The sequence below is a fragment of the Cryptomeria japonica genome, chromosome 1 (assembly GCF_030272615.1).
Source record: "Cryptomeria japonica chromosome 1, Sugi_1.0, whole genome shotgun sequence".
NCBI lineage: Eukaryota > Viridiplantae > Streptophyta > Pinopsida > Cupressales > Cupressaceae > Cryptomeria > Cryptomeria japonica.
In genome coordinates, this window is record NC_081405.1 from 55166268 (window position 1) to 55238356 (window position 72089).

Here is a 72089-nt window from a genome sequence, read left to right on the forward strand (position 1 = left end):
TGATGTCAGAAAAACACTGTGTTAAATTTGATGATCGTATGACCGTCGCCAAAACTTCGCCTCTGCTAACTGGATGTCCGTACTGTACGGACAGATGATTCGACCTGCTGACTGTACGGTCCGTACTGTACGGAATTCTGACCGTACAGGTTGATGCGACTGCTGATGTGGCAGACCGTACTAATCGGGTGGCATATGGAAACGATGACAGGGCTGTATGGTTTTCCGTGTGGCGGTGTGTTGGCACCTGCACGGACGGGCGCTGCTTGGAGTTTTTTTGGAGTCTGCGCAGACAGGTGGCGGGAAGCGCTGCTCGGACAGATGCGGGAGGCGCAGCGGCTGCGGGAGGCTTCGTGCTCGGGGCGGCGGATGAGGCGCTGAGAGCGGAGCCCAAAGCTGAGGCCGAGGCGGAGGTTCCTGGAGACGGCGCAGCCAGAGGCCGTAGCGGGCGCGGTGCTGCGGGGGAGGCGCCGACGGAGGGACGGGCGCCGGAATGGTGGCCGGGTGGAGCTGCGTTGCCGGAAAATTGTCTGCGGCGAGGGTACGGTGAACAGTACACTGCGGACGGCATGTGACGTGATAGGTACAGGTGCGGCTGCGTACCTGCAACCTGCTAAACGCTAGTACAATCGGCACGGGGGGGTTTGCGGACCCCCCAAAAATCTTTTTTTTTTTTATTTCTTTCGATTTTTTTGCTTTTCAATTTTTTTTGATTTTTGAATTTTTCGAAAACAATTTTTCAGAATAAAGAAATTTTATTTTTTTTGAAAAATATATGAATATTTGAAAAATCCGTACGATTAGCAAAATTGGGGAAAAATATTTTCCTCACCAAAACAGGTCAACTTTATAACCAAAATTCATGGAAATGGCCTTCCGAACGCAATGGAGAGGTTGGATCTGGTCTAGGATGCCTCCACATTACGATGCTCCTCAGATCTGCCTCTTAACGTCACAATAATGCCTCTTCAAGACGAATCAATGAGACTCCAATAGTTCTGATACCATGTTGGATTTTGCGAAGATCAAGAGGTCAATGAAATGTACAAGATAGAGACATAATATGGGACAAGAATAAACTGTATTCTCATCAATAGAAAATGATCAACAATCAGCTGGATTATCGTTATTACATACAATGTAGATGAGCCTGCTTATATAGGCAAGGCTAGGGATATGTATGAGCACACAAATATGACATGTGGCTCAATAAGAAACAAGGGTAGGTAGGAAATAGGTGTGGGTAGGTAGGAGAAATAATATAATATTCCACATGAGGTGGATCACCCACCGAAGGTGGAATTATCACTCCACAATAAGTGGATATGATAGTGTAATAACAAGATCAACACCATAAGAGGTGGAATTTCTCCTACACACACTATCCCAATGTGACACAAACACCCAAGTGTCTCATATCCAAACTACTATGAAATGCATTATCCTAAGTAAACTTAAGTAAGTGTAATAATATCCATGATGAATAATTATTTACACCAACAAAAAGAAAATTGAATTTTGATATATATAGAACAAGTTATGTGTTCAAACGTACACCTATATCCAAATTATAATTAGTCGAACTTCAAAACTAAAATAAAATAAAAAATATTCGACATATCACTATCAAACTAAGTGCATGCCCTTGGTATTGATGTTATAAACCAAAATTCAAAAGAATTAAGTTTTTATCATTTATAGAAAAAAAATTATGTGTTTCGGGATACACATCACTCTTAAAAAATGGTGTTTGTTGTAAACAACTACTTTTTGAGGGAGATGGAAAAATCAATAAAATTTTATTCAAACAAATTTGCAAAAAATATATTTAGAATCTACAAACAAGATGTTAAAAATCACTAGTTTATATCACTTTCAAATTCTTAACGGTTTAAAAGTTATAGGTGTCAGAACATGAAGGTTTTTTTCAAAATATTCATCTAAGTGTCAAAGTTGGTCAAAAAGTGGGAACCAGTATTGTGAGTTCACCCCTCAGAGATTGAAAATTGTTTGAAATATGTTCTGTTAGAGTCTTGAGCTTGCCGGAAGGGCTTGCTCCATCTTCAATCTAACAATCAGGTGTCAATCTATGCAATACTGTAACTTATTGATCAGTTATTCCCTTGTTTGTAGTACCCTCCTTCAATAATTTCTGAGTTGCCATCATCATCAACTCAATGGGACTCATCTCAGTGACAGATTTCTTCTCAACCTAAGAAGTGTCAATTGCCAAAACCTTTGCTAGGGAATAAGTTTTAACTGTCAGTAGAGATTCAGTTTCCTTTACCTTATCCTCTACAACGTCTTTTGCATCGGTGGCTTCACCACTTGGTGCAGTATCAATTACTATCGGTGGAGTATTATCCATAATATATTTATAGTATCCTGTACATTTTCTTGCTCAAATATATTTTTAGTCAGTGTGGACTGTACACTCTCCTTTACTGTCGGTTGTGTCTATATGTATCAAATCAAGATAAGAGAGTGAGATGAGTGGAGGACAACCTTCAAAATAAATGAAGGACTTTATGAGTGGCTAGTTATGCCTTTTGGCCTCTCAAATGCTCCCAGTACATTCATGAGACTCATGAATGAAGTCTTGAAACCCTTTATCAATCATTTTGTTGTTGTATACTTAGATGATATCTTGATTTTTAGCAAGAATAGAGATGAAAATCTAATACATATGGAATTGGTGTTGAAAAGCTTGAATGAAGAGAAGTTGAAGATCAATTTGGAAAAATGTGTTTTCTTGCAGGAGGAGTTAGTGTTTCTTGGTTTTGTGATCTCTAAGAGTATCCTCAAGATGGATCCATCCAAGGTGGAAGCAATCCTGAATTGGCCTACACCTAGAAATGCAAGAGAGGTAAAGAGTTTTCATGGTCTTGCAAGCTTCTATAGGAAGTTTATTAATAATTTTAGTGGTGTATGTGCACCTATGATTGACACTATAAAGGAGGTAGAAAATGTCAGCTTGTATGGACTAGTGAAGCAGCTAAGTCCTTTGAGTATTTGAAAAGAAGGGTAGCAGAGCAACCTATATTGGTTCTACCTGATTTCCATAAGGTCTTCACCATAGAATGTGATGCAAGTAACAAGGAAATAGGAGGAGTCTTGAGTCAAGAAGGTAGACCTATAGCCTTCTTTAGTGAAAAATTAAATGAAGCAAAACAAAAGTATTCAACTTATGACTTGGAGAGGTATGCAATGATCTAGTCTTTGAGGAAATGGAGACATTATTTGTTGCCAAAGGAGTTTATAGTCTATACTGATAACCATGCTCTAAGATTTTTCAATAGATAGGACAAGTTGAACCACCGACATATGAAGTGGATGGAATACCTTCAATAACAAGAAAGGAGTGGCAAATAAGGTGGCCAATGCCCTTAGCAGGAGGAACTTGACAGTGAAGGAGGTTCAGTTGAAGAGCATAGGAATCAATTCCATGAAGGATATGTACAAAGGAGATGAGGACTTCAATGAAGCATACCAAGTGTGCAAGGACATGGGTGACAAGTACCACAAGGACTTCTTAGACTTCATTTTGCAGGAAGGTCTAATTTTCAAAGGAAGCCAAATTTGCATCCTTAAAGGCTCCATGGGAGAAAACATTGTGAAAGAGAAGCACTATGGGGGATTGGCAGGTCATTTTAGGATTGACAAAACCCTTGAATTGGTTAGAGGATTCTACTTCTGGCCTAGGATGCAGATGGAGATCAAAAAGTATGTGGAAGGTTGTATGATTTGTCAAAAGGCCAAGGGTAGAAGTTCAAATGCAAGTTGGTATACTCCTTTTCCCATACCAAACAAGCCATTGGATTTGGTCAACATGGACTTTGTATTAGGACTCCCAAAGACCAAACAGGGTTATGACAACATCTATATAGTTGTTGATAGGTTTTCAAAAATGGCTCTTTCTACCTTGTAAAACTGTACATGATGCATCTCACATAGCAGGTATATTCTTCAAAGAGGTTGTGAGGTTGTATGGTTTGCCACTATCAATCATCTTAGACATATATTTTAAGTTTATTGGGCATTTTTGGTGAACACTTTGGAGAAGGTTGGGTACCAAGCTGTCATTTACATTAGCTTATCATCCTCAATTTGATGGGCAGACCAAGGTCATCAATAGGTCACTTGGAAACCTATTGAGGTGTTTAACTAAGGATCAAGGAGCTATATGGGATTCAATACTTCCTCAAGAAGAATTTTCTTATAATGACTTAGTGAATATGAGTACTAGTCACAGCCCCTTTGAAATAGTGTATGGGTCACACCCTAGAGGTGTATTGGAGTTGAGATATGTGAAGGATTTGGAAAGGAGAAGTGCACAAGCAGAAGATTTTGCAGAAGTGATGAGAGACATACACAAACAAGTAAAGGATAGGTTGGAACAAACCTCAGATAAATATAAGCATGCAACAAATAGGAAAAGAATATATTTGTAGTTTAAGGTTGGAGATATGGTAATGATTCATCTCAAGAAGGAGAGACTCCCTAAGGAGGAATACACCAAGTTAATGATAAAGAAGATAGGTCCTTTCAAGATCATCCAATAGTGTGGAAACAATGCCAACAAGATTGATCTTCCTCCAGACATTGGTCTCTCTAACATTTTCAATGTTTCATATATATATATGCATATACAGGTCTTGTTATTGATGTGTGTGATGTAGGTCAAGATGGTTTTAGTAAGGAAGAGATGTTACAAGACCTACCTAATCAGCCTAAGCTTGAAGTTGAGCATGTACTTGACAAGAGGGTAAGGAAACAAGGAATCATACCTACTATGAGTATCTGGTCCAGTGGAAGGACAAACCCTTATAAGATGCAATCTGGATGACATAGAAGGTCTTGGAGAATATTGGATGCAAGGTTCCAGATTTACCAACTCAAGAGACTTGAGTTTTTTCTAGCCCCGAGAGTATGGTGCAGGGCACCCTCTTGGTCTCTTGATTTATTTTTTTGTTTGAGTGCTAGATAGGTATTCTTAGATCCTAGGTTGGTGTGTTGGATCAGTTCGGATCCTCTTGATGTAATAAGGAACCTATTTGTAAGGCCAATTGGCTCTAAGGTCATTTATAAACCTAGAGACCAAATTAGGCCATGGGATTCATAATGTATAGGAAGCATGTTGATAGGTTGTTTTGAGTAGTTTTAGGACTAGGATAGGTCTACAAAGTCCATTGGGGACTTTGGCATACCAAAAAAGGTAAAAAATGCAAAGTTGTAAAAAGTTGCTAAGCAACATTTCCACCGATTGTGGAAAAGAGGTTCCAACGACCATAACCATTTGAAAATAGTTATAGCCAATGGGGGAAGGCCTACTTAGGCCTTTGAGATCATCCATGTTGGTGTTGGATGATATATGTAAAGATTTGGTGGATTGAGCAACAATAAAACTCAGATTTTGCCCAAATCCTGTAGTTTTTCCATACAGTACGATCTGACAAATGATTTGATTGAATGGAATTTTGAATTGGTTGTATTGTGGTGTGAGTTTAGGTTCTAATGCAAGTGGTCTAACTCCCTTTGGCATCATTTGGAGCGAGTAGTGGTCAGTTTCCCAAAAACTATCATTCAAAACCTTGGTTCATAGAGTTTCACCCAAGACGTGGCCCTAACTTGCAAATTCTATTGTGGAATTCAATGGTCATTTGGTAAATGCAAGTTAGGGGAGTGTACATTGAGGTTACAAAAGGGTGGAATCAGGGAGTGAGGATTGGTGTGGTCACCACCAAGCCCTAGCCTAAACAAGACAATGTGTTTAGTCTAGACCACAAGGAGGAATGAACAAACAGTCACCAAGGGAGTGTATGGAGACCAAATTATGATTGATTTAGTACATTAGAGGACATGGGAATATTTACAAGTGATAAGTTTATTTTTCCAAACCCATTCTCAAGTGGTTGCTTTGGAAAACAAGCCTAATTAGGCCTATTAGGTCTATATCCACAGTAGGTTCTTATGGGTTTTGGAGAAGATTCAAGCCTCAATCTCTTGGGATTAGATGTAAGCCCCAAAAGGGTATTCAAATATACATTTTTTTCCTATGTTGTATTGGAATAATTGTGAATAAAGTTGGAGATACTAGTCTGGTAGGGCTACTAAAAGTAGGCCTAAATAGGGGTTTCTTAACCCGAGTGCACAAAGGAGCGTTCCAAACTTTATTGGAAGGATAAGGGTGAGTTTTCCTAGGTGTGAAAAACTCTAAAACCTCCTTAGGAAGTGTAATTGGTGACTGGTTGTCATTAGTGTGTGTAGGACCCTAGTTGTGGGGTTGTATTAGGCCTTGGATAAGGCATAAAGGGGTGATTTTGGGTCTTCTAACCTTCTAGTTTCCCACTCTGCATCACCTTCCTAGGACCTTCAACCAATTACATCACCATGGTCATTCTCACAATGGGGAGTGGATTTTGTAGGAAAGATAAATCCTACCTCCTCCAATGGACACAAGTTCATACTCACAGCTACTGAATATTTCACTAAATGTGTTGAGTCAATCCCTTTGACTCACACCACAAGAAAACAAATAACTCATAAATTTTGAATTATATCATCTATAGATATGGAGTCCCCATGTGCATCATTACAGATAATGGGCGACCATTCAAAAATACCAAGAAGTGAGTGAACTATGCAACCAATTCCACATCCAACAACATTTTGCAGCTCCTTACTATCCGCAAAGAAAAGGTCAAGAAGATACAAAAAATAAAACAATCCTAAAAATCTTAAAGAAAGTTGTCAATGAAGCAGGACAAGATTGGCATATTCTGCTAAATCCTGCACTTTGGGCTTATTGAACAAGTGTACTTACAACTATAGGTGCTACACCATACTCCTTAGTATATGGTTCAGAAGCTATTTTTCCCATTGAGGTAGAGTGGCCATCACTAAGAGTTTCATTGAAACACATGTTATATCAGAGGAAGGATAGAGAGTCACATGTTTGCAAGAATTAGAACTATTAGATGAAAAATGACAAAATGCTTTGAATCATTTGCAGCGTTACCAAAAAAGACTGAGATAGAGCTATAACAAAAGAGTAAGACCATTATTCTTTGCAGTAGGGGATATAGTTCTTAAATATAATCAAAAGAACCTAGTAGAACGAGTAAAACTAGGAAAATTTGAGCCTAATTAGCTAGGTCCCTTTTTTGATAACAAGGGTCGTTGGAATCAACATGTACAATCTGACCACAATGGAGGGAGATCCATCCCTAATCCTATGAAAAACATGCACCTTAAAGGATATTACATCTAAGGGTTGCATTAGTTTATATTTTACTTTCTGCATTGCATATCATTTACTGAAAAAGCACTGCATTGCATATAGTTTGTTTTTAAGCATATCATATTCACAAGCTTCATAACATATAGTCTCTACACTCGCATATAGTTGCACAACAAAGAAAAGATATTTTCATAGTTGTTCACCTGTCTGTACTAAAAGGAGCAAAGGTAATCTCATTTCTTAGATACTTGTACATGAAATTTTTGAAATTCCTAAACCATTCATCTTCAATGTCACCTTGTGATTAAGCTTTATATATAGTTGGGTATAAGTTTCACTATTGAGCCTTGTTACCCGAAGTCTATCAATTGCTATATATCACACATTAATCATTTTCTCTAATTCATTATAGATACCTAGTTGATCATGTGACTAGTGAAATATCCAAAATTCTACTTTAGTGTCACTATAATCATCATACCCATGTAGGTTTAATTACCTACAAGTCAAGGAAAGAATATAAAAGAAGAAAGAGCTATTCTAAATGAAAATATCAAGGCAAAAGAGCAAAGATATATAACTAAAATATCATGCATACAAATGCAATAAAATCTTTTCTATGGGAACATGTGGATAACTTTATTAGAGCTATGGATGCCTACTAGCAATGGAGCAATATTCAAGAAATTACAATGTATAACCTTGTTGGGGCTATAGACATCTGACTGGCAACAAGGCTCTATCCAAGTTTCTTTTAAAGTTAGAAGAACTCACATAGCTAGTCATATAGGATTCTAAGGGTCTCTAATGATTATAAGAGTCAAAATAATTTCAATGTCACATACATAGGCAAAAGAAGATAAAAAGTTTCAAGAATCGGTGGGGAAGTTTTTTGCATCTCCATTCATAAATCCTAGTTACATAGTGTGTTAAGTTAGATGGTCCAAAGACTTTTGAGAATGGATTGAACTCCTATCTCTGAAATGTTTTGAGCCTTTGATTCATATTAAGTGCATTATAGAATGATAAGCACATACAATCATCCTTATTCAAAATAGGAAATGTATCCTCATCTTGCATCCTGCATTAAGATAGTTTCATATCAAAATTTCATTGGCTCCACATGCATTTTATGGATAAACATATCACAATAGGTCTGCATATTGGGGGCATAGCTGAAAAAATCATTAAATATCAGACAAAGGCCTAAAAATTTCTAAAATTCAAATACAATCCTAAAAAAATCATAAAAATCAAACAAAAAAATTCACATATGAACTAGAAAAAAGCACAAAAACATCCAAAATTGATCCTGAAAATTTCCAATAACATCTAAATATATATCGAAAAGAACTAAAAAAAATAAAATAAAATAAAACTTGCATTAATATGTCTCACAAGATACAAACACCCTAGCAGATATCCAACAAACACTTCACACGAAGTTTGCAAAGGATAAAACTATCTAATCAAAATCTACAATTAACATGATCAAACTGTCTTCTTAATTGCATCAACTATCCATATCAAGTGATCATTATATTGTCTTACACAGAAGATGATACACTTGAAATCAAACATGATAGTCTTAAATGGGGTCTACTCTTTTTAAGATCAGACATTATTAATCATCATATCAAGCAACCAGAAAATGAAGATACGGATCAGCATGGCTACTGGATTTTGTCCTACTTGGTCTTTATCTTTTATCAATTGGCAATAAATCATGTTACTATGCTACTCAAGGATGTCCACAAGTGACTAGAGGAGCCATGATGGACATGATCTTTTTCTTTGTTTGTTGTTTATGGTGTGAACCGATGAAGTTTTGGGGCAATCGTTCTAGTGGTTGTCTGTGTTGGTACATTCATTCAGCAAATATCTCATGCAAAATATCATGAATAGTTATGCTTGTGACTATCACACATACCTCGACCCTTGGCACTATTTCCAAGATGGAGGTGTTCACTCCTTGTTTGCTACATGTTTGTTTTTGCAATGAGATATCTTTACATATTGGTTCCTCATACCCAAATATACAAAGATTCATCATTACATAATAAGGCTCAGTGATGAATATATATTGGATTATAAATAAAGACACAAATTTTCATATATCCATCATCAATCTTATCATGTTGATTGTATCAATCAAAACAACCCTTTCATCACGCATCTTTTCTTGATTAAAATTTTCTATTATGTCTAATCATTCATCTAATGTAATCTATTTCATCACTTTTTATCCATTTTTTTCATCTCACTAACGATTCTTCTAAGTTAATTTGGTCAAGGGGTAAACAAGATTCTGACATATTTACACCAAAGATTCATTTAATTGCATTCATTAACTCACATAAGTGCATTGGTATAGTTCATTTAGTTGCATTTATATAATGGCATATACATATTCAGTTAGATTCATTATCATATATTTGCATGATTTAGGCACATTACCACATAGTTTGTTGATTTCATTCAGCTTGCATAATCATATTGATTTGTTGCATTTAAAGTGCATTCACTTAAATTGCATTCATCTAGATTCAAGTTATAATATAATTAAATCATGTATCATCATAATCATATAGAATCATACATCACAAAGCACACAGAATCACACATCACATAAAGAGAGCACATGCATATAAACAACCACCAAAACTACATATCATACATTATTATATTATATATTATTTATTCACAATATTAGCTTTCAAGTGGCACTTTTCCAATATTTGTATGTTGTGGGTTTTATGTCTTTTAGACATCTTTTTTATTGCAAATTTATTTTCCTAACATTTTTTCTTGTAGATCTTAAGTTTGGGGCATGGATTCCTTACTCAAATATTGTTGTTTATCCATTCACAATATTACTTACTTTTAAAATTTTATTTGTATACTTTAGCATAGCTTATCACCTAGTGTCATTAGCATGTAGTGAAAAAAATATAACATAAAAAATTACATTCATATAATTATAATGATATTTTTCAATCTTGATTTAATGTATATAACCTTAATGTACTCCTGAGTCATTTAATCCTAGAAACAAACTTTGATCCACTCCTCATTCCATTATTATGTTCTATTTTTTTTTGTTTAGCCTTAGATTATGTATTGCCATATTTTCCCCTATATGTTACTGTATATGGTGAAAATGGATTAACAATATTGAAAGACTAAATGAATTCAACCACAAAACCCTAGCCTAACAACAACAAAGATCCACCATAACATATGAAGATTACCTAAGACAATGCAAATCAAATGAAATCACAAAGATTATACCATCACATGTCCAATAGGGTTTGAATCTCCATTCTTCCTATCTCCATTGATCTTGCTTGATATATTTGCTCTCAGATTTTATGTGCACAACAGCTCAACAAAGAACGGAAATGTGGTTGCAAGTAGGATCGCATATGAAAGTTCGAAAGCGTAGTCGGGGCTGAGTGCATAGTGAGTGTAATCAATTGATTAGGATGCATAGATTGATTAGGGTTGATAATGAAGGAAGTATCTCATTATATAGAAGACACTATAAGAAATGGAGGGATAAGATTGAGAGGTGTAAAAGAGGTTGGCTATGATTAGAGGGTAGGTAAAGAAAATAATAAAATAATGAAAGGGGTAGATAGTGTAGGAATTAAGAGATGAATGGCATGTGTCATGGGTAGAAAAGGCTAATGAATTAATTAAATAAATAAAGATTTATTTAATTAATAGAAGAATAAGGATCAATTAAATAAATAAAATATTTATTTACTTTAGAAAAAGGATAATTTAAATAAATAAATAAATGTATTTATTTAAATGAGAAATAAGGCTAGAAGAGGATAAATGAATTAATTAAATAAATAAGGATTTATTTAATTAATAGAAGAATTAGGCTAAAGTAATTAAATAAATAAAATATTTATTTAATTAGAATGGACAATTTTAGGTGTCTACAATTACTATATTTTAATCTAATATTATAAAGATTTTTGTTACAATATTCCTAGATGGTAGTGTAATGTATGATTGTCCACACAAAGTGAGAGTATTCTCCTATTTTACAATGATACTTTATCTTTTTCCTAACAAGTAAGTGTCCTTCTAGCTTCAAAAAAATATTCATTATGATCATCTACCATATATAAAAAGTCAAATGGTCACCTTTGCATGTCTATATTAGGTTCCCTTTTAATTATCCCAAGATTGAATCCTTATATCTCTTGCAACCATGTTCTCTTCACTAAATAGAGGAATTCATTACTATTTATAAGTGATATTGTTCATTTTTTGATTAATTACTATTTATTTCCATTTTTTTTTTTATAATCTTTCTTTTTTTGTACACACCTCTATTGGCAAATTGGGATCTTTATCTCTATTTTCTCTTGCTTTCCACACATATTGGATGTTCATCCCCAACCAAATAGAGATTTTAAATCAATAGATTATTTTATCATTGTTGTTATTAGATTCTAAAATAAAAAAATCATCAAAAAGTTTGGAGATCAAGCCAAAACAACACCATGGATCAAGAGAAATTTATAAAACATATGTATATAATGAATAATTAAGATAAATTCCAGAGACGACAAACTGAAAACAAAAAAAAAAATAAAAATAAAATAAAATGAAATAAAATAAAAAAAATAAAAAATAAAAAATAAAATAAAATAATTCACATAATACCAAGAGCATCTTGTTAATCCCAACTCTTATTCAATTGAAAAGAGAAACGATGATCACACCAAAGTTTTTTTTTAAATATTAGATTCCCACCCAAATTTTTAAAACTAATTTTTGGATACCTTTTACTAATGAGTTATGACCATTTGAGATGATCAAATATAGATGCTTTGGTACTAGATCAATATAAAGCCACATGATCTACATTAATAATAATATAAATCCTCGAAATATAAACCTTTTAGTTAGCATAATTTATTGTGACAAAATGGAGTTTGATTCTTTACTAGGCTCACCCTTTGTACGCATTCAGATTAGAGATTTTATTTCATATTTGAAAACATAAGAATTTATCTACCTTTAATTACAATTCATCAATTTTTAAAATTGCATGTAACTAGCATACCTATACATAAAAATATTATGTAACATATATTGAAAGATATTATTATGAAGGCAATTATCTTATTTGTTCATTATTCCACTTTAAAAGATATTTAATTAATTTCTTGTACTTAATATGAAATTATTATTATTATTATTATTATTATTATTATTATTATTATTATTATATGATTATGTTGGCAAGAGATGCTATAAAGATCATTCAGTGTTGTCATTTATGGCAACTGTAATCAGAGATCCTATTTGCAGTGTGTGATCTGATGCTACCAGAAGTCAGAATGAAGATTTGGTTAAGTCCGGTGAGTTAGAAAAGTGCATCCGATAGAATGTAGTATTTTGGTTGGCATTTCATTTCAATTGAATATCATGTGTTGTAGAGCTAGAGGAAGATAGTTAGATGTCTGGAGTACCTTATTCCAGAATCCTAGCATTCAGTGATGATTGTCTTGTGATTTAGAAGATTCGATGTACAAGTTTTTGGGTTGAGCAGTGTGGTATGAACGTCTTGGTTAGTTGATCATTGTGCGGAATTGGTGGAGTAATTTTGGTGATTGTTTTTGTGTTCAAGTATGTTTAGCTGATATCTGGGAAGCATGTGGACAATTATTTTTTATTTGTATGGGCATTGGAGTTTGGATTGAGCCGACTATGTATGCACGTTTCATTATTTGGATAGTGTTCTTGAAGCCGACATGCAAAAGACCTAATTTCATGTTGCGGATATAAAAGACCGATGGATATGGTCATTTTTGGTATCAGTAGTGGCATGGAAAGTATTTTATGATTGAATGTGAGTAATTTCACATGCGCAAGTGAAAGATTCCTGCTCCAGAATAAAGGAGAACATCAGAACAAAGTTGTATACAAGAGGAATGAGAGAATGAGTGTTTTGTGATTAACCAAAACTGTACCTTGGCATTTGTAGATGTTATTTTTCACTTCAGACATTCCAATTATCTTTTGTAAAAGATTTTGTAAGCAGTCAGACTTTTGGGGTTGTTTCCCATCTTTCTTTTGAGCAATGATCTCTAGGTAGTGTGCCTAAATGCACGTGCATTCCCAATGTAATTTTTTATACTTCTAACAGAGTATGTTTATATTGTGGGTCTCATCTCCACCATGGTTTTTCCCTTGACCGGGTTTTCCACGTATAAACTCTGGTGTTATGGTGTTGTTGATGATTACTTTGTGTTTATGCATCTTTATTTCATTCATTTGCATTAAGTGGTTAAAAGGACAAGTTAATAAGTTTAAAAATTGCAGAACACTGATTCACCCCCCCTATCAGTGTTCCTTGATTCCTAAAGAATATATTATTATATATTTATATTCTTATTAAACTCATTACAAAAGTGAAAAAAGATACAAAACTAAATTATTATTATTATATTATTATATCATTATATTATTTAATATTCATTCTTATCTTTACTCTATAAGAAATGGTTGATTTTATATACCAACATTTTAAAACCCTATGCTATTGTTGTATAATAGCTTTAGTGTAATAATAAACTCTCACACTAGAAAAACTATTGAAATATAATAAAGAAGTATGTACAAAAAAATATGCATATAGAAGAGGATAATGAGAATTTTAACTCTATTGACAACTATTGTTTATTTTATTTCTATGGTCTAATTAGATTTGAAAAGTTTGATAAAACCAAAAGATAAAGGTGGTATTGGCATTTTGGATCCTAGGACACAAGGGTTTTGCCTTTGTTTGGCTAAATGGATAATTAGAGTGGTTTCAAGGGATCATCCATCAAAAGAACTGGTTCATCATTGCATTTTCCTGTTGGTATTATGGATGTGTTTCATTGGTTTTGTCATTGATGTCAATACCTGTCAACACTTGTGAACACTTATCAGCACTAAAGATCTTTTGTTATGTTCACTGGCATGTTCAGTGACTTATGCACAGTCGCGGGTTTCTGATTCACTGACACTGAGGATGATCTGTTATCGTTTGGAGATTACTTGGTTATGTCGAAGACATTGTTTGGACACTTGGTTCTGGTGATTTGGTTATTAGTCTAATCAAATTTTCATATTTGTTGTTACCAACAAATAGGTCTAGGTTATGGACCGGCAAGCGTTATCTATTCTAGATCAGCATGACATGTTATGGAGATGTCTTATTGATTGGTTATTATTGTAAACGCATTGAGCCGACATGATCCATTGCATATTGATTCATTTGTAATTGATTTAATTATAATATTCTTAGTAAGGCGACCTACACATTTGGTCTTAGGTTTTGGTATATATGTAAGATCTCATTTGTGAGATTGAGATAGGGAATGTAACAAGGTATATGCAAATATAAGAAGAGCTATACATGTAGACATCATTTGAAGATTCAAGAAAGGTATGAATAAGACAATCAGAGCTTAACTGGTCCTGAATCTAGCATATGAATATGCTATTTTGAGCAGTACATTATCATTGGATTTAACCATCCAATTGTAGTCAATGTGACTCCCATTTTGTATTTGAGCAGTGAGCTCTAGGCAGTTGGCCTTCTACATGTGTAGACCCCATTTGTACACACATACTATCTGCATTAGTATCATTTGATTGTGGGTAAGGTTTCCCACCATGGTTTTTCCCCTTACAGGGTTTCCACATACAAATATTTGTGTTATGTATTGTGGATGTTACTTATCTTTCTATTTCATGCATTAAACTTTACCGATATTGTTATTAACTATTAAACTGTCAACTGACATTAAGTTTGGTTTACTGATATTATGTGTTAAGTTTGGTTAAGTTATATTTCGGTTGAAATTAATAGACAACTGATTCACCTCCCCCCCCCTCTTAGTTACCTTTGGGTCCTAATAATTGGTATCAAAGCTAAGTCCTCTTTTTGCAGAAGTTTAACAGCTTGAGGAGATTCTATGGTAACTAACTATTTCAGGAAGGACAGTCTAAAACTTGATGGAACTAACTATGGTATATGGAAGATCAGAATGGAGACACATCTGAATTGCATTGGAAAAGACATATGGAATGTTACAAATAATGGCTATGTTGGTCTTACACAGAATCAACCTAATCCACCTACCTTGGCTAAATATCAGGAGAATTATTACAAAGTAAGAGAAGCACTTTTGAGTGCATTTTCAAATCAGCAAATCATGGGATTATCAGACCGATCTACTGCTAAAACTATTTGGGATAAATTGGAGAATTGAATGAAGGTGATACCACTATCAAAATTGTAAAACTGGAATGCTTTTGGGTCAGGTATGAAAATATGGAAATGAAAGAAGATGAAAGGATTTATGCTTTTATGTAAAGAGTTAATGAAATTGTTTTGGGTATACAATGTTGTGGAGGATCCCTAAGTGAAGATGAAATTGTTTCTAAAGTTTTAATTGAATTGCCACCGACATACAAAATGAAAGTAACTACTATTAATGAATTGCGAACAATGCCTAATACATCAGTATCTAGAGATACTTTGGTTGGAAAACTTTCAGCTTTTGAACTTGATGATTTTGGTCCAGTTGCTACAATTAAGACAGATTTGGCTTTCAAAGCATCATCATCATCATTTGAAAAATCTAATTGGAAAGCACTCTATGCTAGAGAACTTGGAGAAATCAGAAGAGAGAATGAATAATTGGAAGAGCTTGAAGCATGATTTGCAAGGAAAATCCCTAAAGGTCCAATTAGAAGTAAGTATGAAGGTAAAGCACCATTTAAATGTTTTAACTGCAATAAAATTTGTCATATGGAATCTAGGTGTCTTGATAGACATGCAAGATTGAAAGAAGAAGCTAACATAACATATAAGCCTAACCCTGAATATCAAAGATACAAATTTAAGAAGAATAGAGACAAATCATGTTACTATACTAATGAAGGATTTACTAATGATTCTGATGAGGAAGTGACAGACAATGGATGGGCTTTTGTTGCAATAACAGAAGATCAACCACCACCTACTATTCAACTAGTAGAGCAGGCCCTGACAGCTAAAATTGAAGAAAAGGATGAATGGATCATTGATTCCGAATGTTCACATCATATGACTGGTGATAAAAGTAAATTCTTAACCTTTCAGGAATAAAATGGAGGTCTAGTAATATTTGGGGATTATAAAGCTTGTTTGATCAAAGGAAAATGCACTATATCTTTTGATGGTAAGCACAATACTGACAACGTTTATTATGTTGAAGGTTTGAAGCATAATCTTTTGAGTATTGGTCAATTAGTTGAAAAGAGATTTCAGTTACAATTCAATAATGGTAAATGCAAAATCATGAACAAAACTAGTTTGGAAATTGCAAATGGTAATCAAACTAGAGGCAATATCTTTCATTTGAATAACAATGAGAAGACATGCTTGATTGCACATATTGATGAAAAATGGTTATGGCATAAGAGACTTTGTAATGTAAATTTTGATTGCATTGACGTGAAAATTTGTACAACTAAGGCAGTAAGAGATTTACCTAAGATTATAAAACCTCACAATCTGGTATGTAAGGAATGTCAATTTGGAAAGCAAGTTAGAGAAACTTTTAAGAGTATTCTAGAGAAATCCAATAATGTTTTAGACTTAATTCATACTAATTTATGTTGTCCACGAAGAACTAGAAGTTTACAAGGAGATAGATATTTAATGCTAATCATTGATTATTATTCTAGAATGTGCTGGGTTACTTTTCTTAGGGAGAAACCAGAAGCTTTTGGGAAATTCAAACTATTCAAGGTAATGGTAGAGAATGAAACCGGTAAGAAAATCAAATGTTTGAGATCAAATCAAGGAGGTGAATTCACATCTAAGGAATTTAATATATTCTGTGAAGTGAATGGAATCAGAAGACAATTATCAGCACCTCGAACACCCCAGCAAAATGGAGTTGTGGAAAGGAAGAACATAACTATTCTGGATGCAGCTAGAAGCATGAAATCAGAAGCAAACCTACCTCATGTGTATTGGAGACAAGCAGTGAATACAACTATTTACACATTCAACACAGTTCACATCAAAGGTGAAACTGGTAAGACCCCTCATGAACTATGGTTTGGTAATACTCATACTCTTAAATATTTTAGAATATTTGGAAGCAAATGTTATATTAGGAGAGATGATTATATTGGAAAATTTGATCCTAGAAGTGATGAAGGAATATTTCTTGGTTATTCAGCTAAGAGAAAGGCATATAGATGTTTTAATAAAAGATTGTTGAAAATCATTGAGTGCAAATGTGAAGATTGATGAACAATTTAGAGGTAATTCAAGGTCTATGGACTCTGAACCAATAATTGAGATACTCACAAATGAACCTACAATGAGTACACCGGTACAAAATGTTTATCCAGTCACACTAGCATCATCTAAGAATTCCATAGTGACTGAAGAACAACAACAACTGAATACACCCAGGTATGTAAGATTGAATCACTCTGAAAGTGAGATAATTGGGAATAAGTATCAAGGTGTAATGACTAGAGGAAGACTGGAAAATGAAGAGGTATGTTTAATTTCTCAAATTGAACAAGAAACTATTAATGAGGCATGTGAAGATAAACATTGGATTAAGGCTATGGAAGATGAATTAGAACAAATTGAAAACAATAACACATGGACATTGGTTCCCCGACCTAAAAACAAAAATGTAATTGGAACTAAATGGGTATTAAGAAATAAACTTAATGAAGATGGTAAGGTAATCAGAAACAAAGAAAGATTAGTGTGTAAGGGATATTCACAAAAAGAGGGAATTGATTACAATGAAACCTTTGCACTGGTAGCTAGAATTGAGGCAGTCAGACTATTCTTAGCTTTTGCAGCACACAAGAACTATAAAGTATATCAAATGGACGTTAAATGTGCATTTCTGAATGGTGATCTTGAAGAGGAAGTTTACATTGAACAACTTGATGGATTTTATTTGACAGATGATAAAGATATGGTTTGTAGGTTAAGGAAAGCTTTATATGGATTGAAACAAGCTCCTAGAGCTTGGTATGCTAGATTGGACAAATATCTTTTGAAGCTTGGTTACACTAAAGGTAATGCTGACAACAACTTATATTATAAAGTGACTAATGATGACATCTTGGTTATTGAATTTTTTGTTGATGATATCATTTTTGGAGTAGAAGAAGGATTGTGTAAAGACTTTTCTAATAAGATGCAGGAATAATTTGAAATGTCTATGATTGGGGAGATAAAATTATTTTTAGGATTGCAGATTTCACAAACTGATAAAGGTATATTTGTAAATCAATCAAAGTACTTGAAATAATTACTAAAGAAATTTGGTATGGAAAACTCTAAACCGGTAAGTACTCCTATGACTACAACCGATAAACTATCATTGAAGGATGAATCGACATGTGTTAATCTGACAAGATATAAATCTATGATTGGAGGTTTACTGTATTTGACACAAACAAGACTTGATATTATGAATGCAGTATGTATTGTTTCAAGATTTCAGAGTAATCCTAAAGAAAATCGTGAATCAGCAGTGAAAAGGATTTTCTAGTACCTACAAGGCACAACAAATCTTGGTTTATGGTATCCTAAAGATGAAATTTTTGATTTATGTGCATACATAGATGCAAACTGGGCAGGAGATGTAGATGACAAAAAGAGAACCACCGACGGAGAATTATTTCTTTATAGCAGATTAATTTCATGGTTGAGCAAGAAACAAAGTTGTACATCATTATCAACAACAGAATCAAAATATGTTGCAGCAGCAACTAATTGTACACAGGTATTATGGATTAAGCAAATGTTAAAGGACATAAAGGTAAAATGCAAAGAACCTATAATCATTTACTCTGATAATATGCCAACAATTGAGATATCTAAGAATCTAGTATTTCACTCTAAAACTAAACATGTTTCTATCAAATTCAATTTTCTGAAAGAGAATGTTGAAGCAAAAGAAGTGAAATTAGTTTATGTGAATACCAAAGAGCAGATTGCAGATATCTTTACCAAGTCTTTGCCTAAGGAAACTTTTGAATATCTCAAAGAGAAGCTTGGAGTTATACCCTCACTAGTAGAAACTTAGACAGTTGGAGCATGGCATCAGACCGACATAATTAACAGAGAAATATTTTTCCAGCTTTGATGAAGGAGAGCTACTTCTCAAGAGGAGTAGTTGGATAAATTTGGTTATAATAATTAGTATTTGTAATAAGTTCTATGAACTGATTGTATTTGGTTTTGTATTGCTTTGGCATTTGATGTCAAAGGGGGAGAGATATCTATGGAAAAACACATTATCTTTTGGGAGAGATTATTCCTAGGGGGAGAAATATTAAGTATTTTGATTTTTGGTAATTGATCTCTTTAGGAAAATGTTGGTTTTTGGTTTTTGGCATTTCTACTTTGGCGCTTAGATGGTTTTTCCATCTTGTGTTGCCATCAATGTGAAAAGGGGAGATTGTTGGTATTATGGATGTGCTACATTGGTTTTGTCATTGATGTCAACACCTGTCAACACTTGTGAACACTTATTAGCACTAAAGATCTTTTGTTATGTTCACCGGCATGTTCAGTGACTTATGCACAGTCACTGGTATCTGGTTCACCGACACTAAGGATGATCTGTTATCATCTAGAGATTACTTGGTTATGTCAAAGACATTGTTTGGCCACTTGGTTTTGGTGATTTGGTTATTGGTCTAATCGAGTTTGCATTTTTGTTGTTACTGGCAAATAGGTCTAGGTTATGGACCAGCAAGCGTTATCTATTCCAGATCAACACGACATGTTATGGAGATGTCTTATTGATTGGTTATTATTGTAAATACATTGAGCTGACATGATGTATTGCATATTGATTGATTTGTAATTGATTTAATTATAATATTCTTAGTAAGCCGACCTACACATTTGGTCTTAGGTTTTGGTATATATGTAAGATCTCATTTGTGAGATTGAGATAGGGAATGTAACAAGGTATATGCGAATATAAGCAGACCTATACATGCAAACATCATTTGAAGATTCAAGGAAGATATGAAGAAGACAATCAGAGCTTAATCGGTACTGAATCCAGCATCTGAAGATGCTAGTTTGAGTAGTACATTATCATTGGATCTAACCATCCAATTGTAGTTAGTGTGACTCACATTTTGTGTTTGAGCAGTGAGCTCTAGGCATTTGTCCTTTTTGCATGTGCAGACCCCATTTGTACACACATACTATCTGTAGTAGTATCATCTGATTGTGGGTAAGGTTTCCCATCGTGGTTTTTCCCCTTACAGGGTTTCCACGTACAAATATCTATGTTATGTATTGTGGATGTTATTTGTCTTTTTATTTCATGCATTAACCTTTATTGGTACTATTATTTACTATTAAACTATCAACCAACATTAAGTTTGGTTTATCAGTATTATGCATTAAGTTTGGTTAAGTTATATTTGGGTTGAAATTAATAGACAACTGATTCACCCCCCCCCCCTCCTCTCAGTTGCCTCTGGGTCCTAACATTTTCTTGCCACTATAAAAAATAAATTGCATATTGTTGGATGGGTATATAAAATCCTCATTGTTCCCTTCTTCCAATTGAAAGCCTCATTCTCTCTTCAATTAATTTGGAGGGTTCGGCAACATGTTAGTAAACATTTTATCTAGAAATATTTTTCCTTACAACATGACTTTAATTTTAGAAAATAATTTATCTAGTGGAATATATTGGTGTTAGAGTTATCTTGTATTAGCTAATAATTATTTATTTAATTATTAGTCTATTTACTCTACGCTTAAGATAAACTTAGGCATTTAATAATATTCTAGGTATTTAATAATTATTCTAATTATTAAATACACTTTAACCCTTAGAGTTTCTTTAGGGTTGCACATCTTTAGGGTTTCCTATTCTCCTTTCATAAGGATTGTATTTTATTTTTCTATTCATTCCCTTGATGAATGATAATTTTTTTCTTCAGAACCATTATTGTGTTTATGTCTCCAATCTTCTCTAGTGACAAGTATTTTGCTTGCAGGTGCTCTTGGGATCTTAGAAGATTGTATTTTCCCAACTTCATGGTATTAGAGCCTACATTTGTTGCTGCTTGTTCCTTATTTTTTTAGAAGATTTTCTCTAGAGGCAAGGGTTTTAGTTTTTTTAGTTTGTATCTAGGGTACCTCCTTGTTTCTGTACATGTTGAGCTCAAAACACCAAAAAAAACCCATTTTCATATAAAATTTGTCCAATTTGTACAAATTTGGCTTTGGAATTTTTTATTATTATTTTTGCCCTTCTGGGGAACATTTTTCAAGGGAAAAAATATTTTTTGGCAATTTTATGGCTTGCCTAGGTTGAGCTATTACCGTGATGGTCTTTCGAGCCATAAGAGGTCTCCAAGGCCATCACGAAAGGCAGTCTCCACACTTCCTAGTTGGTCATCTCCACACTGCCAGTCGCTGCTATCTCCTCACTGCTCGACTGCTAGTCATTGCGGTCTCCTCGCTGCCCGATCACCCTCCGCTCGGCCGCATGACCACCTATCACCTGACATCCACCTCCTGCTTGTCTGCTTTCTAAAGCTCCACCACTGCCCAACCAAAGAGCCACCTCCGCCTAATCCCCTCCTCTTATTCCTCCTTGAAAGCCTTTTGACAAGGGGGAGATTTTTTTGTCATAACTTGGGCAAACGGAGTCCGATTTTTAAAAAAGAATAGGCGTCATAAATCTCTTTTAGAGATCTATTCAGATATGAAGGTGAGATTTGTTGTGGTTTTCATCTAGTACCTATTTTTTGCCATCAAAGTCAGAGATTTTTTCTGCACTCCGAGAGCCATAACTTGGGCAAATGGACTTCATTTTTGGAAAACAAATAGGCATCAAAAAGATCTTGGAGAGACCTACTTAGATTTAGAGTTAATGTTTCCAGAAAAATCATCAGGTACACAAGATATTTTTTGATGCATTTTTTAGCTCTTTTCTTCTTTTCTTCTTTTCTGGCTCTTAGATTGTACTAGTTTTTTGGTTTTACATCTTGTGGGGGGTGTTATTTTACTACTTTCTATAATTTAATTCAAAAAATCAGAACACCTAAAACTTAAAACCCTTATGCACTCTCTATCTAGTCTGAAAGATCACTTAATTAAAACAATCAAGAGCAGGTACAGATACAGGTACACATGGTGGATTATTTAGTTGAGCTTCTTACTAATGGTATGGTGAAAGAATAAGGATCCGGTCAACTACTCAGAGGGGGGGGTGAATTAGTAGATAGAAAAATTGATAATAACTTTCACCAATCTCAAAATCAACCTCTAAAAGTAAACTTTAAATTGACAAGTTAAACTACTGAACAATAAATGCAATATCACTGTCAAGTTTAACTGGTTGACTGTTATAACAGATTAATAGTAAAACAACTTGAAACTTACAAACATTCAAATACTTTACTAACATAAGTAAAACCTCATTTCAGATTGTTGCCAGATAATCATAACTTATCAAAGTGGATTAAGAAGTTAATAAATTTAACCATAGTAAACATAACCACAAAAACATTCACCACTTGACACAATTATTTTGATGTGGAAACCCAAATGAGAAAAACCAAGGTGAGATGAGACTCACAAGTTAACCATTTGAACTCTTCTAAAGTTCGCCATGTTAGGAACCAAGCCTGTTAAAGCGTTTACAAAAAGTCTTGTTAAGAACAGATCATGTTAGGGACTACTCGGTTAAGGGATTGACTATAATGCCCTATTAAAATCAATATCCTTTAAGGAGTAACCTCAGTAGAGGATTTGAAATCCAATCTAATGGACCATCTAGTTAGAGGATTTGAATAACACTAAGCTTGTTAGAGCTTGCCCGGTTAGGGGATTTTACTATTTTAATTGATAGAAAACAATAGGAGTTTGCTGATCTGTTTGAATAGCACTACACTTGCTTGTTTAGATCATTTTCGTGCTCCTATGTTCATTTACACAAACTGCAGATACATCATCTAGTTCGACAACCACACACTCAAATAAAACTTTGCCAACTTTGAAACAAAACAACTCATCGACCTTATAAACAAATCAATAGGTCGGTAACAAAAAAAAAAACCTAATTGCCTCATATAGATTACAAACAAGTTAGTTCAAGTATGACTATTGGATTACATAACAATCTCTGCACATCATTCAAGATAGCCTCGACCGCTCCTTGATCACCACTTCCTCGAACTCAGTAACTCATCACATGGTTTTAATTACATGCAATATACTTGCTCATTCTCTAGACAAAAACCATTATCTCAATGCACCAAAAAACACTTTGAAACTCTTCTAATACAATATACATATGTGTCATAATCATTACCTCTCATCATTAGATCATAAACCAACATAACAAACTTAATCGATTAGGGTTTATCAAATCAACAAGTAGGGTTTACCAATTCAACTCTCCAATACTTAGCAATACTAGTTCACTCCACAAACTCACGTACCGGTTACAGATCCCTTTACTATCTCTTCCTACTGGTTAGAAAACAACATTATAACAACATCATTACCAGTTACAATTGACATCAATGACAATATAATAAATCATTAATGCAATCTTTATGCAAATGCCAACAATCTCTCCCTTTGGCATTGATAGCAAGATAAATATCAATAACATGGATTTCTATGATTGTGAATAGGATTCCTGGTTTACATTTTACCATGTACTCTCCTTGTCTCTAGCTGGTAACTAGCTATAGACCTTCTATCTATCAATCATACAATTCTTCTCCCCAATAATCATATAAATATTCTCCCCCTTTGACAACAATGCCAAAGTGAAAGTAGAACATGCAATGTCAAACTTCATTGTTCAGCATCAACACCTTGTAACTTGATGCGCCCCCTATGGAATAACTCCACTCCTACACCAATCCTGCTGTAAAATTTTGCAAGTAGCTCCAGGACTGATCTACTCTACATTATGCTCAATTAACCTCATGAAGGGGTACAACCCCTAGCTATCTTCTAAGATACTCAAAAGTAGTCTTAGGCAGAGGCTTAGTAAAGATATCTGCAAGCTTCTCCTTGGTAGAAACATGCTCCAAGATCACCTCTTTTCTCTGCACTTTTTCCTTCAAGAAATGATACTTCAATTCAATATGCTTGGTTCGTGCATGAAAAAAAGGGTTCTTGGAAATATTTATGGCACTGGTATTGTCACATAAGATCTTTACAGGTTCTGTAAACTTCATCTTGAAACCTTCCAGAATGTGCCTCATCCAAATAGCCTGGGTACAATTCATATAAACTGAAACATACTTAGCTTCATCAGTAGAGTGTGATATACAACTCTGCTTCTTGCTACTCCATGAAATAAGTCTTCCTCAAAGAAAGAATGCTCCACCGATTATGCTTTTTTTGTCATCGACAATACCTGCCCAATCTGCATCTGTATACACCTTCAAGTCAAAGTTACCTTCATATGGATACCATAATCCATAGTCAATAGTGTCTTTCAAATATCTAAATATCCTCTTGGTTGCTATCAAATGTGTTTCCTTAGGATTCTTCTTAAATCTAGCAACTAGACCAGGCACATGAGCTATATTCGGTCTATTGTGAGCAACATAGTGCAATTTCCCAATCATTGACCTATACTCTTTTTCATCAACAGATGTAGCTTCATCTTCCTTAGGAAATTTACATCCTGTAACCATTGGTGTCCCAACTGGTTTATAGTCACTCATACCAAATGTCTTTAAGACGTCTTTCACGTACTTAGACTGTGTGATGAAAATACCACTCTTCATTTTCTGAATTTACAAGCCTACGAATTTTTTTATCTCTCCTACTAGAGACATTTCAAACTCACTTTTCATTTTATTTGCAAAGTCATTGCTCATGTCATCATTTCCTCCAAATATGATATCATCTACAAACACTTCACTAACCAGTATCTTATCTCCTTTAGATTTGAGATATATATTGCTATCTTCACTGGTTCTCTAAAAACCTATCTTCATCAGGTGTGAATGAAGCCTTTTCATACCATGCTCTTGGTGCTTTCTTTAATCCATATAATGCCTTGTGCAACTTACATACCATGTCTTTTTCATTTGTAAAAGAATAACCATCTGGCTGCTCAATGTATACTTCTTCTTCCAGTATTCCATTCAAAAATGTTGTCTTCACATCCATCTGATATACTTTGAATCCCTTATGTGTTGCAAATACAAGTAAAGTTCTGACACCTTCCAGTCTAACAACTGGTGCAAAAGTCTCACCATAATCTTCTCCTTCTTCCTATGCATAACCTTTGCAAACCAATCTAGGTTTGTTTCGAACTACAATACCATCTTCATTCAGTTTTTTCATGAATACCCCTTAGTACCTATCACATTTTTATTCATCGGTCTGTGTACTAGGGTCCATGTATTGTTCTTCTCAATTTGATCAAGCTCCTCCTCCATATCTTTAATCCAATGATCATCTCCAAATGCTTCCTTAGTAGTTTTAGGTTCAATAGTGGAGATCATGCAAGAATTCTCTCTAATTCTTCTTCTAGTTAACACTCTGGCATCCTTACCTCCAATAATCTGGTCAAGATTGTGATTGAGTCTCACATACCTTGGAATAACATGATCATTATCTTCAAGTTCATCTTCTTCATTATCATCATCTTCTTTTGAATCTACCTATTCTGGTTGAATTGGTACAACAACATTCTCTTTACCAGTTTCAGGTTTCATAGGTTCTGGTTCCAGAAACAGAATGCAAGGATCTTCATCCTTTTTCTCCACACTATTTTCCCATGAGACATTAGGATACTCATCCACTCCAACATCAGCACTCTCAATTTTTATTTGTGTTTGGTTGTTGTAACATTTGTAGGCCTTACTCTTGGTGGAGTAACCAAGAAATATACCTTCATCACTTTTAGCCTCAAACTTACTAGCATAGTCACCTCTATTAATTAAACATTTGCTACCAAATATCTTAAAATAACTAACATTAGGTGATCTACCATACCAGTATTCATAAGGAGTCTTATCCTTACCTCTATTTACCAAAATCCGATTCATAGTGTAGATAGTTGTGCTGACAAATTCTCTCCAGAATGTTTTTGCTACACCTCCTTGTATCAACATCATCCTAGCAGCTCCAACAACTGACCGATTGTTCCTCTCTACAATACCATTCTAATATGGTGTCCTCAGTGTAGAAATTTGTCATTTGATACCATTTTCTTTACAATATCTAGTGAATTCCTCAGAAGTAAATTCACCGCCTTGATCAGTCCTCAGACACTTTATCTTCTTACCACTCTCCTTCTTAGATAAGGCCCTAAATTCCTTGAATTTACTAAATGATTTTGTTTTATCATTCAAGAATGTGACCCACATCATTCTTGAACAATCATCAGTGAAGATCATAAAATATTTGTCACCTTGAATACTTTTGGTCCTTATTGGTCCACAGAGGTCTATATGAACCAAACCTAATAAATGTTCTGCTGAAAAAAATTTCTCTTGAAAGTTGAGGATGTCATCTTTCCCCACTGATATTCCTTTCATAGAGCGTTAACCAGTTTGTCCAACTGAGGAAAACCTCTCACTATCTTGGACTTACTCACTATAACAATATTATCAAAATTTATATGACAAAATCTCCTATGCCAAAGCTAACTATCATCTACTTTAGCAATGAAAAAGTTGATGACTTTAGGATTTAGGCGAAACAGGATACCTTTAGTCTGCTTTCCGGTTGCAATCCGTTCACCTTTTCTCCCATAAATTTTGCACATACCATTCTTAAACTCCAATGGATATCCTCTATCATTAAGTTGAGAAACATGCAAAAGATTGTTCTTTAGTCCTTCAACCTAGTAGACATCATCTGCAGTGCTCTTCCATTAAGAGAAATAGTTCCCTTACCTTTAACCATGTAGGGTGAGTCATTACCAAATCTTACAAATCCGCCATCAAATTCCTTCAAAGAAAGAAATTTTCTCTGGTCACCAGTCATGTGATGTGAACAACCACTATTAATGATCCAATCATCAGAATTATCCATGTGAGAAACTAATGCCTTATGATCAGATGTCTCATCTTTAATGGCTACAAAAACAATGTCTTCATCAGCAGCACCCTTAGATTCCTCATCAATGATACCACCATCAACTGTAATAAGGCAATATCTTTTTCCTTTTCCTTTGTACTTCTTTAACTTCTCTCGCTTGTGCTCATTATCACCATTAGGATAGTTAGATGCAATGTGTCCAATCTTGTTGCATGCAAAACATTTCAAAGGTAATTTACCTATATATTTAGTGATACCTCTGGACAACCACTTGCCCAACAATGCTTCAAGATCAACCAAACTGTCATCATCATCAACTTCTTTACTGGATCTAGATTCATAACTATGACTAATATCTCTACTTTTCCTTATAGATGGGTTAGAAACTGAAGCTCTAAATGCAGATTCAGATTTTTGAACACTACCATCATAACCACTTAATTAAAAAGTAGTAAGCTTACCAATGATGGAGTCAAGGGTTACCTTATTTTTGTCAATAGATTTTATCTCTTGAATAGATTTAACTCAGATAGCATAGACCAGTAGAAGGGTTCTCAACACTTTACTAATCACTCTGGAATCTTCCACTTTAACACCGCTATAAATCTCTTCAAGTTTCTTCCATACCTCATATGTAGTCTCGAGACCATGGACATCTACATACTCTGCATCAGACAAAGAGCTAATAATAGCCTCTAATGCTTGATTGCTTTCTTGTTGATCTTTCTTCTGATCATCAATCATAATCCCACTAGGTACAACATATTGAGTACCAACATGTTCCCAGTATTGACTTCCTGGACTCTTGATATAAATTTTCATTCTATCACTCCATATTCTATAGTTCTCTCTATTAAAATTTGGACCTGATGGGGACAGGCTCCTAAAGAGAGTTTCACCTTGCTCAATATGTAGTTAAATGATGTTTTAGTGGTCTCCTACCACTCTTCACTTGTCCATTAATGATTCAAACACTCAAACTCTCTTGGAGTGCTCCCTATCAATTTGTGCTCAATAGTTGCTTCAAGCATGGTTGAGATTCACAATAGGGGTTTTAGGGGGGTGTTTTATAGGTGTTTCAATTCCATTCAATTGGTTCTTCAACTAGATTTCCACCATTTTCCCATCGCTCCCTCTTCTTCCTATTTTCTAGGCCTAGTAGCCTTAGAGCCCCAATTAGCCCTACCTAGTTGGTTTTTGGGAAACTACTCAAAAATAACTCAAAGAACCTTCCAACACCTTTGGTGATCTGAGTACCCTTTTGGACAAAATTTTGGATCCACTAGGGTAGGTATTTTGGTCTATTCGTACTGGTACGGATCTCAAAAATGACACTTTTGAGGGTTTTGGAGTTAGTAGTCTTCTTCAAGAGGTTTTAATGGCTTCTACACCTTTTCACACCTCCAACTCTTCACTATGACTTTTTCCTACATCACACTTCCATGCCAAACACTTTTCACATTCACAACTACTCATCCCTACAAGCAAATAAAAAATTATCAATCATATTCTTAACCGGGCTATGACAGAGCTCACCTAGGAAATGATGGCAAGTTGATTTCCAAAACATTCTAGGCCATTCCAAAAAGAATATATAGTATAAAATGGTTCCATTACTTTAATCCCAAGGGTCATTGTTAAAAACTCAAGGGATTTCAAGTTGGAACCATGACTGGGATCTTGAACCCTTGCTCAGACCGAGAACAGTACAATAAGACATAATTTGTAAACACACTTCAAAATTGCACTAAGGAAAGATACAAACACCTCTTGATAAATACAATATCATACACTAAACCACCATGAAATAATAGTAGCAAGGCCAACCCATTTGGTACGGACTACTGTTACAAAAAATGACAAAATACAAGGCAAAATCTAGAAATTGTCTTCAAATTCTATTCAAACTTGCTCAAAGATATTCCAACCCATGTACAATCATTCTTAGAGAATTTTATATTCAATTTTGGTCATAACCAACTCTACATTGGTTGCCTAACCACCGATTTTCTCAAAAATGCAAAGTTGCTCAAAAGTTGCAAAAAGTTGCAAAAAGTTGTCAAGCAACAATGACAACTTTTGCTCAAATGTGCAGTTTTGCCTTTTATTCCTTTCTACTCATACTAAACCTCCTAGGATGACTCCATAATATCAAAATGACATGCCTAAATTCCTAATGATGTTTTACAAGACGTTTTACATCAGAATGCAAATTTATGCCATTTTTGGCTTACAAGGGTTCATTGGCCAAATTTGGTAAAACAAACAACCTTGGTGACAATCACCCTTAAAATGACTATCAAATACACATGTGGACCTCTAAGTAGTCCATTATTCAAACACTGATCCAAAATATGGATACTCTCCAAATTTTGCAAAATGTATCAACAAACGGGTTAAAAGCTAGGTGCTCCTACACCATACTCCCCCAATGAGAAAGAAGTCAAGTGACTCCTTCAGGAAACAAAGAAAGGGGAATGCCAAGATTAGAAAAGTCTTCTTTAGGTACCCAAGTATCCTCAGATGCTATAAGTTTCTTCCATTTGACCAAATGCTCCATATAAGTGGTGTGCCTTGTCTTCTTGAGAATCCTAGAATCCAATACGTTCTTGGCTTGTGGCATGGTTGCAGGTGGCAAGGGGGGGTATAAAAGTGTTTGAGAGACCTCTGAGGCTCTACTACATTCCTCTTTAAGTGTGCCCATATACTACACCAATTCTGCAACATTGAATATAGGAGATAAATCCATGTCTCCGAGTAGGTCAAGTTTGTAGGAATTGTTGCCATACTTAGCCAAGACCTTACAAGATCCAATCCTCCTCATCTGAAATTTACTAGGGACTCCTTTCTGAAGCCTTGCTTTGTTCAAATGAACCATGACCAAGTCCCCAACAACAAATTGTATATCCTTTCTCTTTTCATCTACTTTCTCTTTGATCCTTTGAGAGGTGTCTAGTAATTCTTTCCTAACCTGCTCATGAATCTTTTGCATGGATTGAGCCATTTCCATAGAATGTCCACTCTACTGTCCCATCTTCCAAATATCTCTGAGCTCCAACACACCTCTAGGATGAAGACCATAAACCACCTCAAAAGGGCTCTTACTGGTTGATCTATTCACACTGTCATTGTAAGAAAACTCATCTTGATGGATGATCTGATCCTAAGCTTGTCCATACTCCTTTGTCAAACACCTAAGAAGGTTTCCAAGTGTTATATTGACCACCTCTATTTTTCCATCCATTTAGGGATGGTAGACTGAACTGAAAGATAGGTTAGTACCCAATCTCTACCATAAAGTCTTCCAAAGATGACCAATAAACTTTGCATCTCTATCTAATACTATATTGATAGGTAAGCCATGAATCCTAATGAATTCTTTGAAAAACAAGTGAGCAATATGACTAGAATCATGAGTCACCTTACATGGAATAAAATGGGCCATTTTGCTAAATCTATCTACCACAACATAGATACTATAAAAACTTGATTTGGTCTTGGGTGAACCAACAACAAAATCCATACTTACACACTCCTGTGGCCGGTCAAGGATAGGTAAAGGCTGATAAAGACCATCATTAGAAGAAGTAACCTTGGCTCTTTGGAAAACCACACATTTCTCCACATATTTTCTGATATCCCTCTGCATCTTTGGCCAATAGTAGAATCTTTGGACAAGTTCCAAAGTCTTATTCAATCCAAAATGTCCACTTAAGCAACCATTATGCTTCTCTTACATCAAATTTTCTCTCATGGACCCTCTTGGTACATAAAGTTATCCTCCTTTAAACAAAAGACCATCTTGTAAGGTAAAATCTACATATTCACCATGAAAATTATTTCTAAAGTCTTGACAAACCTTATAGATGGCGGCAAAGTCTTCATCATCTTGGGATAACCCCTTGAAATTATCCACTCCAATGCTCTTGAGTTGCACTTCTTGCACTGTTATCAACCTTCTACTTAATGCATCAACAACTCTATTAAATTTACCTTTCTTATGTTTAATGGTAAAAGTATATGAATGCAAATACTCTACCCATTTGATATGCCTATGATTCAATGTTTCTTGCAAATTGAGGAAACTAAGAGCTTGGTTATCAGTATAAACCATAAATTATTTAGGAAACAAATAATGCTTTCATTCCCTAAGTGATTGAACAAGTGCATATAACTCCAAATTATAAGAAGAATACCTTTTCTTAGCATCATTAAGCTTCTCACTGAAAAATGCAACCAGTCTATTGTCTTGCTTAAGGCTTCTCCAACTGCTATGTTGCTTGCATCACATTCAATGGTGAAGAGCTTGTCAAAGCTTGGAAGAACTAGTTTCGGTTGAGTAGCCACCTTTGTCTTTAAGAGATCGAATCCTCTTTGTGCTTCTTTTGTCCATTGAAGCTTAGTATTCACACCTCCTTTTATTGTGTCAAGCATGGGTGCACATATCTCATTGAATCCTCTGATGAACTTTCTATAAAATTGTGCCAAACCATGAAAACTCCTTACTTAACTTGTTGTCTTAGGTGTAGGCCAACTAATTATGGCATCCACCTTAGAGGTATGCATCTTCAAATCACCACTTGAGATTACAAACCCAAGATATATCAACTATTGTTTCATGAACTCACATTTCTCCAAATTGATAGTAAGTTGCTCATCACATGATTTATTCAATACAATCTCTATATGCTCAAGATGTTCATATTTAAACTTGCTAAAAATCAAGATGTCATCTAAATAAACAACAACAAAATTTACCAATATAATCCTTGAGTACTTCATTCATGAGTCTCATGAATGTGCTAGGGGAATTTGTGAGTCCAAATGGCATGACAAGCCATTCATAAAGTCCTTTTGTGGTTTTGAATGTTGTCTTCCATTCATCTCCCTCCTTGATTCTAATTTGATGGTAAGCCCTCTTGAGGTATATCTTGGTGAAGTATTCAGCACCTCCTAAACAATCCATCAAATCTTCAATTCTTGGAATGGGAAACCTATACCTGATTGTAATCCGGTTAATAGCTCTAGAATCAACGCAAAGACTCCAAGTACCTCCCTTCTTTGGGGCCAAAATGGTGGGAGCTATACATGGGCTGATGCTATTCCTTATCAGACCATTACCCAAGAGTTCTTGTATTTTTTTAGCTACCTCTTTGTTTTGCTCCAGTGTCATTTTATAAGCTTCCTTATTAGGCAATGAGGCTCTGGGTATGAAGTCAATTTGGTGACTTATGGCACAGTGAGGAGGCAAGGTTGCAGGTGTTCCATCACTGATAATGTCCTTAAACTGATTTAGATTCTATTGCACTTCATTAGGAATGCATACTTTCTTATCCTTGCTTTCTTCTTTTGGTTTTACTACAAGTACAAACCCCACTCCTTCTCCTTCCTTGAGAGTGTTAAGGAAATCCTTCTCTCCAACTAACAACACATTGGGACCTTTAGATATGCACTCTTCTTGATCTCCTATGGATTAAATTTTATAGGTAATCCCATCTTTTTGAAAAGTATAGGCATTCTTTTCCCCATTGTGTATTGCTTTTCTATCAAACTAGCAAGGCCTACCTAGGAGTAGGTGGCAAGCATCCATTGGCAAGATGTCACACAATATTTTGTCCTTGTAGCCTCCTATAGTGAACTCCACCCAAGTTTGATCATTCACTAGAACATGTTTCCCCTTATTGAGCCAAGTAACCCTATAAGGATCACTATGTGGGATTCTTTGTAGGTTGATCTTACTTACTACTTCTTCTAACACTATGTTATCAATGGACCCTGAATCCACCACCACTCTACACAAGTTTCCCATAATCTTGCAATTTATCCTAAACAAGGATCTTCTTTGGTTAGGTTCCTCCTTAACCAGTTCTTTGGTCAAGACTCTTCTCATCATGAGATTCTCTCCAACCTCATAATCTAAACTCACTTCTGATGCTTTGACATTTGGTGCATCTTCTTGAATATAACTTAATCTCCTCTCACCTCCTTGGGATGAAGAAGACTTCTCAGGACATCTATAGGATAGGTGTCTAAGTTGATGGCAATTGTAGAACTTCATTATGGTGAAATAGGACCCTCTTCCTAATCCACTAGACCTTCCTCTACTAGAGTTTCTAGATCCCCTTCCTCTATAGCTGCTCTTGCTATTGGAATCCCCACTTTTCTCTACTAGCTTGGATTCCCCTTGGGATCTTTGGTCTACACTTCTTCCACCATATATAGCTATCTCTATGACCTCTGCCATCTCGTCCCCTACCTCTAACTTTGTTTCTTTTCTCTTGTTTCTTTATACTCTTCTCTTCCACCTTGAGTGCCAATTGATAGCACTTATGAATAGTACTAGGACACAACAAACTCAACTCTTCTTGTATATTCCATCTCAAGCCATTCAAGTACCTAGCTACCTTGATGTTTTCATCTTTTACCAGCTTAGATCTCAGACAACTTCTGAAATTCCTCAGTGTATCTTCTCACATCTAGTTCTCTTTGTCTCAAGTTTTGTCTCATCTTATGTAATTGAATTTCATAGTCTTCAAGGATATATGCTTCTTTCACATTGGCTAGCATTCCTTTCCAAGTGGCAATTGGGTTCTTACCCTCCTTTTGTCTCTCCTATTGGATGAACTTCCACCAAGTCAAGGTTTCTCCTCTCAATCTGGATTTGGCTACCTTCACCTTTTGTGCTTCATTAATCCCATCACATTCAAAGTGATTCTCCAATCCTTCAATCCATTCCATGACCACTTCTGGTTCCATTTTTCCACAAAAAAGTGGAACTCCTTCTAGGGACTTCCCTCCTAAGGCTTTGATGGCTCTAAGGAAAGGTTCTTTAGGTAGTATGGGATTTGGTTCAGGTGTGCCATCCTCTTCTACTACTTCTTTACCTTTCCCTTCATTGATTTTGATTGTTACCTTCTCATTCTTGTCTTCAACTACATCTAGTTTTCTCTCCAACTATTGCAGTCTTACCCTGGGGACTATATTCTCTCCTTCTTGATCTTATACCTTCTTGTATAACTCTTGATTGGTCACCATCCTGAGGCTATCTTCTCCTATTGACTCAGTCTCTAACATGAACTAGCTTCTTCCCAAATCTTAGCTTTCTCTGATACCACTTTGATGGGGAGAGGATCCTAAAGAGAGTTTTGCCTTTCTCAATAAGTAGCTAAATGATTTTTTAGTGGGCTCCTATCACTCTTCACTTATCCATTAACTAGTCAAACACCCAAACTCTCTTGGAGTGCTCCCTATCAATTTGTGCTCAATAGCTGCTTCAAGCATGGTTGAGATTCACTATGGTAAATCCAACCATTAAACTATTCAAACCTCCAACATGTACTTGCAGGGGTTTTAGGGGGGGGTTTAATAGGTGTTTCAATTCCATTCAAGTAGTTCTTCAATTGGATTTCCACCATTTTCCCATCGCTCCCTCTTATTCCTATTTTCTAGGCCTAGTAGCCCTAGAGCCCCAATTAGCCCTACCTTGTTGGTTTTTGGGAAACTACTCAAAAGTAACTCAAAGAAACTTCCAACACCTTTGGTTATCTGAGTACCCTTTTGAAAAAAATTTTGGATTCACTAGGGTAGGCAATTTGGTCTGTCCGTATTGGTACGAATCCCAAAAATGACACTTTTTAAGGTTTAGGAGTTAGAAATCTTCTTCAAAATGTTTTAATGGCTTATATACCCTATCACACCTCAACCTCTTCACTGAGACTCTATCTTACATCACACTTCCATTCCAAACACTTGGCACAATCACAACTTCTCATCCCTACACGCAAATACAAAATTATCAATCATATTCCTAACCGGTCTATGATAGAGCTCGCCTAGGAAATGATGGCAAGTTGCTTCCCAAAAAATTCTAGGACATTTCAAAAAGAATATGCACTGTACAAGGGTTCTGTGACTTTAATACCAAGGGTCATTGAGCAAAACTCAAGGGATTTCAAGTTGGAACCATGAGTGTGCTCTTGAACCCTTGCTCAGACCAAGAGAAGTACAATAAGAGATAATTTGTAAACACACTTCAAAATTGCACTAAGGAAAGGTAAAAAAAACCTCCTAAGCAATAAAATATCATACACTAAACCACCATGAAATAACAGTAGCAAGGTCAATCCATTTGGTACGGACTGTTGCTACAAAAAAGACAAAATACAAGGGAAAATCTGGAAATTGTCTTCAAATTCTATTCAAACTTGCTCAAAGATATTCCAACCCATATATAATCATTCTTGGACAATTTTATATGCCATTTTGGTCATAACCAACTCTTCATCGGTTGCCTAACCACCAATTTTCTCAAAAATGCAAAGTTGCTCAAAAAGTTGCAAAAAGTTGTCAAGCAACAATGACAACTTTTGCTCAAATGTGCATTTTTGCCTTTTATGTCTTTCTACTCATACTAAACCTCCTAGGATGACTCCCTAACATCAAAAGGACATGCCTAAATGCCTAATGAGTCTTTACAAGACATTTTACATCATAATACAAATTTATGCCATTCTAGGCTTGCAAGGGCTCATTGGCCAAATTTGGGAAAACAAACTGTAGACACCCAAAATTGTCCAGTCTAATTAAATAAATATTATTTATTTAATTATCTAAGCCTAATTCTTCTATTAATTAAATAAATCTTTATTTATTTAATTAATTCATTTATCCTCTTCTAGCCTTATTTCTCATTTAAATAAATACATTTATTTATTTAAATTATCCTTTTCCTATATTAAATAAATATCTTATTTATTTAATTATCCCACTTCTTCTATTAATTAAATAAATCTTTATTTATTTAATTAATCCATTAGCCTTTTCTACCTATGACACATGTCATTCATCTCTTAATTCATACACTACCTACCCCTTTCATTATTTTACTATTTCTTTTACCTACCCTCTAATCATAGCCGACCTCCTTTTTACACCTCTCAATCTTATCCCTCCATTTCTTATAGTGTCTTCTATATAAGGAGATGCTTCCTTCATTATCAAACCCTAATCGACAATTTGGAGGACTTGATTACACTACGATCCTACTTGCAACCACATTCCGTTCTTTGTTGAGCTCTTGTGCACATAAAATTTGAGAGCAAATATACCAAGCAAGATCAATGGAGATAGGAAGAATGGAGATCAAAACCCTATTGGAAATGTGATGGTATAATCTTTGTGATTTCATGTGATTTGTATTGTCTTAGGTAATCTTCATATGTTATGGTGGATCTTTGTTGATTGTTAGGCTAGGGTTTTGTGGTTGAATTCATTTAGCCTTTCAATATTGTTATTATTGTTATCCATTTTCACCATATACATTTTGGCACGCCCGGTGGGACTCTTGTCCCTTTGCATTTAACCTCCTTGTTGCAGATGTTGTGTTTTTTAAGTTGCAGATCAGACATTTTTGGTAGCATTTTTGGTATTTTCGCGTCTGCACACTTTCGAATCGCGTTTTTTATTTTCAGGCGCGTTTGAGACAACTAGATCCGCATCTATGTTTTTGGCAATGTTTCATTTTGCAAGTTCCAGGGAGGCGCGTCTGTGTTACAGAAGTGCGTCTGTGTCATTTTTACCCGCGTCTGTGTTTAGAAAGAGTGTCTGTGGTTTTTACTCGCGTCTGTGCCTCACATAACCGCGTTTGTGTCGCAGAGTCGCATCTGCATCAGGTGAAATCGCGTCTGTGTATTGCCTGTTTCAAAATTTTGAAATTTTATTCATTCAGTTTTCGGATTTTGCATTTAGGGTTTCGGATCTGGTTTATTTTCAGCTAACATTTTCAGATCTAGCTAACAAAATTGGTGCAGCTTGTCTTGGAAGCAAAATCGTTTGGTTGAAGGCCCCTATTTTCACAAAGTCTTTTGGGTTTTAAAATTTACCTAACTTGTGTGCTTGCAGGAAGGGGTGATCATTTGAAACAACCCAAACTACTAACAAATCTTTGTTGCAGGACCTTGGCAAGGATTTTTTGTATTTTTATTGTGTGCCTTGTTTTCATAGACTAGCAAACACTTCCATTGGTGCACTAAAATTGAATCATTGTCTTTTGTGTCTTGAGCAATAGGCTCTTTTTGTTTAATCTTTAGAGGGCCTGTCTTCCCGTGTGGTCATTAGGACTACTAGTGAGAAGAGAATGACCTAAGTGGTAGCGAGGAAAACCCACCTCATCCGAACCACTATAATCAAACGTATTCATGGTGAAAAATATGAATAGCGTGTGCTGATTAGTTCATACCGACACTATGTCTCCCCATAAACCCGTTTGATCAAATTTATTTGATCAGTTGTAGGGCGTAACCCCTACCGGCTGGGAGCCTTCTATATTTACAGAGCTGAAAGTGCCGCATGTATGGCCACACGAGCGGATGCCCTTACTAGCACCTTTTTGTTTTAGAAGCCCAAATCCTTCTAGTTGTTGGGGCAGGAGGTCGGACCTTTGGTAGCGGCCCACACACATACGGTTCTTAGTAGAGATACAAAGTTCACCATGGGGAGTTTTCATGGGGACTGATGCTTGGCTGACCCGAGAAGTGAGTGCCGAGGGTGGAGCTAGTGAGGTCAAGCATCTAAGTATCCACTCTGAATAGCGTAGCCTCGGGGGTAAAACCCCATGTGGGATCAACAACTATTGTCTTGGCCAGCCATAAGAATTGTGCTTGACTTATGTTAAACATTCAAAACATTCAAGACCAAACAGCAAAAACATTGTGTCTTTTGTGTCTTCAAGTGTATGCAAAACAATTTTACATCAAACAACACACTTTCTTGGAGTCATTTTGGAGTCTAGACACTTGCAAACATTGAGTCCTCATCAACATTGTGTCCTCTTGTCACGAAAAATAGTCAAACAGTCAGATTTGGTCACAACAAAACGACTTCACAGATTGGAAAAAATTGTACAAATTTTACAGAAACGCGTCTATGTCTGTTTTAACCACGTCTGTGTTGTCTAGGCGCATCTGTGAAGCACAGAATAGCATCTATTTTTATAAGAGCGTCTGTGTTGAATAGAAACATGTCTATGTCGGGTAACTGCGTCTGTGTAGTATACAGGCGTGTCTGTGTTCAAAATTGCAAAAAAATTTTACAGTCCAGCAAACAAAAAGAAATCAGTTTCGGAATACTTGAGCTTCCTAGGTCATTTCTCCAAGTTTCATCTAGCATTCAACTTGTCTTTGGGTCTCACAAACTCCATCATTGCTTTACATCTTGCTTTACATTCACACTTGTCTAAACTTGAGTCAAAAGGTCATTTGCTTGTCCTCATCATACTTTGTCAACACATTACATACAACAACCCTTTGCTAGGTGGTCCCTCATCTAGGTTTCTTACCTTTGGGTCTCATTTGGTCTTACTTAGGGTCAAGGTCAGCTTACCTCATCAAGAGAAACTATCTTCTCTTTGGAAGTCACACCTACTCTACTACATACATACTTGGTCTTACACTTTGGACATTGCAAGTACACCTCAGATTCATTTACACTCCATACAACTCTTGGTCTTCCATACTTTTTACATTTTCATCTAGTCTCACACATCTTGGTCAATACCTAGTTCATGGTTGAAACCTGTCTTCAAAAATCTAGGAGAGAAACTAAAGAGGCTCAAGAGTCCGCAAACATGAGTTCTTATGAGTATGAGAATGATATCTTTTTCAACACTGATCACACTACATTACCTGACATGGATGTCTATAGAAACATTCCAAATGTTGAAAACATAGGCACTACAAACAACAATGTTACACACAATGACAATGTGGACAACTTTTCAGTACATTCAGCAGATGTGGAAGAATCCATTATGAATCCCCATTTCAATCGATTGGTTGAGGAAATAATGAGGAGGGATAGACAATACTTCTTACAAATGATGGTATAAAGTGGAGCCAAGATACCTCATGATTTTGACATGTCTCAAATAATGGAACATAGACCTTTGCAACAACCTCACTCCAATATGGATCAAAGGAAACCTAATAGTGGAGGAAATAAAGGACCACACATGGTACCTAAATCACCATCAGCTTTGCTTCAAAAACTAGAGGTCCCACATACATATGGTCAAACATATGATACTTACCTTCATAGACCATTATGGAAGTCTTATGCAGACAAATATGCTCAATCACATACTAATGCTAAGGATCAACCACCAAAACAATTGGATGTTCAAAGGCATGCTCAAAATTTGGACACAAGGAAACCTCATGTCAAATTTGGGGGCAACACAATAGAACATGACATGCCTGTAGAATATGGTATACATGCACAAAATAGATATGGTGTTCCTCAACATGAGTCTATACCAAGTGGTTCTTATACACAGCATCACTATAGACCTCCTCCATATGAACATGTGTATGATCAATATCATCCATATATGCAACATGCTCCTCCTCCAATGGGTACCTCAAACATAGGGTATGGTCCAAGAAGTTGATTTCCACCTAAGAGTAGTTTGGAACAACAAATCAAGGACTTACAAAAGAAAATGGAGGACATAAATACACCAAAGCCAACATACACAATGAGAGACATATGTCCTTATCCTGACAAGAGCATTCCAATGCCTCCTTTTCCTACACACTTTGTGATGCCTAAATTTGATAAGTATAGAGGAAAAGGGGATCCTAAGGCACACATAAGACAATTTTTCATAGCTTGCATTGAGGTAGCAGCAGAAGAGACATATTTGATGAGATTATTCCCACAAAGCTTAGGTGATCAAGCTATGGAATGGTTCTCCCAACTTCCACCTGGAATTAAGTCATGGGGTGATTTAGCAAAGACATTTATCCAACATTTCTCCTACAACATAGAGATAGACATATCAGTCACTACTTTGTGCAACACCAAGCAAAAAGAGGGAGAGTCTTTTGCATCGTTCTTACAAAGATGGAGAAATCTAGCTAGCAGATGCTCTTGTGAAATTCCACAAAAACAAATGGTAGAGATGTTCACACAAAATGTTAACAAAGACATTGGTTATGACTTAAGGAAAGCTTGTTTGTCCACCTTCAAGGATGTCATTGAAAAAGGATTAGCAATAGAAAAGGTCTTAATTGAACAAGGAGTCATCAAAATATTCAAGGAAAACAAAGATGACTTTAAAGGAAAAGACAAGCCAAGATTTTGGAATAAAAACAAGAACATAGTCAATGATGGTGTTGTTGATGCCAACACAGTGCGACCCAAAGTCATCTTTTCAGGATCAAGTTCTACAAACAATCAAGTGAATACTCAAACAACTTCTAGATCACGAAGGAAGTACACTCCATTGGGAGAACCACTTGAGTCAGTCTTCAAGAAGCTAGTGGCAAACAAGGTAATCACAGTTCCAGATTTTCCTCCATATGAACCAAAGGTTAAACCAAATTAGTGGAATGATGATGAGTATTGTGAATTTCATAAGAGCAAGGGTCATAAGACAGGAAATTGTCATCGACTAAAGAACATCGTACAGGATCTCATTGATAGAGGTGACATTGAGATTGAGGGACACTCATCCAATCAAGAACATGAGATGTTTAAGGAACCATTCCCAAAACATGACAAGGGAAAAGCTAAAGCCACAGAGGATCAAACCAACTATACCAGAGCATCCTAAAACTATGATTCAACCATCAATCACATCTCTATGGACAATTATGTCTCTACCATTATCATCAAGGACAAAGCATCCGAGAATTCTACTCAGAGACCTAAGATTGTCCTAAAAGGTGTTGGATCTTCTTCTGAACCTACCTCTGAATGTCATGTTACAACCCACTAAGGTAAAATAACTTTGCAAGGTGCTCCAACTAAAAACACCACTTCTTCATCAACCAAACCTGAGTATGACCTTGTAGAACAATTAGGGAAGACACCTGCGCTCATTTCAATCCTTGAACTATTACGCATATCTCCTGCGCATAAAGCTATTCTTGACAAAATCTTGAGAGATACTGTTGTTCCTACTAATCTAAACATGGACCAGTTTCAAGCCATGGTGGGATACCTTTCCATTCCATATTCACTTACTTTCACGGAAGCTGACGACGCCTCTGTAAGTCAGCCGCATAATGCGCCATTACACATTGAAGCCTTCATACACAAACATCGAATAAAATGAGTCCTGATAGATGGAGGAGCAGGTCTAAACATTTGCACATTAAGCACTATCACACAATTGGGATATTCTGATAAAGCTATAAATTCTACAAACAAGATCACCATTAAGGCATATGATGATGAAGAGCATTCCTCCAAGGGTACAGTCATCTTACCTCTCAGAGTTGGGCTAGTTACAAAGGATGTGGTCTGTCAATTCCTGGATTTAAATCTCACTTATAACATATTGTTAGGACGTCCTTGGATCCATGAAATGAGGGCAGTCCCATCCACATATCACCAATGCATTAAGTTTCCTCATAATGGAGTGGAAGTAACAGTTAATGGCGATCCTAATCCATTCATATATTTCAATAGCCTGAAATCAAAGACTGAGACCATTATTCCTAGTAATCGAGAAGTTGTTCCTTCGTCAGCATACATTGATCTTGAGTCATTAAAACCTTCGACATCCAAACAAGGTGAGCTTAAAGGCAAGTTTCAAGACAAAGGCATGGGGGAATATACTTTCAATCAGACCATGTACTTAAGACAAGTCATGAGTTCCCCAAAAGAATATGGAAGACCACATCCTAACAAGCAAATCTCCATCATGAAACTCAAATGGGATCCCACTACCTTTCAAAGATGGGGCGAACTAGAAGAGGAAGATTTATACCAAATGCTTTTCAGGGACAATGAAGAGGAAACACAAGACCATATCAATCTTCCATGTGAGAAATATGGCAAAGGCTTCAAAATGCTACAAAAATTCAGGTATGATAGAAAAAGCCCTCTGGGGTTACGAAAGGAAGGCATCATAGAACCTCTACAACCTGAATTGACTTTCAAGAAGGAACGCTCGAAGGGACTTGGTTTTCTGACTTCCAAGATCCACACTAAAAGGATAGAAGAAGCATTACAAATCAAAGCTGCCAAAGTTCAACAAGAGGATCGCTATTCCACAGACTCCAACGAATGGGAATGGGGTTCAGACAAATCCTCCAGTGACTATGAGCTCACTGAGACATTCAGAGAGCCAGATGAACCCACAGAAGAAGAGGAATTTTATAAAAAGTTCAGAGTTGGTCAAGAAACAACCCATGAGGATTCCACACAGTCTTCGTCTCAAGGTTCTAGGTTGAAATCACATAGGATGAGAACACCTATCCCAGAATGCGCTACTAGTGATGACAATTTCGATTCGCTTGCGATTGAGACTGATGAGGAGAGTGCCATCGATGACCTTGATAATTACCTTGAAATACCTGAATATAACCACATCTTCACTCTTAGCCCCGCTAACTTTGAGGGCATTAATGGCCTTCCCCTTGTTCACCACCAACTCATTGACTGGGATCATGAAGGACCTGCACAGTTGGATACAGTCCAAAATGATGAAGCTTTTATTCACTATTTAGGCATACGAGATAATCTTCCCCCTGGAGACCATAAAGCAGGATACACCATAGAACTCAATAGCGTGGCATATTTTGGTGAGGGTGTCGGACCTTCCAGTCGCAAAAATGTGAAAATAAGAACAAATCAAGGGTCTTATGGTGAAAACTACACTGTGGCGCTATCTGACTCCAAAAAAGTAAAAAGAAAGGACGTATCTGAGGGCGAAAACCTCTTTGAGGCACCCAAAGATGGAAGGCTGGACATTCTCCTAGCATCATATGAGGAAAAGTCATCCATGTTGGTAGAGGAGACTATCAAAACAAACATTGGCACAGAAGAGGTTCCACATAACATATTCCTCGCTAAATCATTGACAGAGTCCGAAAGGTCAAAATTTATAAGTTTCTTCAAAGAACGGCAAATCAACTTCGCCTGGTCATACGCTGATATGCCTAGATTGGATCCAGATTTGGTAATGCATCATCTGACAGTCAAACCGGGGGCAAAACTAGTGAAACAGAAATCAAGAAAAATGCATCCATAAGTGGCATTACTAGTCAAAGCAGAACTTGAGATGTTATTGGATGTCAGATTCATACGCCCAATTGATTATCCCGAATGGATCTCCAACTTGGTACCTGTCAGTAAACCAGATCGCAGCATCAGAATATGTACAGATTTCAGAGACATCAACAAAGCTTGTCCAAAGGATGACTTCCCATTACCAAATATTGACTTGATTGTTGATCTCACAGCAGGTCATGAAATGCTATCATTAATGGATGGATTCTCTAGCTATAATCAGATAAGGATCGCACCCGAGGATCAACACAAAACATCATTTACTTGTCCATGGGGAACTTTCTGCTAAAATGTCATGCCTTTCGGGCTAAAGAATGCAGGTGCTACATATCAAAGAGCCATGACTACTATTTTTCATGATCTCATGCATGTAACAGTGGAAGATTATGTTGACGACCTCTTGGTCAAATCAATAGATAGAAATACACATTTGGACATACTTTCAGTTGCCTTTGATCAGTTGGAAAAATACAAAGTAAGATTAAACCCTAAGAAATGTGTCTTTGGAGTAACCTTTGGGAAGCTCCTAGGATTCATTGTATCCAAAAGAGGAATTGAAGCAGATCCAACAAAAGTCAAAGCTATTTTGGAAATGCAACCACCAAGAAATATCAGTCAACTTCGATCCTTACAAGGCAGACTCCAGTCCATTCGAAGATTCATAGCACAACTAGTAGATAAGTGTAATCTGTTTCAGCACCTGCTACATAAAAACATCAAATTTAAATGGGATGACAACAGTCAACAAGATTTCCAGATGCTCAAAGATTATCTTCTAAATCCGCCAGTTCTGATGCCACCAGTTCTAGATCAACCACTGTTATTATACATTTCAGCTACTCCAACAGCATTGGGGGCACTCTTAGCGCAACAAATTGTTGAAGGCAAGGAAAAGGCAGTATATTATATCAGTCGCACATTGGTGGGATATGAGCTAAACTACACACCAATTGAGTGCACATGCCTTGCTATGGTCTTTGCTTCATAGAAATTACGACATTACATGCTTACTCATAAGACAAAGCTAGTTGCAAAGATAGACCCATTGAAATACCTTCTGAATAAGGCAACACTTATTGGGCGACTAGCCAAATGGGTAATGATACTGAGTGAATTCGACATTGAGTATGTGGACAGAAAAGCAATAAAAGGACAAGCCATCGCAGATCAATTAGCAGACGCTCCCATGATAGATGATGTTCCTCTAAGTTCAGAATTTCCAGATGAATCCCTTTTGAAATTGTCACATGCAAAGCCATGTCAACTTTACTTTGACGGCTCATATACACAGCATGGGGCAGGAGCTGGCATCCTCTTTATAACTCCTCAAGGAGATTCTATACCAAAATCATACCGCTTATCATTTCCTTGCACTAACAATATAGCAGAATATGAGGCATTAACAATAGGATTACGAATTGTAGTTCAATGGAAGATCCAGGAACTTTGTGTTTTTGGGGACTCCCAACTTGTCATCTGTCAAGCAACTAATGATTACCAAACAAAAGATGAGAAGCTAATGCCTTATAAACAAATGGTGGATGACCTAAAACAACACTTCACAAAGATAGACTTTGAACAGATACCAAGAGAGTAGAATCGCACTGCAGATGCCATGGCTACAATTGCTTCACTGATCGATCTACCTCCAAACGAGACCCGCTATGAGTTCTTGGTGGATACCCTTTTGGTTCCATCATATGAGATCACTCCTACTAAAATGATATGTGTTGTTGGTCCTGAATCCCAATTATATGGTTCCATCTTCACATACCTTCGCGACAATATTTTACCTCCTGATCTATCAAATAACCAACGTCGCACTTTCATTCGCCAATCCTCTCGATATGTCATTTTAGCTGATATCCTATACCGACGAGGTCTAGATGGCACTCTTCTTAGATGTTCAGAAAGCGACGAGGCTCAGATTGCGTTACGAGAAGTGCATGAAGGGATATGTGGTCCACATGCTAGTGGTCCTATCTTGGCCAAGAAACTCATCAGGACTGGATATTACTAGCCCAATATGGAGAAAGACTCATATCAGTTCGTCAAGAAATGTAAGAAATGTCAAATTCATGGAGATCTCATACATGCGCCAGCACAAGAACTTCAACCGCTTGCATCTCCTTGGCCCTTTTGTTAATGGGGACTCGATCTCATAGGCAAGATTCACCCTCCTTCTTCCAATGGTCATAAATTCATTATCACTGCCACAGAGTATTTCACGAAGTGGATTGAAGCTGTGCCTCTCACACAAGTTACTAAAAAATAGATTGCCACCTTCATCCTTAACTATATCATTTGCCGATATGGTATTCCTGTTTCCATTATCACTGATAACGAGCGTCCCTTCAAAAATCAGGATGTTCGTGAACTCTCTGACCGCTTCCATATTTCCCATCATTTCTCCACACCATATTACCCCCAAGGTAATGGCCAAGCTGAGGCGTCTAACAAAACAATCCTTAAAATCCTAAAGAAGACAGTTGACGATGCTGGTCGTAATTGGCATATCCAACTCAATCCTGCACTTTGGGCCTATTGCACAAGTGTCTGTACACCCACAGGAGCTACACCCTATTCACTAGTCTATGGTTTTGAAGCCATCTTGCCTATTGACGTCGAGCTACCCTCTTTACGGGTCTCTTTGCAAAACATCATCACTGATGAAGATTACAGAGTCTCTCGCTTACAAGACCTGGAACTGCTAGATGAACGGAGACAAACTGCTTTTAATCATCTCAAGGCTTACCAACAACAAATGAGTCATAGCTACAATCACAAAGTCAAGCCTCGTACATTTTAGGTAGGTGACTTGGTTCTCCAAGAGAACCCCAAGAATTAGCAAGACAGAGAGAAGAAGGGCCAATTTGAACCAAACTGGCTTGGTCCTTACATCATCATAGCAGTATATGGCTCTGGGGCATATCAGCTCTCAACTATAGAAGGTGAACCTTTGGAGGATCCTATCAACAACTTGCACCTTCGCAGGTTCTATACATAGCTCTTCGGAATATCCTAATTCAAAAATACAAAAAAAAATTATAAAACAAAAAAATTGTTACTTGGTGAAAGCCTGGCAAATAGGCACCTTGTGACACAAAAAACATTGAAAAAATCAAAAAAAGTAAAGAGAAATAATTTCGTCCAACGGTGAAAACCACTTCAGTGGCACCCTAGGCAAGTACCATGGTGAAAATTGGGTCACCAGCGCCATGCGTAGAGACATTGCTCCTCCCTCCTTCAGGATTCACTTTCATCATTTCACTTTGCACACACTCGCAACCTATTCATTCATAATAAACTTACCCATTCCCATCATGGCTTGTTATTGATCTACCCAAGATTGGTTAGCCATTCATAATAAATCTCCCTTTCCATCCATAATAAACCAGATCCTATCTGTGGCTAAGGCAAATCCTACGTCTAGTAATGGGTGTGGAACTGAGAACATCACATGTTTCGAGGAGTACAGTTTCTTTCAGCTTCCTTCAGTCTATCCGCGCACAATTCGCAATAAAGCAACATTTGCATCGCAGATCCGCAATAAAGTTTTATCTTCTCCATAATAAAGTATCAGTTTCATGGATTCAGTCAGTTTCAGATGAGACACAGCAGCAACAATGGGCTTCAACAAATCAAATCTTTCAACAGACTCAGACAACATATGGTTCAGTGCTATCTATCCTTTCTGTGAAAGTAAACATTGTGACTACAATCAAATAAGACTTATACAAGTGACAAGAGACACTAAACTTGAGGACTACAGTGGATGTTGGTGTCGAGTCTTTATTTCTTTTGATTTCATCTTTTTTGGTGACATGTCTTTTAGTTTCTATGGGATGTCTCTGACTAGAGATTCTATCTCCAGGATGTCTTTGACTAGAAAGGCGAAGATGGGGTATCGTCACCTATTTGTATTTGTTGTCTATGGATTGTCTCTTAGTAATGCTATGACTTGTCCAAGGATATGAGGACACTGTGAGTCTAGTGTGAACTGGGGCATTCCTTGTTTGTGACTGTCTTATCTCCATGCAAACAGGTACAATGACTTTTTGGGTCGAACATATGCCTCGATTGTCATAACCTACTAGCCATAATAAAGCTCAATGATGATAACGCACAAGAAGCTCTTTCACTTTCATATCTTCTATCTTCCATCATCCTTCTCGAGTCCACGTAGCTTGCTATCACATGACTGAGTATAATGACACACCAACAACATTTGGATTTCATGTAGCTGCACCTACATTACCACATATAAGCATTTCATACATACATATAGATATCACAACTGCATCACATCCTACACACAACACCTGTTAGCACAATTTATATTTGCAATATCATATTCATCTGCATTACTTACATTCACATTTGCATCATGCATACACATATAAAACATAAACGAACGAAAAAAAAATATATATTATATACATATTTGCATCCATATCATAAGCATCACATAAGAACATCTCATCACATAGGTACACATGCATATAGCTGCCGCAAAGATGCATCATCTCATATATATATATAAAAAGTCATGATAAAATGATGTCAAAATCATATGGCTACAATCACCCGCAGGTGTCTAGATCATCATACAAAAAATGGTACAAAATTGATACAAAGGGGAGCCCTCTAAGGCTATGATGAACTCCCTCCCTCGGAGCCGTTTGGCCTCGACGGAATCTGAGCCCCTGAAGGACCCGCCCCAGGATCACCCTAATTATCTCCTCTATTTGGTGGTGGTGGTGGACCCATGACCCCACCACTCGATGCCTGTCTCCTTCGACTCCCCCCCGTAGCTGTCGCTGTACGTGACGGTCTATGGAAGCTCCTCGCCCGCTGATCTGCTAGCACTGCACCATAGTAGAGGTCCCTCCAGTAGCCTATCTCCTCTCTTGCCCACAGGATATATGCATATCCTGCCCCTGTGTCCTCCACCTCCTATCTCCCTGCCCTCAATGCTGTCTCAGCCTCTGTATAGTGCTAGATTGCTTGATCTCTCTCCCGCTCAGTATCTCTGAGCCTCGTCCTGAGCCGATCCCTCTCCCTCTCTAGCTCCTGAATCTCATCTGCCTGTCCCTGGCAGATCTCCCTAAGCTCAATCAGCTCATCCTCCTCTGGGTCAGCCCCCTCTGCCTCTGCCAGTGGCTCCCCCTCTGCGGGTGCTTGCCCCTGTATCTGTACCTGTATTGGTGCCTGTACGGGTACCTGTCTCTATACATGCACCTGTCCCTGTACCTATCCCTGTCTCTGTACCTGCCTGGGACCCTGTGCTGCTGGTACCTGTAGGGGTAATCCACCGTGACCCCTCACCACCTGAGCCTGCCTCTCCTCTCTACCCTCCCTCTGAGGTGCAACTTGCCTCTCTCCCACTACTCCTCTCCTCCTTCATCGGCCTTGGCCACCATCACCTCCATCATCATCCTCCTCACCACCACCATCTCCCTCCAGTGCCTCTCCTGTATCTATCAATCGGGGAAATGGATGCTCTGCCCAATATGTTGAATACTCAGCATCCATCCCGGCATCCTTGATCTCGGGCCACATGTCCCAGGGTAGGGGTACCATCTCTGCTAGCTGTGTGAGTGCCTGATCATATGACAGCAATGGCCCAAACTATGCCTGATCTCTGACTGTGCAGGCATACATGCCTAAGCCCCGTGGCATCCTCTTAATCCTGCCATACTACCTACAAACCCTATCCACAAGCTACCTTTCTAGCACATAGGGCATCCGCCCAATCAGGTACCTGCTCTGAAAGGTGTAGGGCAGCTCCACTACGTCATCCTCCCACTCCTCACAGCCTAGATATGGTCTCCATATGACCACATCGATATCGTCTACACTCGCTGCCAATGCTCCAACCTGCCAATTCGTGGCTGCGAGGTGATCATATCGTACAGATGCACAAAACTGCATCCATGTCCCCTGCCTCTGAAGTGTATCAGCCTCGTCACTGGCAGATGCTGTAAGCCCACACCAACAGCAGTGTCACCCTGCAGCCCAATCCCACTGACCCGTGATAAACGAACTGATGTAGCTCATAATACAAATGGGCCAGCACACATGGTCCCCAGGTGTATCTGGTGTGCTGCATCACCAGTGTCTCCAATGCTCCCCCAAGCCCACAGCCAACCCCTGTGTCACCCTGTCTGGACACAGGAACCCACTGATAGCTCCTCCGATCACTGCTGGCAATGCTAACCCTGTGGCTGTCATGGTGTCCCATGCCACGTGTCCTGCCCTCATCTCCAATCCAAGGTCCTGAAACACCCGTCTCAATGCCTCCCGGTCTCCATCTCGATCGTAGGGGATCAAATCTCCATCGATCAGCACCCGCAGAATCCTGTAAACATCCTCCAGGGTGACTGTCATCTCACCCATCGGTAAATGGAATGTGCACATCTCAGAGTGCCATCTCTCAGCAAGCGCAGTCAGCAGTCCCATGTTTGCCTGAAACTCAGGCACATACAACACATGTCTCAAACCCATCTCCTCAATGGCAGCTCTGTCCTGAAACGACAACTCAGGTCGCAACCTCTGTGTCGATGGGAATCTCTCCTGTGACTCCAGCATTGGCAAATACTCCTGCAGTCAAGAAAATCAATCATGTCAGTTATAGTGGCATTCACTGTTTATCACAAAATGCTACTTTTTATCTAAATGCATATGGCTATCTATCCTAGTGACACTCACTGTTCATCACAAAGTGTTGCTTCTATCCTAGTAGTACTCCCTGTTCATCACAAAGTACTACGTGTGTGACACTCCCTGTTCATCACAAACTGTTACTCACATTTGCACTCCCTGTTCATCACAAAGTGCCTTGATCTATCCTAGTCTTCCCTAGAGGACCTGCTTGAGTGTATCCTCTCAGCAGCTTATCCAATCGACAGCATATGTTCATCACAGAACTGTCGATTTGACCTAGAAGACCAAACTTGCATTTTTCAACGCAAACACGCTTACATTACATAAACACGCCTAAAGACTGCACAGGCGTGCCTTCACTACACAGACGCGCCTATATAACACAAACGTAACTATGTTGGGCATAAACACGACTAGACTACGCAGACGCCCCTGCACATCACAGACGCGTCCGCATTCGATGCAGACGCGGTTCCAGACACAAACGTGCTTGGCACCGACACAGACGTGCCTATCGGACATAAACGCGCCTGGCACCGACGCAGACGCGGTTAGACGGTTTTTGACATTTTTCAACTCTACTTCTAAGCGCATTTATTTCCCTATTCGACATGCATTAATGACAAACTTAAAATGCATCCAAGTACGAGGAGGTTTGGTGGTACTTACCGGCTCTCCTGCCTCTGCTAGCCTCTGAAATCGGCGAACACGGTCGAATCTATGCACGAAAGTCATCGCTGCTGACTGCTCCTTCTCTATTCTCGCTTTGCAATATCCTCTCATGAAGGTGTAGATGACAATGAGGATGTATTTTCCCCCGTGGTCTATCTTATAGCCTACCCTAGCCTTAGCCTTCATTTCCCGAGTCAGTCTTCATTATCCCATGACTTTGTCACTTTATCCGGTCAGTCCATTCTAGCCTTTCTTTCTTATCGAGAGATTGTCTGCAATCTTTTCAGACATTTTCATCCAATCTCTCGAGGGGGCATATCATTCCCATCTTGGGGCAACTCTGTATCAGTTCATATTATCTTCTTTGAAACAACGCGACAAGCCGCATTGTCTCAAAGAGGGGCAAAATGTAGACACCCAAAATTGTCCAGTCTAATTAAATAAATATTATTTATTTAATTATCTAAGCCTAATTCTTCTATTAATTAAATAAATCTTTATTTATTTAATTAATTCATTTATCCTCTTCTAGCCTTATTTCTCATTTAAATAAATACATTTATTTATTTAAATTATCATTTTCCTAAATTAAATAAATATCTTATTTATTTAATTATCCCACTTCTTCTATTAATTAAATAAATCTTTATTTATTTAATTAATTCATTAGCCTTTTCTACCTATGACACATGTCATTCATCTCTTAATTCATACACTACCTACCCCTTTCATTATTTTACTATTTCTTTTACCTACCCTCTAATCATAGCCGACCTCCTTTTTACACCTCTCAATCTTATCCCTCCATTTCTTATAGTGTCTTCTATATAAGGAGATGCTTCCTTCATTATCAAACCCTAATCGACAATTTGGAGGACTTGATTACACTACGATCCTACTTGCAACCACATTTCGTTCCTTGTTGAGCTCTTGTGCACATAAAATCTGAGAGCAAATATATCAAGCAAGATCAATGGAGATAGGAAGAATGGAGATCAAAACCCTATTGGACATGTGATGGTATAATCTTTGTGATTTCATGTGATTTGCATTGTCTTAGGTAATCTTCATATGTTATGGTGGATCTTTGTTGATTGTTAGGCTAGGGTTTTGTGGTTGAATTCATTTAGCCTTTCAATATTGTTATTATTGTTATCCATTTTCACCATATACACAAACTGTTTATGGTAAAAATGGAAACAACAATATTGAAAGACTGAAATAGATTCAACCACAAAATGCTAGCCTAACAACAACTAATATCCACCATAACATATGAAGATTACCTAAGACAATGCAAATCAAATGAAATCACAAAGATTATACCATCATATGTCCAATAGGGTTTGGATCTCCATTCTTCCTATCTCCATTGACCTTGTTTGATATATTTGCTCTCAGATTTTATGTGTGCACAAGAGCTCAACAAAGAATGGAAATATGGTTACAAGTAGGCTTGATTGCATATGAAAGCTCAAAAGCTCTAGTTGGGAGTGCTAGTAGTTGAATTGAATAGAATATGGTTGATAATGAAGGAAGCATCTCCTTATATAGAAGACTCTATAAGAAATGGAGGGATAAGATTGAGAGGTGTAAAAGATAAATGGTCGACTAGGATTAAAGGGTAGGTAAAGGAAATAAGAAAATAATGAGAGGGTAGGTAGTGTAGGAATTAACAGATGAATGTCATGTGTCATGGGTAGAAAAGGCTAATGAATTAATTAAATAAATAAAGGTTTATTTAATTAATAGAAGAACTGAGATCAATTAAATAAATAAGATATTTATTTAATTTAGGAAAATGATATTTTAAATAAATAAAAGTATTTATTTAAATGAGAAATAAGACTAGAAGAGGATAAATGAATTAATTAAATAAATAAAGATTTAGTTAATTAATAGAAGACTTAGCCTTAAATAATTAATTAAATAAAAATATTTATTTAATTAGGGAGGACAATTTTAGGTGTCTACATTTTGCCCCTCTTTGAGACAATGCAGCTTGTCGCATTGTTTCAAAGAAGATAAGATGAACTGATGCAAAGTTGCCCCAAGATGGGAATGATATGCCCCCTCGAGAGATTGGATGAAAATGTCTGAAAAGATCACAGACAATCTCTCGATAAGAAAGAAAGGCTAGAAAGGACTGACAAGATAGGATAGAGTGACAAAGTAAGACGATAAAGAAGAGTGACTTAGGAGACTAGGGCTAGGGTAGTCTATAAGATAAACTACGAGGGAAAACATCCTCATTGTCATCCACACATCCAAGAGATTAGAGTGCAGAGAGAGTAGAGAGAAGTCAGCAGTCAACAGCGATGGCATTGGTGCCTAGATTCGATCACGTTCGTTGATATCATAGGCCAACAGATGCAAGAGAGCCAGTAAGTACCACAAAACTTCCTTGTACTTTGTTGCATTAATTGTTGTCATAAATGCATGTTAAGTAGAGTAATAAATGCGCTCTAGAAAATGTCAAGTGGTGGGAGAGGAGGATGAGCTACTATCCTTGAGGGAGATCTGCCAGGGATAGGCAAATGAGATCCAGGATCTGGAGAGGGATACGGTGAGGCTCAAGAGAGAGCTAAGGGATACTAAGCGAGAGAGGGACCAAGCTATTCAGTGCTATACAGAGGCTAAGACAGCACTGAGGGCAGGGAGGTAGGCAACAGAGGACACAGGGGCCAGATATGCCTATGTTCTGTAGGTAGGGTTGGAGATAGCCTATTGGAGAGACCTGTACTATGGAGTGGTACCACCAGATCAGCAAGCTAGGAGCTTCCGGAAACCATCGCTGACTGCGATGACCACTGGAGGGAGAGAGAGGAGACAAGCGTCTAGCGGTGGGGTCATGGGTCCTCCACCACCACTAGATACAGGGGGTAGGAGATATTATCCTTGGGTGGGTCCTTCCAGGGCTCAAACTCCATCAAGGCCGGCCGGCTCTGAGGGAGGGAGTTCATCATAGCCTAAGAGGGCTCCCTATGTATCAATTTTGTACCATTTTGTATGATGACACCTTCGGGTGATTGTAGCCATATGATTTTGACATCATTGTATCATGATACTTATGATTTTGAGATATATATATGGGATGATTCATATTTGTGGAAGCTATATGCATGTGTACCTATGTGATGTTGCTTCTATGTGATGCATGTAATATAGAGGCAAATATGTACATGATGAAATACAATATATTTTTTTGTTCTTTTTATGTTTAATATATGTTATGCAAATGTGAATGTATGTAATGCAAATGACTATTTACATGATGAGAATGTAAAATGTGCTAACATGTGTTGTGTGCAAGATGTGATGTAATTGTGATATCTATATGTATGTATGAAATTCTAACATGTGATAATGTAGGTGCAAGCTATATGAAATTCAAATATTTTTGGTGTGTCATTAGACTCAGTCATATGATAGTAGGCTATAGAGAATAAAAAAGGACGATGGAGGTCAATCAAGAAAGGGGGATGAAAGATAGAAGATATGGAAGTGAAAGAGATTCTTGTGCTATTATCATCAGTGAGCTTTATTATGGCAAATAGGTTACGACAATCGAGGTATATGTTTGACCCGGAAAGTCATTGTACCTGTTTACATGGAGATCAAACAGTCACAAACAAGGAATGCCCTAGTTCACACTAGACTCTCAATATCCTCATATTATTGGACAAGTCATAGCATTACTAAGAGACAATCCACAGACAGCAAAGAAAAATAGGTGACGATACCCCATCCTTGCCTTTCTAGTCAAAGACATCCTTGAGATAAAATCTCTAGTCAGAGACATCCGAAAAAGCTAAAATCAAAAGAAAGCCAAGACTCGACACCAACGTCCACTATAGTCCTCAAGTTTAGTGTCTCTTGTCACTTGTATAAGCCTATTTGATTGTGGTCACAATGTTTACTTTCACAAAAAGGATAGATAGCTAAACCATAATGTTGTCTGAGTCTGTTGAAAGTTTTGATTTGTTGAAGCACATTGTTGTTGTTGTGTCTCATCTGAAATTAACTGAATCCATGAAATTGATACTTTATTACAAATAATAATGGAACTTTATTGTGTATTTTTGATGCAAGTGTTTCTTTATTGTGGATTTTGCATGGATAGACTGATGAAAGCTCGAAGAAATTGTACTCCTTGGAACGTGTGATGCTTTTAGTTCTAGACCCATCACTAGACTTAGTATTTGCTTTAGCCACAAATAGGAGTTGATTTATTATGGATGAAAAGGGGTGAAAAGGGAGGTTTATTATGAATGGATAAAAAATCTTGGGTAGATCAATAACAAACAATGATGGGAATGGGTAAGTTTATCATGGATGGATAGGCTATGAGTGTCTGCAAAATGAAGGATGATATTGAATCCTGAAGGAGGGAGGAGCAATGTCTCTACGCATGGTGCCAGAAACCTGGTTTTCACCATGGTACTTGCCCAAGGTGCCATATAAGTGGTTTTTCCCCATTGGACGGATTTATTTCTCTACTTTTTTCGATTTTTTTACTTTTATTTTTATTTTTTTTATTTTTTATTTTTTTTTTATTTTTTTGTATTTTTGATATTTTTTAATTTTTTTATAATTTTGAATTAGGATATTTTGAAGGGATATGTAAAACCTGCAAAGGTGAATGTTGTTGATGGGATCCTCCAAAGTTTCTCCATCTAGTGTCGAAAGTTGATATGCACCTGATCCATAGACTATTGTGATGACATAGGGACCAAACCAATTTGGTTCAAATTTTCCTTTCTTCTCTCGGTCCTATTGATTTTTTGGATTCTCCTTGAGAACTAAGTCACCCATCTCAAATTTACGAGGCTTAACCTTATTATTGTAGTTGCATTGTTCCTTGACAAAATGATGTGTAGCTCGAGTGATTCCTTGATGAAGGAACTAATATAGAATTACTAGCATGTGGACTACACAAGCCCACATGCGTGTCACTGGCCTAAAGAAATTTGGGCATCCCTGATAACAAAGTCCCTTGAGGAAGCTCCATTAAAGGTCCATGATGTATTGCCAGAAGGTAAAGGATGTGCGGAATAAGTTGATGAGTCATGAAGGGTTATGATTACGAAAATAAGTGAAAGTAGGATAGCATGATGTAGACTTAGGATCAACAAGTATGCTTTTTGACTTAAAATTTTAGAACTTTTGCCCATAGTTATTTTGATATTAGGGGAGATAAACTCTTGCTCTTTTTTTTTCATAGTATTTGTATCGTTGAACTTGATTTTTGCAGAGTCCAATAGCTTTTAATTTTGATTTGGACTGAAGAACTTTTCTTTATTTTTGACTTTTAGATTTTTCTTTTCAAGGCTTGATTTTTGATCCCCAATTAGTAAGGGCTTTTCTAATTCTTGTTGATCCAAGTCTAGGAGCAGAGTGGAAATGGAATGAGTGGATGATATAGTAAAGCTATGTGAGTTCTCAAGAGGGCTGGTGATATGCTCAATAGATTCTTCACTCGAACCACTCTTAGGATTATTGATATCAAGACTTGCTTGCACCACTAGAGGAGATTTGCATTCAGAATTAGTAGCCACAACACTAGGTGGTTCACACCCATTTCCTTGCAAATTGTTAATATATTGTTCCTATCAACTAAATACCTTAGGAGATAGTGGGAGTTGATCAACATGAAAGATATACTCACCACATCCCATGTCTTTAACCTTGAATTTCTTGTTTAGCTCTGCTTGCTTTGATGTAGAAGGTTTTAATGATTTCGGATCAACATATGTTGACAAAGGAATAACCTCTTGATTGAATGGGGTTGTTATTTTTTATCTAGGTCATATATTGTTGCAATATATGAATGGATTCAGATTACCTTTGACAGTCACTTCAACTCCATTGTGTGGAAACTTGATACATCGGTGATATGTTGAGGGAACAACTCTCATTTCATGAATCCATGGCCATCCTAAGAGTATATTGTATGTGATATCTAGATCAAGGACTTGACAAACCACATCCTTCGTAACTAGCCCTACTCTGAGAGGTAAGGTGACTGTGCCTTTGGATGAATTCTCTTTGTCATCATATGCTTTTATGATGATTGAATGTGTAGGATTGATAAATTTTCAAAATATACCAATTTCTTAAGAGTGTTCAACATACAAATGTTCAGACCCGCTCCTCCATCTATTAGGACTTGTTTTATTCAATGTTTGTGGAGGAAGGATTCAATGTGTAAAGGTGCATTATGTGGTTGGCTCACAGACACATCGTCAACTTTTGTGAATGTAAGAGAATGTGGAATAGAAAGGTATCCCACCATGGCTTGAAATTGGTCCATGTTCATATCAGTGGGGATAGTAGTGTCTCTCAAAGTTTTGTCAAGAATGGCCTTATGTGCAGGGGATATGCATAAGAGCTCAAGGATGGAGATAACCGCGTGTGTCTTTCGTAACTATTCTACGAGATCGTACTCAGGTTTGGTTGATGAGGAAGCAATGTTTTTAGATGGAGAACCTTGCAAAGTGAATTTACCTTGACGAGTTGTAACATTACATTCAAAGGTAGGTTTAGAAGAAGATCCAATTCGTTTTAGGACAATTTTAGGTCTTTGGGCAGAATTTTCAAGCGTTTTGTCCTTTATGATAATGGTAGAGACATAATTGTCCATCGAAATGTGATTGGTAGTTGAATCATAGTTATAGGATGCTCTGGTATAGTTGTTCTAGTGATCTATTGCTTTAGCTTTTCCCTTGTCATGTTTTGGGAATGGTTCCTTAAACATCTCATGTTCTTGATTGGATGAATTCCCTTCAATCTCAATGTCACCTCTATCAATAAGATCTTGTATAATGTTCTTCAACCGATGACAATTTTCTATTTTGTGTCCTTTTCTCTTGTGAAATTCACAATACTCATCATCATTCCACCAATTTGGTTTGACCTTTGGTTTGTATGGAGGATTGTCAGTAATTGTTATTATCTTGTTTGCCACTAGCTTCCTGAAAGCCGATTCAAGTGGTTCTCCCAATGGAGTGTATTTCCTTCGTGGTTTGGAAGTTATTTGAGTATTCACTTGGTTACTTGTAGAACTTGATCCAGAAAAAATGATTTTGGGTCTTACTGTATTAGCATCAACAACACCATCATTGACTGTGTTCTTGTTCTTGTTCCAAAATCTTGGCTTGTCTTTTCCTTTAAAGTCCTCTTTGTTTTCTTTGAATATCTTAATTACTCCTTGGTCAATTAGGACCTTCTCTATTGCTAAGCCCTTTTCAATGACATCCTTGAAGATGGACAAACAAGCTTTTCTTAGATCATAACCAATTTCTCTATGGACATTCTGGGTGAACATCTCTAATATTTGTTTTTGAGGAATTTCACAAGAGCATCTGCTAGCTAGATTTCTCCATCTTTGTAAAAATGATGAAAAAGATTCTCCATCCTTTTGTTTGGTGTTGCATAGAGTGGTGACTGATATGTCTGTCTCTATGTTGTATGAGAAATGTTGGATAAAAGCCTCTGCTAGATCACCCCAAGCTTTGTGGGAATGATCTCATCAAATATGTCTCTTCTGCTGCTACCTCAATGCAAGCTATGAAAAAATGTCTTATATGTGCCTTAGGATCTCCTTTTCCTCTGTACTTATCAAACTTAGGTGTCACAAAATGTGTAAGAAAAGGAGATGTTGGAATGCTTTTGTCAAATGGATAGGGATATATGTCTCTCATTGTGTAAGCTGGCTTTGGCGTATTTATGTCCTCCATTTTTTTTTGTAAGTCCTTAATTTGCTGTTCCAAATTGTTCTTAGGTAGAGACTAACTTCTTGGACCATATCCCATGCTTGAGCCATCGAGTAGAGGAGGAGCATGTTGCATATGTGTATGGTATTGATCATACACATGTTCATATGGAGGAGGTCTATAATAATGTTGCGTATAGGGACCACTTGGTATAGAGTCATGATGAGGAATGGAATATTTTTTTTGTCCATGTATAGTATACACTGTAGGCATGTCATGAGTTTGTTCTAGTGTGCTTCCCCCAAATTTGACACGGGGTTTCCTTGTGTCCAAATTTTGAGCATTCCTTTGAATATCCAATTGCTTTGGTGGTTGGTCCTTAGCATTGGCATGTGAGTGAGTATATTTTTCTGCATAAGACTTCCATAATGGTCTACGAAGGTGAGTATCATATGCTTGATGATGTGTATGTGGGACCTCAAGTTTTTGAAACAAATATGATGGTGATTCAAGAACAAGATGTGGTCCTCTATTGCCCCCACTATTAGGCCTCCTTTGATTCATGTTGAGTTGAGGTTCTTGCAAAGGTTGATTTTCCATTATTTGAGACATGTCAAAATCATGAGGGATCTTAGCTCCACTTTGTGCCATCACTTGTAAGAAATATTGTCTATCTCTCCTTATTATTTCCTCAACCAATCAATTAAAATGGGGATCCATAATGGAGTCTTCCACTTTTGCTAAACGTACGGAAAAGTTGTCCATATTGTCATTGTGTATATCATTGTTGTTTGTAGTGTCCATGTTCTCAACATTTGGAATGTTTCTATAGGCATCCATGTCAGGTAATGTGGTATGATCAAAATTGAAAAAGACATCATTGTCATACTCATAGGCACTCATGTTTGCGGACTCTTCAGCCTCTTTAGTTTTTCTCTTAGATTTTTGGGAACGGGTTTCAACCATGAACTAGTTATTGACCAAGATGTGGGAGACTAGATGAAAATGGAAAAGAGTATGGAAGACCAAGAGTTGGATCGAATGTAAATCATATGAGGTTTACTTGTAATGTCCAAAGAGTAAGACCAAGTATGTATGTAGTAGAGTAGGTGTGGCTTCCAAAGAGATGATAGTTTCTCTTGATGAGGTAAGTTGAACTTGACTCTAAGTAAGACCAAATGAGACCCAAAGGTTATAGACCTTGATGAGGAACCACTTAGCAAAATGTTCTTGTATGTAGTGTGTTGACAAAGCAAGATGAGGACAAGAAAGTGACCTTTTGACTCAAGTTTAGACAAATGTGAATGTAATGCAAGGTGTAAAGCAATGATGAACTTTGTGAGACCCAAAGGTAGGTTGAATGCTAGATGAAAATATAGAGAAATAACTTAGAAAGATCAATAATTTTGAAACTAATTGCTCTTGTTTGTTGGACTGTAAATTTTACCAATACTGAACACAAACATGCCTGTATACTTCACAGACATGGTTCTAAAATCTGAGTGCAATTTGTTCCAATTTGTGAAGTTATTGTTGTGACCAAATCTGAATTTATGACCATGTTTCGTGACAAGAGGACACAATGTTGATGAGGACTTAATGTTTGCAAGTGTTTAGACTCAAAATGACTCAAAGAAAAGTGTGTTGTTTGATGTAATAATGTTTTGCATACACTTGAAGACACAAAAGACACAATGTTATGATGTTTGGTCTTGAATGTTTGAATGTTCAAAAGAAGACAAGCACAATTCTTATAGATGGCTAGGACAATCGTTGTTAATCCCACATGGGGTTTCCCCCAAGGCTACGGTATTAAGAGCAGATACTTAGATGCTTGACCCCACTGGCTCCACCCTTGGCACTCACTTCTCTGAGGTAGCCAAGCATTAGTCCCCATGAAAACCCCCCGTAGCGAACTTTGTATCTCTACTAAGAACCATATGTGTGTGGGTTGCTCCAGAGGTTCAACCTCCTGCCCCAACAACTAGAAGGATTTTGGCTTTCTAAAACAAAAAGGTGCTAGTAAGGGCATCCACTCATGTGTCCAAACATGGGGCACTTTTAGCTCTTTAAATACAGAAGGCTCCTAGCTAGTAGGGGTTATGCCCTACAACTGATCAAATAAATTTGATGAAATGGGTTTATGGGGAGACATAGTGTCAGTATGAACTAATCAGCACATGTTACCCATGGCTTTCACCATGGATACAGTTATTTATAGTGGTTCAGAAGAAGTGGTTTTTCCTCACTACCACTTGGGTCGTTCTCTCCTCACTAGTAGTCCTAATGACCACACAGGGAGACAAGCCCTCTAGAAATTAAACAAAAAGAGTCTATTGCTCAAGACACAAAAGACACTGGTTCAATTTTAGTGCACCAATTGAAGTGTTTGATAATCTATGAAAACAAGGCACAAAATAAAGATCAAAAACCCTTGCCAAAATTTTGCAACAAATATTTGTCAGTAGTTTTGCAATAATACCCCTCCTACAAGCACACAATTTAGGTAAATTTTAGATCCAAAAGACTTTATGAAATAGGGGTCTTCAACAAGACGTTTTTTTGATAGATTCAAAGATCTGATTTTCCATGAATTATTTTGCATCAAAAAAAACTTATCACCTATAAAATTTCAAGACATTTCCAGAAATGTAAGAAAATCCCAAAAAGTTTCTAATTTGCTCCAAAAATTATTATTTTATGAAAAATCATAAAAAATTCATAGAAAATGCAAATTTGATCTACAAAATCAGAATTTTTTACTGGAAACTCTTGATAGCATTCCAAACTTGAATAAAAAAACTCCTGCAAAATTTCTAAGCATTTTGTGAGATATGAGCAAAATAATCCAAAACCCTAATTTTTAACAATACAATTTTTAGGAATTATTTTGCATCAAAATTAAAATAAAAAAGAACAGATCCCGTGTATAATTCTGAGATATTTCAAAAAATGTAACAAAATCCGAAACATTCTCTAATTTTCTCTCAAAATTAATTTTTTATGAAAATGCATAAACAAATTCATAAAAAATCCAAATATGATCCAAAAAATCTGATTTTTATACTGAGCCTTTCTAATATTGTTCTTGACTTGTAAAAAAATTAGATGTCAAAATTCAAAGCAGTTTGTGCGATCTGATCAAAATAATGAAAAACCCTAATTTTTAAAGATCCAATTTTTTAGGAAATATTTTGCATCAAAATTAAAATCACAAACAACACAGCCTATGTATAAATCAGATAGATTTCCTAAAATATAAGAAAATCCAAAAAAGTTGCTCATTTTCTCTCAAAATTAATTGTTTATGAAAAATCAAAACAACTTGAGAGAAAATTTAAATATGCCCCAAAAAATCTAAATTTTGGATTGTGAGCTCTTGATACTGTCCCAAACCTGAAAACAAAATTTGACATAAAAATTCCAAGTTGTTTGTGAGATCGAATCAAATCCCTCCAAGATCTTGATTTTGTGTCCAAAACCCTAGCTACATAAGATTATTCTCTAAATTGTTTTACAAAACAACTTCATATAGGGTTAGAATAATCTACAAAAAAATAGATCTAACAAAAATCCATGTCCCACCGGGCATGCCAAAATGTTTATGGTGAAAGTGAAATAACAATGTTGAAACACTAAATGAATTCAACTATAAAACCCTAGCCTAACAACAACAAAGATCCACCATAACATATGAAAATTACTAAGACAATGCAAATCAAATCAAATAAAAAAGATTATAGCATCACATGTCTAATAGGGTTTTGATCTCCTTTTTTCCTATCTCCATTGATCTTGCTTGATATATTTGCTCTTAGATTTTAGGTGTGCACAAGAGCTCAACAAAGAATGGAAATGTGGTTGCAAGTAGGCTTGATTGCATATGAAAGTTTATAAGCGTAGTTGGGAGTACAAGTAGTCGAATTGAATAGAATAGGGTTGATAATGAAGGAAACATCTCCTTATATAGAAGACACTATAAGAAATGGTCGGCTAGGATTAAAGGGTAGGTAAAGGAAATAAGAAAATAATGAGAGGGTGGGTAGTGTAGGAATTAAGAGATGAATGACATGTGTCATGGGTAAAAAAGGCTAATGAATTAATTAAATAAATAAAGATTTATTTAACTAATAGAAGAAGTGGGATCAATTAAATAAATAAGATATTTATTTAATTTAGGAAAAGGATAATTTAAATAAATAAAAGTATTTATTTAAATGAGAAATAAGGTTACAAGAGGATAAGTGAATTAATTAAATAAATAAAGATTTATTTAATTAATAGAAGACTTAGGCTTAAATAATTAAATAAATAAATATTTATTTAATTAGACAGGACAATTTTAGGTGTCTACACAAACAACCTTGGTGACAATCACCCTTCAAATGACTATCAAATAGACATGTGGACCTCTAAGTAGTCCATTATTCAAACACTGATCCAAAATATGGATACTCACTCCAAAATTTGCAAAATGTATCAACAAACTGGTTAAAAACTAGGTTCTCCTGCACCAGGACCTTCCTTCTTCATCATGTTCTACGAGATCTTTACCTCAAGTTGTTAGGCTTAGACCTTAGAGGACCTGAGAAGCTATGATGTCAATTGATGGTATGATGAAAGAATAAGGATCTGGTCAACTATTGAGAGGGCGAGTGAACTAGTAGATAGAAAATCATAATAACTTTCACCAATCTTAGAATCAATCTCTCAAAGTAAACTTTAAACTGACAAGTTAAACCACTAAACTATAAATGTAATAGCACTGTCAAGTTTAGTCGGTTGACTGTTATAATAGATTAACAATAAAACAACTTGAAACTCACAAACATCCAAATACTTTACTGACATAAGTAAAACCTCATTTCAAATTGTTGTCAATTAATCATAACTTATCAAAGTGGATTAAGTAGTTAAGCAATTTAACCATAGTAAAAATAACCACAAAAACATTCAACACGACACAATATTTTGGACATGGAAACCCAAATGGGAAAAACCGTGGTGAGATGAGACTCACAAGTTAACTATCTGAACTCTTCTGAATTTTGCCCTATTAGGAGCCAAGCCTGTTAATGCTTTTACAAAAAGTCCTGTTACGGACCACCCGGTTAATGGATTGACTATAATGCCTTATTAAAAGAAAGACCCTATAAGGAGTAACCTCGGTAGAGGATTTGAAATCCAAGCTAATGGACCACTTGGTTAGAGGATTTGAATAACACTAAGCCTATTAGAGCTTACCCGGTTAGGGGATTTTACTATTATAATTGTTAAAAAACAATAGGAGTTTGTTGATCTATTTGAATAACACTACACTTGCTTGTTCAGATCTTTTTCATGCTCCTATTTGCCTTAACACAAGCTACAAATACATCATCCGGTTTGGCAACCACACACTCAACTAAAACTTTGCCTACTCTGAAACAAAACAACTCATCAACCTTATAAAAAAATCAATAGGCTGGTAACACAACAAAAACCTAATTGTCTCATAGAGATTACAAACAAGTTAGTTCAAGTATGTCTATTGGATTACATAACAATCTTTGCACATCATTCAAGATAGCCTAGACCGCTCCTTGATCACCACTTCATCGAACTCAGTAACTCATCATGCGGTTTGCATTACATGCAATATACTTGCTCAGTCCCTAGGCAAAAACCATTATCTCAACACACCAAAAACACTTTGACAATCTTCTCATACAATATGCATATGTGTCATAATCATTACCGCTCATCATTAGATCATAAATGAACATAATAAACTTAATCGGTTAGGGTTTATCAAATCAACAGGTAGGGTTTACTAGTTCAACTCTCCAATACTTAGCATTACCGGTTCACTCCACAAACTCACCTACCGGTTATAGTTTCCTTCACTAGCTCTTCTTACCGGTTACAAAAAAACATTATAAAAACATCATTACCAGTTACAATTGACATTAATGACAACATAACAAATCATTAATACAATCTTCATGCAAATGCCAACACTTACATCCCAGAACTATCACCTCTAGAAAGCTCATATGATGAGGCTTCTTAGATCATGAGGGTTGTGGTCCTGTTTGGATGTGAATTAGCCTCAGTTGCATCATCCTTTTGAGATTCTTCAGCACATGATTAAGATGGATAAGGCTATGGATTTCATTTTTTTACATGTTTCAGACAACTTGGTTTTTCACCTTGATGGTTTGCTCACTCCTCAGGCTATGTGGTCCAAATTTGATACTCTCTTTGGTACTATCAATCAATTCAGAGCATTATAGATTGAGGTAGAGCTCTCTTCCTTGTTACCTAAGTCCTTTCCTCACATTGAGGACTTTCTGAACAAGTTTAAAACCACTAGATCTATCCTACACAGTTGTGGTAAAAATAAGATAGACATAGAGTGTATCTACCTGATTCTCTCTAATATTCGAGGTTCCTATCATATATTTTCTTCCACATTTTATTCTACTATGGATGCCTTGGGTACATGCTTCACCATGCCTACTTTTGATGTGTTATGTGATCGCTTGACTCGTGAGTAGGCTCACCTATCTCAGTTGGACAGTCTCACAGGATCAAAGCACAAAGCATTGGTTGCTCAGACATCTAAAGAGAACAAGAAGCAAAAACCAAAGCTTAAGAAGGATTCAGCTGGTAGTAAGCTTCCCTCCAAGCCAATACCTAATTCTGATTATAAACCGAAGTCCTATCCCAAACATGAGCAATCTTCTAAGTCTGGTGAGTCTTCCTCCAAGACTAAGAAGAAATCAGATGAACTTTGCAGTTTCTATGGCAAGGAAGCTCATCCAGTTTCTCGATGTTGGAAACGATTAGAGGCTTTGGAGGAAGCCATGTAGCAGCATCATATTTCTTCTCCTCGGCCTCCATCTTCCTCTTCTACTAGGAAAGGACATGATCTTTCTGCATGATCTATTCCTTCTCCATCCACTTGAATTATTGATTCAGGGGCTTCTCACCACATGACACTCACTGCAGCTTGTTACCTCACTTGCTCACAATAATAATTTACAGATTGTAGTTGGTGAATCAGCACAACTTTCAGTTTCAAGTTTAGGTTCTGTTCCATTGACAGGTGGTTGCTTTTAGCATGTTCTTTTGGTTCCTGACATTTCGACAAGCCTCCTCTATGTTTATCAGATTTGTCATTCTAGCTCTAGTAAAACAGTTCAGTTCTCACCACATGATGTGGTTATTAGAGAGCTCCATGATTCTGATTTGGTTGTGGCTACTAGCAGTGTTGATCCCACTTCTCAGTTATATTAGTTTGGTGGCTTTGAGAGTCTAGATGGTTCAGGTGTTTCTCGTGCAGCACATGTAGATTGAGTGAGCAGACTTTGGCATGAGCATTTTGGCCATGCAAATTACAGATACTTACAACAGATGAGCACACAGGCACTTGTGATTGGGCTCGATTTGATATCCTGTACTGATGGTGTATGTCAAGGTTGTGCACTTGGAAAGCATCACCATGATCCTTTTCCTACAAGCAGAGCCACATGTGCTAAGGTATCCTTAGATTTGATACATAGTGATTTATGTCATTTTCGACTCCATGTTTTCCAGGGTCCAAGTATGTGCTCAATTTCATTGATGACTTCTCCAGATGTACATGTGTGTACTTTCTTAAGTACAAGTTTGATGTCTTTGATTCATTTTGAGTCTTTAAGATATTTGTTGAGAAGAACTTTGGTTTTTCTATAAAGAGGATCCGCATAGGTAATGGGAGAGAATATGTGAATCAGTCTTTTACAGATTTCTGCATAGAGCATGGTTTGCAACACCAGTTATCACTTCCTCACACTCCTTAGCAGAATGGTGTTGTTGAGAGAAAAAACATAACAATATGGGAGATGGAAAATTGTATGCTTTAGTCATGTTCTATGCAGCCTACTTTTTGGGCTGAGGTAGTTAATTGTGCCTCTTATACTCTAAATCAGATGCCTCATAAGGCATAGTGCCAGTTGACTCCTGAGGAGGCTTGGTCCCATGTCAAGCCTGATGTTTCATCATTCCAAGTTTTTGGTAGTGAGGCTTGGGCACTTATTCCAAATGCTCAGAGGAAATTCATGGAAAGGAAGAGCTTACCACTCATTTTTGTTGGCTACTGTGAGGATGTTAACGCATACAGGTTGTTTGATCCTGATTCCCAAGAGATCCTATTTAGGCAGGATGTCTAGTTTCATGAGTGCCTTCATTAGATGGATTCTCCATTGCTAGCTTCTCCCTCACTTCCTCCTCCTCCCTCTTCATCTTTTGAGGATTTATTATTCTTTGAGGATGATTTAGATGATGGTCCACCATCCCCACCACCCGCAGCTTAGCCTTTGCCCAAGTGGGCCCAGTTTACAGTTGATGCTGCTGGTTTTATGGTAGGTGATCCTTCTAACACTCATCGTACTCATGCACAAACATCTAGTTATAGTATTCTGAGTCATGCTATTTTGGATGATCCTTAGAAATTTTTAGAGGCGACAGGTCACCCAGAGTGGGATAGGACCATGGATGAGGAGCATTCTTCTTTGATGAAGAGTCATAGCTGGGATCTTTGTACTCTTGTGAAAGGAAGGAAGTTGGTTCAGTGCAAGTGGATGTAGCATACCAAGTATGTTGCAGATGGTTCTATTAATAAGTATAAGGCTCATCTTGTTGTGAAGGGGTTTTCTCAAGTGGAGGATATCGATTACTCCAAGACCTTTGCTCCTATCACCAAGATGAATTCTATTCGCTTTGTATTTTCTCTGGCAGATTCACAGGGATGGACAGTTTTTCATATGGATGTGAAGAGTGCTTTCTTGCATGGAGACCTTCATGACGAGATCTATATGGAGCAACCTTAGGTATTTATGCAGGATTCCTCTTTGGTTTGTAGACTTCGATGTTCATTAGATGGTCTCAAACAGCCTCCTCAGGCTTGGTATGAGAAGATGGACTCCTTTCTCTCCACACTCTTTACATGTTGTCATTCTGATCCCACCACATATATTCAATATTAGGGGGATGATATAGTTATCCTTGTTCTCTATGTTGATGATCTTATCATTACCGGTAGCTTGTCCTCCTTGATTTAGGATATTCAGAGAGCCTGGATGGAGTAGTTTGAGATGATAGATGTTGGCCTTCTACACTATTTTTTGGGCCTATAGGTTATTCTGTCTTCGGATGGGATTTTCATACTTCAGTATAAGTGTGCTCTTGATATGATTCACAAATTTGACATTCTTACTTGCAAGCCTGCACCCACACCATTTCAGTCAGGTATTTTTTTGTCTTCCACTTGCTCTACACATTCTATGGATCCTACCTTATACAAGCAGTTGGTTGGCAGTTTATTGTACCTGACACATACGCACCCAGATCTTTCTTTTGCGGTCGGTCTTGTCTCTCGTTTCTCCCATGATCCTCATGAGAGCCATTGGCAAGAAGCCAAACATATTTTGAGGTACATTCAGGGCACTACATAGTTTGGCATTCAGTATACTTCAGGATCCCCTCACATTGTTGGATTCACTGACTTAGATTGGGCTGGTGATTCTAATGATTGGAAGTCTACTTCTCACTTTGTTTTTTGGCCTTGGTTCTAGTCCTATCACATGGTCTTGCAAGAAGAAGTTTTCTATTGCATTATCATCTACAGAGGCTGAGTACCGAGCAACGGTGTTAGCTAATGAAGAGGTTTTATGGCTTCGATAGTGGATGATCAAGTTTGGGTTCCTTCCTGATAGTCCCACTATTCTTTGGTGTGACAATCAGAGTTCGATTCACCTTTCCTACAACCCAGTAGAGCACTAGAGGACTAAACACATTGAGCTTCACATGCACTTCATCAGATAGTTGATTCAGGATGGCCTTCTCATCTTGGAGTACATTCCTACAGAGGAGCAGGTTGCTGGCATCTTCACTAAACCTTTTGCATCTCCGCACTACCTTCAATTGTATTCTTGGGGTGAAGGAAGTTGTCCTTGGGGGGTCTCATTGAGGCCTTCATTCCTTCATGTATTTTTTATAGCATGCTTTTCCCATCTCTTTTTGGAGTAGATTTTTTTCCCATGTTGTTTTCTCTATTTCTTCAGTTCATAGAGATTTGGTTGTGATTGGGTACCTCATCAGGCCTTGTTGCTGGGACCCAAATTTGCCTTCTTCATGTAGTTGCATTTTGCTTTCCTACAGTTATTTTTTAGTTACTCTCTAAGTTCATCTTAAGGGGGGGTGTTAGAGTTATCTTGTATTAGCTAATAATTATTTATTTAATTATTAGTATATTATACTCTACACTTAAGCTAAACTTAGGCATTTAATAATATTGTAGGTATTTAATAATTATTAAATACACTTTATCCCTTTAGGGTTTCTTTAGGGTTGCACATATTTAGGGTTTAATATTCTCCTATCATAAGGACTGTATTTTATTTTTCTGTTCATTCCCTCTCTGAATGATAATTTTTTTCTTCAGAGCCATTATTGTGTTTATGTCTCCAATCTTCTCTTGTGACAGGTATTTTGCTTGCAGGCACTCTTGGGATCTCAGAAGATTGTATTTTCTCAACTTCTTCAGTTTAGTACCAAGGTCTTTCACTTGTTCTTTCCTTCTCAAGATATGCTTACTATCTTTTCGACAAGAGGATTCATCAATTTGGTGATATTTGGGGTTTTAATCTTCTTGAGTCAGCTTCTTGGAAAAAGGTTAAGTGTAATTTTAGTTTAAAAAATTAGATTAAAGTGTTAATTGTCTTTGTGTTATCCTTGGTTCCATTAGAGCTTATACTAAATCTTTGTACCTCTATACATTGTGATTTTTCTAAAGATTGGGTATAGTTCCTCAGATTTCATTTCTCTTACTTTCCACTTAAAATGATTTATTTGAATCTCTTTCCAAAATTATCTCTTAATCCTAAACTGAAAAACAAATGGAGATGCATCTTTTAAGAGAAAACATGGTAGAATTTGAGCGCTTAAATATGGAGGTCTAAAACTGAGGCTAATGTCTAATTTTTAACCTGGAAGGTTTTTCATCATAAGTTGTCTATAGGTGATAAGTTTAAAAGTATGACTATCCATTTTGTTAAATGTCCTTTTTGTCATCAATTTGAAAGATCAAAACATATTTTTTGAGGCTATTTTTTGGATAAAAAGAAATACACTACAATTTTTAGTAATTTTCTATTTATATTTGGTCATGCCTTGAGCTGGAAAGAGAATTATGGGCATCTTTAAAATAATATTGTGGTTTATTCTATAAGACAAGTTGTTTTGTTAAATATATGAAGAAGTAGATGTTTGGGATTTTTTTCTGATAAATTGGTTCACCATGAGGCAGAACTTCAAAGGTTTCACTCTTATATATTATAACAAATTTTTTGTTTGTGCTTTCAACTAAAGGAGCAAGCAAAATCATAATGAAGATAGATTTTTGTTGAATAATATTAAACTTTAGATCCTTCAACCCCACTGTGATGATATATTCTATTCCAGAAAACTTAGAAAATGGTTCAAATTTAGATTGTAATCGGCAATTTCCCTTTGCTATATCAATTTTATTTTTTTATTCTTCTTCAATTAGCTTCAAAATTGTTCAAATTTGGATTGTAATCAGCTTCTTACCATCTTATATTTGTCTTGTAGCTAGTATGTTATGCTATCTTTTGTTGATTGTGCAGCCTTGTAATTTACTATTTTGACACCCTATATCTTTCTATTCTTGATAGCTTGCTGCTTCCCCTTCTTTGTTTAATTATTTTTACATTTATACAATTGAAAACAAAAAATTATTTTTTCTTAGTTGTACTAGATAACTCCTACTTGTTCTTGATTCCATCAACAAATGATTACATGATATGTTTTGGTTTGATAATTGACAATATTGCAGCAATCTCAAACAACTAGAATAGGCTCCATCCTCTCCATGAAAATGATCTTATAACAATGCTTTTGTACTGTTACATACTTCAGTCGTGACAAGGCTTCATCAATTATATGTTGGAATTAATGCCAACTATGTACCTCTAATCTTTGTAGACTCTTCAACCTTATCATGTTGATGTTTTCAATCACCAGCTCAGATCCACGACAATCTTCTTTCACATTCATTGTTGCAGGACCAATTTGAAAGAAAATTCAATGCATAATCTCATTCTCAAGATTTTTTCTCGCTTAAGTCTTAATTGCATTTAATAGTTTTGTTATTGTGTCTTGATATTGGATATATGTTGAAGAGGGCACCATTTTAGTAGTGTTTGTGTATGTGAACAAGAGAATAAATAGTTTTTGTTACAGTAGTAAAAACCGGTAATAGCTAGTGTAGACATATAAATCTGACCACCTAATTAAATAAATACTCAATGTTTATTTAATCCACTAAAATAATTATTTTATTAATTGAATCATATTTAAATTAAATAAATTATTCAGTTTATTTGATTTAATTCATTTGACCACATTCTAGCCTTTAATTAAATAAATCACATTTATTTAATTAAATCAGCCTCTTCTCATTTAAATAAATTTAAATTTAATTAAAAATCTCATTGTATTTAAATAAATCAATTTTTATTTAAATATCCTTCCAATGCAAGTTGTAACCCATTTTTTAAAAATAAATCAATTTATTTCAATTAAATTAAAAAATCCTACCACTTGCATTTTCCTAAAAAAACCACTTGCTTGCCTAAACCTTTTCTATAATATTGTAATACATTCTAATTAAGCCTAATCCCCTCCTAAAAATTTGCACAATCCTTAAGAAAAGGGTCAGTTCTCAAAAACCCTTAAAGTCTTCAATAACTATTAAAGGCTTTCTGTCTTCAAATGGTTAACCTCTAAAGTCTTCCAAACCATTAAAAACTCTTACATGACCATTAATGCTTAACTTAAACTCAACCCTAGGTTAGAGACTCCCTCTAACTTAACCATTCTTTAACTCATGAGTCTCTTCAAGCATTAATTGCTTTGACCATGATTATCCATTAACCCTTGCACAAGAGTTTATCCTTTGGAAAAAAATGATTATCCAATAACTCAATCTTAACCTTACCCCTTAGGCCCCTTAGCCTAGCCACCATGTCTTCTTAGGCATTTAATGACTCTTCTCTCCTCTCTCAAGCCATCTCATGTTGACAATTGTCACTATTTCATTGGTGAAAATTGTAAACATGTATTGAAGATTATTCAATCCTAGCCCTTGTTAAGATTATTCAATCTTAACCATCCAATTGCCCATTTCTTCTATAAATAGGCCTCATTTCTCTCATTATATATATATCCAAGTTTTTATGCATCCAGATTATAGTCTACTTCATCAAGCATTGCCTCTCTTTGTTAAACACCACCTTAATCATTTAGAAGCATATTAATATAACATTTTTATTATGTTTAACACATATCATGTTAGCATAGCTTGTTAGTTTCTTTATCATAGCATACTCTTCATCCTAGTAATCTCATCATACTCATATAGATCATAGTTGTATGTTGCATATTACATCATTTTTATCTATTATCACTCATTCTTGGAGTTGTCATTCCAAAGGTCAGTTGCTCAATAATTTGAGAGCAACCATTGACTTAAGGAATCCTATGAGATAGAGAA